Source organism: Urocitellus parryii, chromosome 1 (genome assembly GCF_045843805.1).
Source record: "Urocitellus parryii isolate mUroPar1 chromosome 1, mUroPar1.hap1, whole genome shotgun sequence".
In the NCBI taxonomy this organism is placed as follows: Eukaryota; Metazoa; Chordata; class Mammalia; order Rodentia; family Sciuridae; genus Urocitellus; species Urocitellus parryii.
The window spans coordinates 21,570,556-21,642,644 of record NC_135531.1 but is presented as its reverse complement, the minus strand read 5'-3'; the positions used below and the strand labels follow the sequence as shown (position 1 = coordinate 21,642,644).

Below are 72,089 nucleotides of genomic sequence, written 5' to 3'. Positions count from 1 at the left end.
CAGATTGTGGGGAGTTATCTTTAGAGTGAAAATATAATATGTACTACTCTACACCCTTTCCAAAATACAAATTACAAGTATAAAAGATCTAAATGTGAAAACCAAAACATTTAAATGAGAATCTATAAATTATCTTTGTGATTTTTGCAGAACAGAGAATTTCTTTAAAATCAGACATGAAAACACAACATTTACAGTAAATAGGATTGCATCACACCTAAAACTTCTGTAGAACAATAGGCACTTAAGTAAAAAGACAAGCTGCTGACTGGAGAAAATGTTTGCAGTACACATAACTGACAAGGTCAGTAACTTGAATACGCTGGAAAAACCTAAGAACCTCCTACAAATCAGTGAGAAATGACAGTTGTGTGTTAGAATAGCAGTGCTCACCCATTTTGGTCCTGAACCCCTTTACAAATTTATGTTAAATAATTAAAGAGACACTAGATTGGGTTCAAGGAACTTGTCCTCCTGCTTTGGCCTTTTGAGTAGCTAGGATTACAGATGTCCATTACAACCTCCCAGTCCCTTTATACTTTAAAAATTGATAACCAGAGTTTTTGTGTATGTGGATCATATGTGTTAGAATTAAAATTGAGAAAATTTTTAAAAAGTAAAAAATAATACATGCTAAATATAAAGTTTAATGAGAAGAATACCATTGTTTTACATTTTATAAATCTTTTAAATGTTTAACTTAAGAGGGCTGGACTCTCCTACCTGCAGAGCAATCAATCTGTTTCTATATGTTTTAGTTAAATACATGAAGATAATCTAGCCTTACATAGCTATGTAATTGGAAAAGGAGGGGCTTTTGCAGACCCTTTGCCAAATGTATCTCAGAGCCCTTGGATCACACTTGGAACTGCTGCATTAGAGAAATGGGTATACTATACAAATGGAAAAAAAGCTTAAATAGTTAAAAACCATGAAAAGAGTATCATTATCATAATAATCAGGGAAATGTGACTTTATTGTTTCATGCTTTCAGATTGCTAAGATTCTCACAAGATCAAGTGTTGGTGAGAATTTGGAAATGGAAACATTCACTTCATTTGGAGTGAAATTTGTTCAATTTGATGTCTGAGAAAGTTGATGATGTACACGCCCTATAACCCAGCAATTCTCAGTATTACTAGAACCCCACTTCTCACATCATGGTACACTTTGTAAAAAATTCTCAACACCACATAAAAATAAATAAAGATATTGTGTCCAACTACAACTAAAAAATAAATATTAAAAAAAAAAAATAGGCCTGGGATTGTGGCTCACCAGTAGAGCGCTTGCCTAGAATGTGTGAGGCACTGGGTTCAATCCTCAGCACCACATAAAAAAGGAAAAAAGTTATCTTAAATAAATGAAAAATAAAAATTCAACTCTCAGTCACTGTCTTGGACCTGCTGAGTCAGATCTGTAGTTACCAAGATATTTCAGGTAACTCAAGCTCATTAAAGCTTGAGAAGCAGAACTTTAGAGAAACCCATGCAGACGGCCAACAGCAGGATTGTTTGTACCTAGGAAAATGGAAATAACCTAGATGCCTGTTAACAAGAAAATAGATAAATAAATTGTGGCCAATTTATAAGATGGGAAACAATTGACCAGTAAAAATGAATGAATAATATCAAATGTGGATAGTCCTGGGGAAAAAAATTTGACTGAAAATAAGCTGTCAAGGAAGATAAAACTGCCATTTATGTAGTTTTTAGAAATCCTATGTCGATTGTTATTCACATAGAAAAAGCATAGAGGGCTTGGGGGCTATAGCTCAGTGTCAGAGTGCTTTCCTAGCACGTGTGAGGCACTGGGTTCAACCCTTTGCACCACATAAAAATAAACAAAGGCATTCTGTTGATTTACAACTACAATATAAAATTTAAAAAATTAAAAAGCATAGAGCCAGACATGCCTTTAATCCTGGCATCTTGGGAGGCTGAGGTAGGAGGATCTCTGGTTCAAATCCAGCCTCAGCAAAAGTGAGGTGCTGATCTACTCAGTGAGACCCTATCTCTAAATAAAATACAAAATAGGGCTGGTGATGTGGCTCAGTGGCCAAGTGCCCCTGAATTCAATCCCCAGTGTCTCCCCCCCCCCCCCCGCCGCCACACACATGCACACACAAAAAGCATAGAAATATGAAGGCCAAAGAGACACTCAAAAAAGCAATCATTTCTGGAAATGGAAAGGAATGGAATTGGGATTGGCTACACAAGGGACCTCATTTTCAGAGTCCCTCCCCCACTTTTAATCTGAAAGAAAATGTTAACATTTGTTAATTGGGGAATTGGGGCTACATGAGGGTTATTCTAGTTCTCACAAAACACTTCAAACATTTAGAAAAATACAAATGCTCTACTAGCAGTATATATATTTGGACAAAGTGGGAGAAGGATAGTAGATTTATTTCCCCTCTCCCCAATAAGCCATAAACACATTGCACAGGCTATTGTCCCTCTCAGTGTCATTCTTTTGAGAACCCAGATTTGTGGTTGGGCACAAAGCCACCCAGAATATAGAGATTGTTCCCCTTGCAGCTAGCTGTCAGTTCTGACCAGTGATCTGAGTGACATGTCCTTAAAGGTATGGGTATGCTCTTACTCCTTTCTTTGGCCAGCTTAAGTAAAGAGGGAATGGCTGGCCCCCTTCTGGGATCATGATGTTCACCAGGGCAGAGCAGCAGAAGTATAAAAAAACCTTAGACCTGAATCCTCCAAGGGCCCCCAGGAGCCTAGACTACCTTCCTCTGTACTTAGGAGAAACAAAGCTTCCCTATTTCTGAAGCCACTGATTTTCTGAACTTCCTGTCATGGTGACTCATTCTGATTAATTCACATATGCAGTATGTGCGCAGTTACCTAAATGAGAGGGGTAATGTTACGTTATGGCCACAAATAAGGCCACACTATGAAATTTTATTTTATACAGTTTACAGAAATATTTGAATTTAATGTGGAAGCAATGAAAACAGTTTTGAGTGATTCCCTTTTCGTCTGAACAACAAATTTGCCCTTGTTTATCTACTAGTGACTTTAGGATGCACTCCTTATGATGGCTTTGATCAGGGACAGATTCAGGGCAACATCCTGTCCAGCCATCTGATAAGCAGCATGGGGCTTTACAGAAGCTCAGACCATTTTCACACTAGCCAAGACCAACCAAATATTTAGATATTTAATGTAATTCCAGAATATTGGCACAAATAAGAAAATATCTTAATAATTTCAAGGTGTGATCTGTTTTTTGATCCTTCCTGATTCCTTCATTGAATAATAATTAAGTCAACATCTTCTGCTGGAAGCATCTTTTGAGGGTATAGCCCATTTGGCTATCTATGTTAGGAGTTCTCTTGTTTCTTAGGACCTTGCCTGCCACAGAAATGGAACATGACCTCTCTGGGTGGGTGGGAGGAATGCTACAGCTAGACAATTTTCTTTCACTGAATGTTTTTTTAAGAGTACTGCATGCATTGGTCCCTTCAACCTTGAATTGTGTTTTAAAGGGTGATGTTGATACAGATGGCATATATTTACTGCATGGATTTTGAAGAAAAACTACCTCATCCAAAGCAGGCAGACCCATCTGCAGCCATTTCCTAGCTGAGGTATGTGTGTTCTTCATTCAGATCACACTGAGAGATATGCTCTTGGGGCTTCTCTGGCAATGACCCTGAACCCAGACCTTTTGGCTTCCAAGATTCAGTAACTGCAGAAGGTTAGAGATGTGCCCAAAGCCCAAGTATCTTCCTCCTGTCTTCTTCATTGTTCTGCTTCCCAATGGGCCTTTAATGAACAACAGGAGGAAGTCCTCATGGAGTCCTCAAGGAGACGTGTGAGGAATCTCTTTAGGGAGCTCAAGCTAAAAGGCAGAGATGGCTTTGCCCTCCATTTGTACATAAGAGCAGGATGAAAAAAATCAAGGTAGAGTCTGGGCCTTGAAGTTTGATACACATGAGTTCAAATCCCAGGATTACAAGTTTTAATGGCATATTACATGAGAACTCTGCACCCATCCCCTTTAAAGTGGAGATAACCCCCTTTTCATAGGTTAGTGCAACATCATATGCAAGTAGCTGGCAAACTGCTTGACACACACATGCCTATTAAATCCTTGCTCCATCTGTTCCTAGTCTGTCCTCTGCTGAGTACACCAAGGTGTATGGATTGAATTGCCAGTCTGTCTTCACTCGTTTTCCTTGGGTCTCATTTTCTTCACCATTCTATGAAGAGTCAAATCGCAGATCTCTCTTGATTCCATGGGGCCTCTTAACCTGGGTCTTCTGCAAGAGGCTCTCCTGGGCCACCTTGGATCTCCAAACCCCAATCAACTTCCTCAAGAGCCCCCAGAAAAGGGATGTGCACAGCTGAGTGTGACAGAAATCTTTGTGAACATGAGTTCCTTCTCTTACTTGAGGTTTGGAAACTGCTTTGGAAATGTCACCTGGGATAGCCCAGAATAGACATATATAAAAAGAAATATTTAAAACTTGCCATGAGGCTGCCTGCATTGCCCTATAATTCACCAAATTATTGCTTATTGAATGGATGATTGTCCTTCAGAGAAAATGGGTCTGGGTTTGAATCCCAAATGCCAGGCACCTGTGTGTGACCTTAAACAAAATACAGAACCTCACTGAGCTGAGCCTTGCCATTTGTAAAATGAGGGTAATATTGATTTCCTATTCCTACTGCAACAGATTACTATAAACTTGTTGATATAAAACCCTGTGAGCTTACTAACTTGTAGGTGTGGAGATTAGAATTTCTAAGATAGTTATGAACTAAAGTCAAAGTGTTGGCAGGGCTGGTTCCTTTTGCAGGCCTTAGAAGAGGATCCATCCTCTTGCCTTTTCCAGCTTCTGAGGGCTGCCTGCAGTCCGTGTCTTTGGCAGCCTAGCATCTTCAGAAGCTGCACTGGCAGTGGCAATGATGCAATGTGTGACCGGTGCCAGTATAGATCAGCACATCCCTGATGAGAACACAGAAACCAGAAGCAGGCTCATGCATGTGTGGGAACTAGATTTTTGTCAAATTTAAAGATGTGGGAAGCTATAGTTAGTGTGAAACCATATTATGTGAAGGGAATGCTAAATGATGGGCTAGCTAGAGGAAGGCTGCATTCCTAATTGCTCCATGACTTTGAGATTCAAGAATCAGGAATAATGCTTCTCTGCAAGGTGGATGAAAGAGGAAGTTCACTAAAACTCAATACTGGACATCAAAGTGAGTACATTAATTGAAGAAGAGAGACTACTTTGGAGCCAAGCTGGTTGGGACTACAGTGGCAGCAGTAGTTCAGCACAAAGGGAGGGAAAGCAGAGAGAGAAACAGAATGGACAGATTTAGTGCGGAGAAACCTGAGATCTAACAACTAACCCTTACCAGATCCAGAAGCTGCACTGAACACTGGTACTTGAAAAGTTTACTTTACCAACTGGCCACAGAACTGAGGCAGGAGTCATCTGAGCAACCATGTTGCAGCAGCTGCTGTGGAAGCCAGGAGTTCTGAGCAAACACGGCTACAGTGTCCTTCTGTGTAGCCTAAGGTGTACCTAGCAGAACAGGAGTGAAATAGACACAGAGAATATACTCAGCGGGGTTCAAGTCAGAAAAGCGAAGGGGAGCCCAACTCACTTCCCCCTTTGAGTCTGGCAGCTCAAGTGACCAGCTGATGCAGGCTGGGAATCTTTGTTCAGATCACACTCAGGGACTAAGCCTGGGAAGCCTGGGCTACAAGAGGGGGTAAAAGATTGGCTCCCTGCCCCATGAGTAGAATTCTCAGGAGGCTCCTGAGATCCAGACTCCTAGCAGAGATTGGCAACTGCCAGGCCCTAGAACTAATCTCTCTATAGCAGACAACCCAACAAAGCCCCTAAAGCAGGATTAGACCTAAGCTCCACCTATTGGAACTCCACTCACAATGCTCTGCAGTGGACCCACCCTGGGAGTGCATCAATCTGATCTGTGTGGACAAAACTTCAAATGACAGTACTTCTCATCCCATCTTACCTCCTGCAGAGCAGAAGAGAAGTTGGGAGTAATTTGAACCATCTTCAGTCTTAGGCCATTCCAACTGTCATTTTGGTGAGCAAGACAAAAAGAGAGGAAGGGGTTAACAACTTTAATCCCTTGTTGTTGCTCTCAGTATGTAACTCAGGAAAAAAATGAAAGACAGTAAGGGGATGGGGCTATACCTCTGTGGTTGAGTACTTGCATCACACTTGTGAGGCACTGGGATCCATCCTCAGCACTGCATAAAAATAAAGGACACACACACAAACAGAAAGCCTTAATGTGACTTCAAGTCTTTATATATTTATATATGTCTATGTCTGGGTGTATATATATACACCCAGACATAGACAGCTACCATCTATTCTCATTGACTATTTTGATCACCTCAGTAAAAACAATTCATTAATTTTTCATTAAGAATCTTTTCATGTTTGTTTGTTGTTTTGTGTGTGTGTTGCTTCTGATTGGTTCAGGGACATATGTACATACACATATTTGTTTCTTTTTTCTCATTTTTAGTGTATTTTAAATGTAGTTATTTTTCCTTGACTTGTCTTTAAGAGAATTTTGTATTAGTATATTGGTTTTGTTTTGTATTGTTTTTCATTTGTCTATTTCTTTTCTCTTTCTATTTTGTCAACAGCCAAATTCTATTATTCTTTCACTCTCCCCTTTGTTCTTTTTCTTTTTCTCCTCCTTCCGTATAACAATTATATGCTAATTGCTTCTGTGTTCTCTCTGTTCATTTTTTAAAAAAATTTTAAATATTTTTTAGTTGTTGATGGACCTTTATTTTATTTATTTGTACATGGTGCTGAGAATCGAACTATGCTAGACAAGGGTGCTACCACTGAGCCATAACCCCAGCCCCTCTCTCTGTTCATTTTTTAAAATTTATTTTTCAGTTGTAGTTGAACACAATACCTTTATTGTATTTATTTATTTTTATGTGGTGCTGAGGATAGAACTCAGGGCCTCACATGTGCTAAGCAAGTGCTCTACCACTGAGCCATAACCCAAGCTCTTCTCTATTCATTTTTTGAAATTATGAACTCTCTTCCACCTTTCTATCACATTTTCTTTTCTCATAGTTAACTGTATTCTTACTCTCTTTTAGCATGAATTGATTTATGTAACCTATTTAATGAAATATTTCACAGGGAAATTTTTTTTAAAAACTCAGAGCTGACAATAGAACAAATCTCACTTGAAACATAGCTAAGCAAATGAGAAACAGAACTAAATTTAAAATAATGAATAAGTCAAAATGGCAGGAATTAATAAACATCTCTCTTTGATAACATTGAATGTAAATGGTCTCATCTCTCCAATTAAAAACATAGGCTGGCAGAATTGACTAAAAAGCAAGACCCAACTATAAGTTGTTTGCAAGATATGCACTTTACATATCTTGAAAAGGCTGAAAGTAAAAGGAAGAAAATTGATATACCATGTGAATAGAGCCTAAAAACAAGCAAGAGTAGCTACTCTCATATCTGATAAAGCAGATTTCACACCAAAATTATTCAGAGGAGACAAAGAAGCTTACTTCATACAGGCAAAAGGAACAACCCAACATTAGGTATAGCATTAATAAAGATCTATGCCCCAAATGTGGATGCAACTAGTTACATAAAAGAGGCACTACTCAAATTGAAGCTCCAGGTAGACCCCAGTACAATAATACTGGATGATTTCAACACACTTCTCTCATCATTATATAGAGAATATTTAGACACAAACTCAGTAAAGACTGTTTGGGCCTGAAAAATATAAATCAAATGGACCTAATGGACATCTATAGACTATTTTTTCGAACAACAGCTGAATACATTTTCCACTCAGTGGCTCATGGAACCTTCTCCAACATAGACCATGTTTTAGGCCAAAAAGCAATTCTTAGCAAATAAAAAAAATATAATTCCTTATCAGATTACAATGGAATAAAATTAGAAATCAATACAACCAAACCCTATAGAAACTATATAAACACATGGAGATATAACAAAACCCTTTTGAATGATCAATGGGTGATAGAAGAAATCAAGGGAGGAATTCAAAAATTCTTCGACTCAAATGAAAATAGTCACACAACATACCAAAACCTCTGGGACACTGTAAAGGCAGTTTTAAGAGAAAAGTTTATAGCTATGAATGCTTACATAAGAAAATCAGAAAATCCCTAATAAAAAAACTAATTATGCATCTCAAGGCCCTTGAAGAAGAAGAATGAACAAATCCCAAAACCAATAGGAGAAAGGAAATGAATGAGATCAGAGTGGCAATCAATGTAACCTGAGAATTAAAAAAAAAAAACTACAAAAGATTGATAAACAAAAATTTGGTTATCGGAAAAGACAAACTAACCAAAAGAAAAAGGATGAAAAATCAAAGTAATAAAATTAGAAATAAAAAAGGAGAGATGACCACAGACATCTCAGAGATCCAGCAGATCATTAAGGACTACTTTGAAAACTAACACTCCAATAAATTGGAAAACCTAGAAGAAATGTATATATTCCTAAGCAAATATGATCTGCTGAAACTGAATCAATCTTAAATAGACCAATAATTTGTAATGAGATATAAGCACTAATAAAAAGACTTTCAACAAAGAAAAGCCCAGGACCACGTGGATTATCAGCTGAATTCTATGAAATCTTGAAAGAAGAACTAATGCCAATATTCCTCAAATTATTCCATGAAATAGAAAGGGATAAAACACTTCCAACTTCATTCTATGAAGCCAGTATCACACTCATACCAAAACCGGCAAAGGACATATCAAGGAAAGAAAACTACAGACGAATATTCCTGATGAACTTAGATGCAAAAGTAGTTAATAATGTATTAGGAAATTGTGTTCAAGAACATATTAAGAAGATTGTACACCATGACCAAGTTGATTTTATCCCAGAGATGCAAGGATGATTTAATATATGCAAACCAATAAATGTAACTCATCACATTTACAGAATTAAGGATGAATATCACCTAGTAATCTCAATAGATGAACAGAAGGCATTCAACAAAATTCAGCATTCATTAATGACAAAAACACTGAAGAAAATAGAATTAGAACATATCTCAACATCATAAAGGCTATATATGAAAAATCCAAGCCAATCTCATAGGAAATGGGGAAAACTGAACAAGTTTTCTTTAAAATCTGGGACAAGACAAGGATGTCCACTCTCACCTCTCCTATTTAATATAGTGCTAGAAATTCTAGCCAGAGAAATTAGGTAAGGGAACACTTCTACATTGTTGGTGAGACTGTAAATTATTACAATCACTATGGAAATCAGTATGGAGGCTCCTCAAAAGACTAGGCATGAAGCCACCATTTGACCCAGCTATACCACTTGTCAGTATTTACCCTGAAGAATTAAAGTCATCTTATTATAGTAATACATGCATACCCATATTTATAGCAGCACAATTCACAGTAGCCAAACTATGGAACTAACCTAAATGTCCATCAACAGATGAATGGGTAAAGAAAACAGGTATATATACAGATTGGGGTTTTATTCAGCCATAAAGAAAAATAAAATAATTGCATTTTCAGGAAAATGAACAGAACTAGGGATCACCATGTTAAGTGAAATAAGTCAAACTCAGAAAGTTAAGGGTCATGTTTTCTTTCATATGCAGAAACTAGAGAAGAAAAGGGGGAAAAAAAGGTGGAGGTGGTTCTCCTAAAACCCAAAAGGAGATGTGTAGAGGAAATGGACCAAGTTGTGGGACGCAGGGAGGGAGTGGGCTGGAGAATGATATTGGCCATATTATAATATTGTGTAGATACAAAAATATATAGCAAATTCTATCAATATATATGATTGTAATGCACCACTTAAAAATGTGGAAAAAGAAGATAAAACAGTATATACTACCCAATACTCTCCCCAAAATATAAATAACATGAATTAATACCTAAATACCAAAGTCAAAACATTTGGATAAGAATCTATAAGACTATCTCCATGCATTTGCAAAAAAAGAAAGATTTGTTTAAAATAAGAAAGCACAACACAGGCAAGAGGACTGCACCACACCTAAGACTTCTGTAGAACAATAGGCACATAAGTAAAAAGACAAGCTGCTAACTGCAGAAAATGTTTACAGGACACATAACTGACAAGGTTAGCATTCCACATTGGAAAAACAAAAGAACCTCCTACAAATCAGTGAGAAAATAGCAGTTCTTAGACTTTTTGGTTTCAAAACCTTTTTACACTTAAAATTGAGAATTCAAGGTGTGTGTGTGTGTGAGTGTGTGTGTGTGTGTGTGTGTGTGTGTGTGTATTTGGACTATATTGTTATGTTATGGTTTGGATATGAGGTGTTCCCCAAAAGCCCACGTGTGAGAGACAATGGAGAGGATTCAGAGGGGAAATGATTTGGGTTATGAGAGCCTTAATCCAATTGGTGAATTAAACCTGATGGGATTAATTGAGTGGTGATTGAAGGCAGCTGGGGTGTGGCTGGAGGAGGTGGAGCATTGAGGCATGGCTTTTGGGTATGTATTTTTATCTGGCAACTGGAGGCTCTCTCTGCTTCCTGACCATCATGTGAGCCACTTCCTCTGCCACACTCTTCCACCATGATGTTCTGCCTCACCTTGAGCCCTGAGGAATGGAGTCTGCGGTCTATGTATTGAGACCCCTGAAACCATGAACTCTCAAGTAAACTTTTCCTCCTCTACAATTGTGCTGGTCAGGTCTTTTAGTCATAGCAGTGAAAAAGCTGACTAAAACAGACTATATTCATATCTATTGTACTCTAATTAAAAATTAGAAAATCATATGGAAATAATAATTTGTATTACATAACAGTTCTAGAACATTATTTTCCAAAACAAGTTTAGTGAGAAGAATGTCATTGTTTTACATTTTGACTTGGGTGTTGCTTTTTCTGTCACATCTCTGACTCTGATCTTTCATTTATAAATATTCTGGTAATGACACTGCACCCACCTGGATCATTCAGGGTAATCTTTCCATCTCAAGATTCTTAGCTCTACAAAGTCCCTTGTGCCAGGTGAAGAAACTAACCACAGTTTTCAGGGATTAGGGGAATAGGCATCTTTGGGACAGATGGTGCATTATTTGTCTCACCCTGTAGATGCCTTTTCAAAGGGCGCACAAGGACTGAAGTGGTAAACCTGGGGCTCAGAGTGCTCACTCAGCCTGGGGCAAGCTGCCTGTTCCCAGGTTTTAAGCTACCACTAGACTGCATACTGCTGGAGGGAAGAGAGAGGCCCTGTGCTCCTTTTCCTTCTGTAGTATAGTACAGTATATACTTAAAAAATACTTCCTGAACTGAATTCCATACTGAATTCAGAGCTCACACAGAGGAGGCAGAACATGTTTAGAGGGCTCTGGCGACTCATTATTGTGTTCTATGGAGAATAAATGGGCATCAGCAATCCATTATTGTGATGTTGCTTGCAGCTGTGCTGATGGGAAAATTCCAAAGGCACTTGCATGCAATAGAGCCAAGACCTGGCTGTGTTGATACAACACAAAGCCTTCTAGTGAGCAGGCACTGCTCTCTGCAACACAGACAGACCTGACTTGCTGTGTACACACTGATGAGAAGGTGAACCACTAGAAATTCCCCAAAACCCAAATAATGTGCTTTGTACTTATTTGATATCCTCTGTCAGAGTCTGATTGAAACCAATTCTGCCATCAGTACTGACATGGACCTTTTAATGTGAAATCAATCCTGCAGCTTTGGGGGTTCAGGAAGCATCCAATTATTTTTTAAAGTAACTTTACCAGTTTTCTATATTTTTTCTCAAACTCTCTCCATACTTTATAGAAGGCAGAATCAAAACAGTATACTACAGTGTAAGTCTAGAGAGCAATTCAGTAACCTCCTGGTCATACTTTTTACTTCCAAGGGAAAGCTCATTGATGGGGAAAACTGTCCTGCCTCTCTCCACCCCCTAGACTCCTGTTGCCCTAGAGGAGAATGTGTGAAGGTTAGATTGGTGGACTTGGGAGAGGAACTGTCCTAGATGGCTCAGCCCCCTACCCCTCCTTCTTTGACTTGGTCTGTCTGTAAAGCCTGAAGCATGAAGCCCTGGTCTGACCAGGGACTACAGGGAGGTGAACAAAGCAATACAGATTCTGCACCTGCAGGGGGCGCCATCCAGGTGCATGGACAGAGGGCGGTGGCTGTGCAGCCAGTTCTGCTATGATTGGTTGGGCTCGGTCTCACCTTGGGATTCCTATTAGGAAGTCATCTTGCCACACAACTTGGACCCCTTGGTATTAAAGCTGATATTTTAATGTCCATCTACTTTAATCCTCTTTTCTCAATTAGTTCAAAACTTGGTGAGAAAAAGAATCCTATCCACCAGGCTCCCTCAGGCTCAGCAGTCCAAGGATAACTTTTATAATCATAAATTATAATAATGAAGTATTTTTGCTGTGAATAATAGAAACTAATTTTGGTTATTTAAACAAGACCAACTGCAACAAAGACTGGAACAGCAGCTCCACAGGCCTTAGCTGTAGGACATCATAGAAATGCCTATTACTCCTTTAATAAAGGTACTCAACCTCACTCAACTAAGGAAAATCAAAATTACACTGGCAAAAAAGATTCTGTTTTTCACTTATTCATTCAACTGCAAAATTTGAGAAGTTTGAACACATTCTCTGTTGAGACGTTGTAAAAAACAGACAACCTATAAAAATTGCAAGTGCATGTAGACCTTGAACTCCAAAATGTATCTTCCAGTTGCATTCACACTTGTGTAGAAGGGTTTTAATTGCAGCATTTTTTGTAAAAACAAAATATTCAAATACCTAAATGCTCACCGATTTCTAATAAGAATTGGCCAGGCAGTTTCGTGCTTACTTTTCATCCTTGCTATTCTAGAGGCTGAGACAGGAGGATCTTAAATTCAAGGCCAGCCTCAGAGACTTAATGAGACCCTGTTTTTGAAATAAATAAATAAAAAGTTCTGGGAATGTAGCTCAGTGTAAAGCACCTTTGGATTCAATTCCCAGTTCCAAGAAAATAACTCAGGAATTTTGATACAAGACAATCTGCAATACACACACAAAAAAAATATAGTTAAAAAAGTATAATGCATTTGTGTTATAAGGTGGCTGAAGGGCCACTCTCAGGCTACCCCTGGTGAGGTGAACCAGGCCATGGGGAGAAGAGGTGAAGGCTGGGGCCTTTCATACTACATCCCTTTTTGTACTTATGGATTTTTACAACAGTTGCACATACTGGTTGTTTCCAGAATGTTATTCTTGTGGTAGATGGCATTTTAAAAATGTATCTCCCAAGCCTGGGGTGGTGGTACATGTTTGTAATCCCAGTGGCTTGGGTGGCTGAGGCAGGAGTGTCCCGAGTTCAACGCCAGCCTCAGTAAAAGTGAGGCACTAAGCAACTCAGAGACCCTGTCTCTAAATTAAAAAGAAAAATGTGGCTGGGGATGTGGCTTAGTGGTCAAGTGCCCCCGAGTTTCATCCCCCCGTCCCAAAATGTATCCCCCACCCAAGATTCCTTGCCCTAATCCCCAGAACCTGTAAATACAATTAAAATGTCACTCCTTGATTTTTTTTCTTTCTTTTTTTCTCTCCAGTATTGAGGATTGAACCCAGGAGCATTGTGCCTATTAAGCTATATACCCACCCATTTTAAATTTTATTTTGAGACAGGGTCTCCCTCACTTACTGAAATGTTACCTGATAAGGAATTATTGATTAGGCGAGCCTAATCTAATTACACAAATCCTGTTAACAGCCTAGAACGTTCCCTGGCTGGTGACAGAAGGGTAAGGTGGAGAGATTCTATTAAATGAGAAGGATTAGAGCCCTATTGGATTGTGAAATGGAGGCCATGTACCAGGAATGGGGATGGAGGGTTCTTTGAGTTTGATAAGAGATGTCCAACTGACAGCCAGTAAGGGAAAACGACTTCAGTCCTCAGACCCCAGTGCTCCAGCCACTAGCGGCTGAATCCTGCCAACAATCTTGGATGAGCGTAGAAGCTGATCCTTCTCCGTAACCATGCAGATAAGTGCCCAGGCCTTTTGAGGCCCTAAGCAGAGAACCAGATGAGCTACATATCCCTTCTATTGTTTTAGCAACTCTGCCTGAGCCTAAGGATTAAACTGACATAAAACAGATTAACAGCAGAAAAGCATGTAAATTTTCTTTAGTGATTTTTACCTGTACACAGGAGCCTCCTGTTTAAATGTGGTGCCCCCACCCCAAAGCTCACATGTAAGGCAATAAGCAAGGTTTGGAGGAGAAATGATTTAAAGATTACAGCCTTAACCCAATCAGTGAATTAATCCCTGATGGGATTAACTGAGTAGTGACTGGAGGAAGGTGGGGTGTGGCTGGAGGAAGTGGTTCATTGGGGGGTGTGGCTATGGGGTATATATTTTGTATCTGGAGGGTGGATTTTTCTCTGTTTTCTGATCACTATGTGAGCTGCTTCCCTCTGACATATTCTTCCACCATGATGTTCAGCCTCACCTTGAGAAATGGAGCTGGTCTTCTATGGACTGAGACCTCAATCTATGAGCCCCCAAATAAACTACCCCTCTTATGAAATTGTTCTGGTCAGCTCTTTTACTCACAGCAGTGAAAAAGCTGACTAAACATCTCCTAAAACATGAAGACTCAGAGAAGCAATTAAGACAGAACACTCTTATGCTAGGTTGGAGGAAGCATAGAAAATTGTGAAAATATAACAAGAAAAAGAGATTTGGGCCAGGGCAGTTGATTGTAGGAAGATATGAATTAGCAAGGTTTGTTTGTCCATATTTTTCAGCCTTGACTCACCCCTTGACATCTACATTAGACTGAGAGCTCCACAGACAGCAGCCATATCTAAGGCCTGTGTTCGCTGTGGATATAGCACAGCACCTACCACAGAGATGCTGAGTGAGTGTTCACGTAGAGTGTGTCAGCAAGTCAAACTTAGACAGACTGCCACTTGCATCTATATCAAATATAACACTTTTGATGTCAGAAACAAAATTTCTAACAAGCTTAGTTAATAAGGCAATATATTAGCTCCCAAAACATTTAATGCAGAAATTGGGGCAGGCTCTGAGCCAATGGATTTGGGTTCTGTTTCTCTGTTCTTTCATCTTTCCTTCCCTTTTCCTGTGCTGCCTTCACCTCATGGTCCCCAAATGAATGGCAGAATCAACCGAGACTTACCCCTCCTCTCTCTCTCCTCTCTCTCTCTCTCTCTCAAAGAAAATGCCCTCCTCTGGGCCGGGGCTGGGGCTCAGTGGTAGAGCGCTCGCCTAGTATGCGTGAGGCACTGGGTTCGAACCTCAGCACCATATAAAAATAAAATGATAATAAAATAAAGGTATTGTACCCACTTATAATTAAAAATAAATATTAAAAAAAGAAAGAAAATGCCCTCCTCACTCCAAATGGAGATCTCATCTTCTCAGTCTAATTGGGCCATTTTAGCCACAGAGCCATTGTTCCTAGTAACCACAGGAATGTCTTAGTCTACAAGTGGGATGACATTACTATGGCTTGAATAACCAGGAAACACCCCTAGACTTGGTGATGGGGTCAGACTGTGTATCTGAGCAAAATCTCAGATACATCACAACATCGAGAAGGGATTAGTCTTCCTCCTCCCTTACCCTTCCTCTGGACCATAATCTGGACCTCTCAAGATAAGACTGTTAACTTTTATTCAGTGACCAAGAGGAATGACAAAACCTCAAAAGGCAGAGCAACTGTGTAAATGTTGTTCTCTTGCAGCTACAAAAAAAAAAAAAAGAGAGTCAAGAGAGAATAATTTCAGAATCTTTAAAGAAGAAGGCAAGAGATGAGGCAGTATCCATGGTAACAAATGGGTCAAGTGGGCCCTCAAGAACAAGGAATATTGAATATAGAACTGAGCCTGGTCCCCTGGCCTTTGTTTCTCAGCCAACTGGCCAGATTTCTTCCTTCAACCAGCCCCAATAGGACCAGTATGTGACTTGTGCAGTCAGTCACACAGGGTCCCCACTCAGAAGGGCCTTTAACTTGACTCAGTGTTTGTGTGGCCATGTGAAATCTTTTGGCATTGTGCTCTGCAAATTATGTTGCTGCTCCTATTTTTAGGTGAAGTCCTTCAACTTCTCTTTGAGGTGATTTTTATAAGCTCTGCTCTCACTGTTCAAAATACCTCAACTAGCACATGACGAAACTTTGACGAAATCCGAATTCAGTTTTCAGGTAGGTATAGAGATATCAGATTTGCAGTTTATAATGATCCTTCTATGGCTGTGGGGTGAATGGGTGGGAGAAGGATACTAGTAAAGGTAGAGAAACCAGGTGCTCTGATCCTGGTGAGGGAATGAGGTCGTGAGCTGAGGTTTGAGCATTGGAAAGACAGAGATGAAAGTAGGATTGAGCGATATCAGGAGGATAAAATGGAAAGTACATTAAGACCATTTAGATTTGGAGGATGAAGGAAAAGGAAGAATAAAAATTATTCCTCGACTGCTGGAAGGGAGTGGGATCTGAGACAATGAGTTCAGTTTTCTCATGTTGAAGTTTATGAAGAGCATCCAGAAGATGTTGTTGCACTTTGTTTTCTCCCAGAAGCCAACTCTTGAAAGGAATTAGCATGGGGAATACTTACTAAGAATTCCTCTTGGGACTAGCCTGTGGAAAGGAGGGGAAGGAAGCAGGACTGGGCAGAGAAAGATGTCAGGGAGCAATGATGGCCCGAAGACATCTCTGGTTACATGGCTCATCAGAACTGCCCCTTGTTAAGCCAAGTGACTGAACCGTTATTCCCCTGCCTGGATCATGTTGGATGGTGAAGGGATGTAGATCATCTTGGGAAGGATGTGCACTTGGGCAAGGTTGCTCTCTGCTTGAACAAGGACCTGACAACTGGAGGTGTCTGCTGACCACACACACCCCTGCCCACAGGGATAGCAATCAAGTCCTTTTTGAGGGAGAATCTGGGTGTTCCACTTCAGTGTCTATCACAGACATGCAGAGGGCAACCCTATATACTGACTCTCTTGACTCACTTTTTTGTAGCTGCAAGAGAATGACATTTACACAGTTGCTCTGCCTTTTGAGGTTCTGTCATCCCTCTTGGTTACAATTCAGTTGTGATGATAAATACCTGTCAACTGGAGACGGGAGAGAAAAGCAAGGAGCCAAGCAAGAGTGAACAAATGTCAAGGCTTTAACTGGGGTTTCACTTGAAGGGGGACAGCATCAATGGAAAGGGGGACCAGGCTGCTTCACAAACAAAAGGAGATGTAAGCTTTTATTGATTTTCTGGGGTGGGCTAAAGTCTAGTAAGTTTTCATTGCTGGGGGCATGGTTTTAAAAGATATTTTTTGTTTTGTTTTTGTGCAAACATCCTGGCCTTGAGTCACGGGTGGTAAATTTATCCCCCAAAATGTCCATATTCCTTCCATCTGCTGTGACATTCTGTGCAAATCTCTTAGTCTTGTGATAAGGTTGTGTTGTTGTAGCTGTGGAGAGAGCACATGGGTGGGTGTGGAAGAAAACACATACCATTTTTTTAAAATAAGTAATGGGTTAAAGACCCCAGAAATTTGTTTGCCTTCTGTCATTTCATAGTGATCCCTAACAGTTTCATTTTTCTTACCTAGCTTATTCCTGGAGACTTTGTGTCGAAGGCATCTCAGCTTTTGCGGCGCACCTGGTCTCTGTGGTCAACAAGATTGTTTGGAAATGTGAGAAGGTCATTAGGGAGGAACACATGCCATGATTTGAATGGGTCATGAGTTAGGACCTCAGGAGTACTTCTTCCCTTTGTCCCCATGGTAGTCCTTGACTGCTTCACCTGGAGTTAATGCAGACCCCACACATTAAGGACTCAGTTCCATAAGGCTGTCCCCCACTTCAGATGCCAATTGCAAGTAATGTGTCCCCAGGCCACCCACCCTTCTGCCTGTCTTGGCTACAAATTGAGGGTTTTTCATAACCTTCTCCTCTGATTTGATAATTTAGTATCATAACTTACAGAACACAGGGGGAAGGCTTTACTTATCTTTTCTGGTTTATTTTAAAGGATATAATAAAGGATAAAATTAACAGCTGATGAAGAGGTACATAGGGCAGGGTCTGAAGGGGCTCCCAGCACAGGAGCCTCTGTTTTCATGGAGAGGAGGGGAGGTATGCCACCCTCCCAGCATGAGAATGGGTTGCCCAACCCAGAAACTCTCTAAACACTATCAGTTAGGGATTTTTATAGAGGCTTCATCATGTAGGCATGATAGGACTATTAACTTTAGGAAGAAGATTATTCAGCTCCTCTTCCCAAAGCATAAAGGATGGGATTCTAAGTTCCAAGCTTCTAATCATGGCTTGGTCTTTCTAGTGAATAACCTCCATCCTGAAACCATGCAGGAACCAACCAAGAGTTGCTTCATTAAGTCAAAAGTCTGGAATTTGGGGTGTCAGGAACTGGAGTGAAAAACCAAATATCAGAACAAAATATGCTCTTAGCATCTCTATCACTTGTGAAGAGTTTTAGGAACTCCATGCCAGGAACAGAGGATGAGGACCAAATATGTGTTTCTTATTTTATCACAATATCATAATAACTTTAGTCATTTCTCTCTCTTCCTTTTTTTTTTAAAAAAACAGGAATCAAGTGTGAAGGGAGGTGGAGAATCTTCCAGAAACTTCCCACTCCACCCGCAGTAGATCTTTCCTTAGATTTCATTGGCCAGGGATACCAGAGACCACCATAATGGTTAAGAATTCATCCTTGAGTCTGGAGATGAGATCACCTCCCCGTAGGATGAATATATGAACAAAAGTGGGTCCAGGAGGAAAAGGGAAGCTATTGTGTAGACCACCACCAGTGCCTGATACCTAGTTAACATGGATATTCAATGCTGAAAGCAGAAGGAGCACAGGAACATCTAACAGGGAATAATAGCCCAAGAATCAGGAAAAATGGAATCATGAAAACCAAAGCAGGAGAGAATTTTAAAAAAGAAGACAAAATTAATTGTGGCAAAGGCTGTAGAGAAATATTGACATATAGCCTTGGACTGGGCAATGCAAAGATTCATAGATGTGTCTGTGAACAAGGATCAGTGAAGTGATGTTATTAGGCAGAATTTAAATTACAGTCGATTGAGAAATGAAGATAGTAGGACAGTAAATTACAACAACAGAGTGGGATTAATGAGAGGTGCTGAGAGTGGAGAGATCAGGAAAGCTGGACAAGGTGAAGCTGCTGCAAAAGAAAATGGATCAGTGGTTGCCAGGGATGGGGGTGGAAGAAAAGGTCATTACAAAAGAATCCATGAGCATGTGGGTAGTTATGGAACTGTTCTGCATCATGCATTTGTTGAAACTTGAACAACTATTCACTAAAACAGTCAATTTTACTGTACATAAATCATACCTTAATTTTAAGAAAAGCAAAAAACAAAGCTAAAAATAGAAGATGAGCCCCTGCCACATGCCCTCTTCTTGGAGCCTTGGCAGCCCCCTGTCTGAGTTTGGATGATCATTTCCCCACCACAGTGTCACTCTGCCACCCATGAAGAGATACCCCAGAATCAGTGCTGTAATCACTTAGCATTGGAGGGCAGGGGCAAGTTAGCAATACTTAACGAAGGCCATTGTCTGACTCCATTATCATTTTCAAATAGAAACTTTAGCTTGTTAGACCCACGCTGAATTTTCTTTAAAATCTCATTGAACTATAGTTTATTTCTCTATTTTAACTCTTTGTCATTCTATCAGCTAACCAATGACACCTTGGGGGATATGAGGTAATGTTTATAACGTTATCAACCTTTTGGGAATACTCCTAAAATGTCATTATGCATTTTAAATCAGTCTTTTGTAATTTCATAATTATCTCTTTTTTTTTTTTTTTTTTTTTTTACTCGTGGTGAAGCATTAAAATCTTAAACTTCATTTAAATCTAGAGAGTAAACTTTTTAAGCAAAATTTTCCTCTCCTCTTAATCATTTGCCATTAGTGCTTGGCCCTTTTCTTTTGAGCCATAAGTATGTCATTACAGAATGAAAAAGTAATCTAAGAACAGACCGGCTGGTAGCAAGCGGACCAGTTAGCAAGACGAGACTGCACATGATCTGTTGAGGCTCAGCCTACACCTGGTGCTATGGTGCTTCAAGAGACATATAAAACATTGATTACTGCCTTTGAGGACAGAAAACCTTCCCCATTCCTAGACCTGTGAGCCTCACTTTCAAATTTCCCATGTCATTAGCACTGTGGCTTCCTGATAGCCACTTGCACCTTGGTGCCATGCCAGTCTGCAAGGCCTGAAGTCCCCGCACTCAAGACCCTTCAGGAACTTGATGACTTCTCTTTTCTCAGGAAAGGCTATAATGGAGGGTCCTCTTACTGAGGCTGCTTTAACGTTTCAGAGAGTCGAAAGTGGACCTTTGTTTATCTATCTAGTTCAACCTGCTCATTTTACAGATGAGAGAACTCACTCACTTTAGAGAAAACATCCTTTATCTTCTATTGTCATCGGTGAGGTGCTTAGTGAACAGTGATCACAAACCAGGCATCTTTGCTCATATCTACATTCATTTATATATTTGTTGGTACCTTTCTATGTTCCAAGAAGGACTTATGTTCAAATGTCTTATATCAAGAAACTCATACATGAAGAAGAGGGATGTGTTCTTCGTGCCAAGTGAACACTTTTTTTTTTTCTCATAGATATGAAGCAGGACTTATCTGCAAATACAACCAAATCTCTCTGCCTTTCTATTCATTCATACAACCTAAATCTCTATATTGATCATTCCCATTGTTCTCATTGAAAGAAATTTTCTCCAGTCATGAATATATTCTTTGTAAATTTAAAAAAAAAATTTAAAAAACATCACAAAATCTATCATTTTATCCATTTTTAAATGGATAATTCAGTGCCATTAAGCACATTCACACGTTGCACAGTTATTATCACTATCTGTTTAGAACTCTTAAGCATCCCAAACAGAAGCTCTGTACCCATTAGTCAATGACATACCTTCTCTCTTCCCCAGAGCCCCTGAAAATTTCTATTATGCTTTCTATCTCTCTGAATTTAATTATATCTGACCACCTCACATAAGTGGAACCACAATATTTGTCCTTTTGTGATTGGTTTATTTCACTTAGCATCTTGTTTTAAGGCTTATGTATGTTATGGCATGCATCAGAATTTCCTTTTTTAAGACTGAATAATAGGACTGGGGGTGTAGCTTAGTGGTAGAGTGTGTGCCTAGCTCACACAAGGCACTGGTTTGATCCTCAGCACCACATAAAAACAAACAAAATAAAGGTATTTTGTTCATCTACAACTAAAAATAAAATTAAAAAAAATACTGAATAATATTCCACTGTATATACATGCTGCATTTTGTTTATCCATCCATTCATTGATGGACGTTTGAGTTGTTTTCCATCTTGTGGCTATTGTGAATAATGCTGCTATGGACTTGAGAGTATAAATACTCGGTGGAGTCTCTGCTTCCAACCTTTTGGGTTTATATTCAGTGGTGGAATTGCTGGATTATCTACTAATTCTAGGTTTAACTCTTTTAGGAATCACCAAACTCTTCCATAGCAGAAAACACATATCTTGTTAGCAACATGCAAGTTTTCCAATTTCTCCTCATTCTTATCAGTGTTTGCTGGTTTGTTCTTTCTTTTTTAAATAATATCCATCTGAATGGATATGAAGTAGTATCATTGTGGGTTTGATTTGCATTTTCTTAATAACTATGGATGTTGAAAATCTTTTCATATAATTACTGGCCATTTATATACCTGTTTTAAACAAACATCTACCAAGCCCTCTGCCCATTTTTTAAAGTTCTGTGTTGTTTGTTAATATGGAGTTATGGGAGTTCTTTATATATCCTGGGTATCAATATATAATCTGGATATTATCAGATAGTGATTTTCAAATAGTTTCTCCCATTACATACTCTATCTCACTCTCTTGATAGATTTCTTTGATGCTCAAAAGTCTTAAATTTTGAATGGGCTATTTTATCTATTTTTATTTTGTTAACTATGTTTTTGGAGTCATATCTAAGAAATACTTGCTAAATCAATGCCATAAATATTTTCACTTGTGTTTTTTTTCTTAGAGTTTGATAGTTTTACTTCTTACGTGTAAGTTTTTATTTGAGATTTATTTTTTATATTTTTATAAAGGAAGGGTCTAATTCTTTCTTCCCTGTCAAAATCAATTGAACATAGGGCTGAGGATATAGCTCAGTTGGTAGAGTGCTTGTTTCACATGCATAATGCCCCAGGTTCAATTTTGAGCACCACACACAGAAAACTCAATTGAACATATATGTGTGGGTTTATTTGTGGGCAGTCTGTCCTATTCTGTTGGCCTATATGTCTGGGCTTAGTCCAGTATCACACCATTTTGATTGCTGTAGCTCTGGCGTAAGTTTTGTAATCAGGAGTATGAGTCTTTCAACTTTTTATCTTTTACAAATATATTTTTAGGAATCTCCATACTGCTTTCCATAGTAGTTGTACCAATTTACAGTCCCACCAGCAATGTTTACCTTTTTCCCCACATCCTCACCAACATTCATTGTTGCTTATATTCTTGATAATTGCCAATCTGGCTGGAGTGAAATGAAATCTTTGATTAGTTTTGATTGGTATGTCTTGAACTGCTAGAGATGTTAAACATTTTTTTCATATACTTATTGATCAATTGTATTTCTTCTTCTAATGTTCCTTAGCCCATTTATTGATTGGGTAATGGAAAGTAGTGTGGAAATTTCTCAGAAAACTTGGAATGGAAACACCGTTTTACCCAGCAATCCCACTTCTTGGTTTAAAGGTCTTAAAACCAACATATACAAAGATGCAGCCACATTAATGTTTATAACAGCTCAACTCACAATAGCTAAACTATGAATCCAACCTAGATGCCCTTCAACAGATGAATGGATAAAGAAAATGTGGTATACACACAATGAAATATTACTCAGCTTTAAAGAAGAATGAAACTGTGGCATGATGGAGTTGGAGAATATCATGCTAACTGAAATAAGCCAATCCAAAGCCAAATATTTTATCTGATATGTGAATGCTGATTCACCAATATGGGATGGGAGGCTAGGGAAGAATGGAGGTACTTTGGATTAGGCAGAGGGAGTAAAGGGAGGGGAGGGGGTATAGGGGTAGGAAAAATAGTAGAATGAATCAGACATTAATACCTTATGTGCATAAGACTACATGACAGGTGGGATCGTGCATCATGTACAACTAGAAGAATGAGAAGTTATACTCCATTTATGTAAGATGTATCAGAATGCAGTCTACTGTCATGTATAACTAATTAGAACAAAAAAAAATTTCTTTTAAAGTGGTGCACCTAGACGGCACAATTCTGTATTTCTGAAAGATATTTTTAAGAGCAGCAAAATCTGAATTTTCAAAATTTTAACACAGAAAGAATTGAATGAAAGTGCATCCTGCTTCTCTCTACCCAAATCCTACATCTCTGCAGTCCTTCTTGGAAGTGTCAGGGAGGAGCTGATTCTGGGTGTAAGATTCTATTGGGAGAAATGAGAGAAGAGATGGAGAGGTCAAGGCCAGGAAGGGAGCTCCCTGATAAAAATAAGATGAATGGTGGGATATTGCTACAAAAAAGAAAGAAGGGCATTTATTGGAGGTGGCTTCCAGGGTCTAGGATTTGACGCCTGGGTGTTCTCAAGAATAAAGTGGCTTTTCTGCCCAGGACTGGCAGAGGACACGGGAGAATCATGGATCAGGCCCTTCCTTCACCAGGTCCTGGTGGGTGGGGGTGCTGAATGGAACTAGCTGGAGATCACCTCAATGGGGACAGTGGTTTTTAACAACACTCTTGTTGAAGTTTACTTAACTTGCCATTCCTCATTCCCCAGTGCCATCTTAGGAAGAAAAAAGAATCCTAAAAATACTTCATTTTTGGCATGGTTTCCATTCACCTCCTCCCTCCTTGCTTTTTAAAAAATTGCTTCGAGTAGCAATCAACAGGGCCTGCAAGCAGGGGCTTTTTGCTGGAGCAGAAGAGGACTTAGATAACAGGAACAGCCACATCCTTAGCTTTTGCAAGACTGAGGATGAGTGTTGACTGTTAGTCTGGGCACTGTGACAAGGAAGGGGACAGAGCAATGAGGGGGACACAAATGGTCTAATGCCTGCCAGGGCCAGCAATGAGGTTCTCCATAGGCCCTGTCAGCCAGGTCTAGGGCAGCTTAGAAGCGGCAAGAAAGCTATCACCATCAGATAATGGGGCCACAAAGAGATGGCTGGGAGAGCAGTTGGAATCAAAAGTTTAGTTAAGTGGCCGAGCAGTGGTGGTGCAGGAATAACTTACACCACACGTATAAGGCAGAAAGCAGAAGATCAAACAGTGCCCTGGCAGTCAGGTGTGCATGTGCCCATGGGAGGATGACATGCAGCAGGCACTCAGCTTGAAGTATTCAAGCCATCAGTTGCTGACTGTGAATCTGCAAGCTCAAGAGGAGGTTGCCTTGGAGATGTGTTTGGTGCTTGGTGTCCTTGGTGTTTGCATGGCAAAGCCGTCCTGGCTAATGGGTGACAGAGAGGTTAAGGCGAGATCCTTGTGGTATCCAGCAATGGGAAGCAATGAAACAACAACCAATGTAGGAGAATGCAAAGGACTAGAAAGGCAAAAAATGGAAGGTGGTAAAAGTCATTTTTAAACAGTAGAGGGAACAGAATTTCCGAAAGAGTGTGACCAACAGTCTCAAATAGCACAGAGATACTAAGCAGCACGAGGGCTGCAGTTTTCTGTTGAATTTGGCAATTAGGGGGTGATTGGTCACTTTCACAAGAAGAGATTCATGGAGCCAGCCTGCAGAGGACTGAGAGAGAGGAGGAAATGACAGAGCAGAGCCTCCACATTTTCCCAGGAGCAGCACTTTTAGGAAAAGGGTATTTGTTGGAAGGAAGGAGTTTTTTTTTTTTAAATGGGACAAGTGTGCTTATAGGCTGAGAGGAAGAATCCCAAAGATTGTAGAAGTTGGAAATCCAGCACAGAATAACTGGCACAGCAAGATTTTGAAGAATATACAGGGGAGGGCAAAAGTTTGTGTAGAACAATAACCTGGCCATAGGAGGGAAGATGCTCTGTGAAGGAGGAAGGAAGCATTAGCTGCCAAAGCCTGGGTGAGGGGTGAGGGGGGTGCACTATTGCAGGCTGAGTGACTTCTGCAGAACCCTGAAAGAGGTGGACCAGCCTGGAAGGGGAAATGTTAGGAGCCACAGCAAAAATATTGATACAGGCACCTTTGGATTTTATTGACTGCCAGCCAGCAATTCACATTCATATGGTAATTGGACTCATGCTGTCTAGCTGGGCCCATTTTCAGGACTCAGGTTACTCATGTCACTCTTGTAATGGGAGAGTTCCCATTGGTTGGGAAAGGATGGTAGGAGGGTGTTCCGGGGGAAGGGGAAACCGCCCGGCTCAGGTAGAACACACACGTGGCGGACCCACCTGTTAGGGGACGCACACGGCCTCTCTCTAAATAAAACTTTGTCTCAGTTTGACTGGCTTGTGTTCTTGTGCCCAACCGGGTTGCAAGATTGCAAGCCCGCGTGCACTGACAGCTCAGCAGGGAATCGCTCAGCAGGGGTGCCGCAGGCAGTGTTGGGCAGCAGGAGCGGGACTCAGCCGGCCCGGGACCGGGCAGTTTGCGGCAGGGAAAAGCCTGGGAAAGTCATCTAAGCAAGCAAGAGGCAGAGGACAGCAAGGCAGGAGAGGATTTTAGGCAGGTGAGAAATAGAGGTTTTGCTGGATGTGTTGCTTTTCTGTTAAATCAAATGCAAAGTCATTTACTGAGAGTAAGGGCAGGGATGTGAGTTGGGAATCCTAAGGAGAATGCAAGGCCCCCTTGGAGAATGCCTAAGAGATTCCAGGAGGTTTCTAGATTCTTCCTGGCTTATTATGTCCTTGCAATTCACCTCAGAGTGATTTCTTTTTTTTTTTTTCTAAAATAGCATGTTGTACTTAATTACAAAAACTCTAAATACACAAATAATATGTGTCTAAGTACTTTCTTTCTCTCTCTTCCTCTCTGAGGATTAAACCCAGAAGTTGCAGACTGTGACCCTGACCCTTCTGCTTATTGGCCTCCTGAGTCGCTGGGATTATAGGCTTATACTACCACGCCCGACCCTAAACATATTTCTGACAACATGTTTATTATGTATGTTTCTAATGACAAGTTACACACATTTCTAAATATATCTTATATGTATCTTCTACAAACACATACATAAAAGCCTTATCAGTTGGCTCAGACTTTATTTCAGATGGGCTGATTGCTGCCTTAAAATGTCGTAAACCCATGGATAAAAGGCACACAGCACCTTTAGGAATTATTATTATTTTTTCCCTGTGAGGAGAAGTGTGTTAGGTACTAAATCTGCTGATATCCTACCAGCAGATTCCAGCAAAGGAGAAAAGATGTGTACCGAGAAGCAGCAGCCCAAGACAGTAATGGAAGTTCTGTCACAAGGCTGGGACTCCAGGCTGGGGGTGTAGTCAGTGGTGGTACAGTACTAACCTAGCATGTACTGGGCCCTGAGTTCAAACTCTAGCACTGGAGAGTTGATGGGGAAGCAGGGAGTTTTATAGATAGTTAAGATTGTTAAAGCACTGCCATGTGTTTGGTCATTCAGATTCTCCCAAGTGCTGTGTGGGTGACACTGTCCTCTTCAGGTAGGAGAAAGCTGCAGCTCAGCCAGGTTCACTTGCCCAGAACAGACCACATGGAGAGACTGTGCAGGCTCTATCCGGGTCAGGTTGTTCCATCTAATTAAGCTTCATTTTTTAGTAGTTCTGTCTGCAGTGATCCTCCCTAACCTGTCCTCATCCCCCCACCTCCATGCTGTTCTGTTCTTGATTATACTGTGTTCTGGAGATCTCTGGTTTTCTGTTTTTTTTTTTTTTTTTTTTTTTTTGCTGCTGGGACTAAAAGATGTGACCAGAACAATTTTAAAGGAGGTAAAATTTATTTAGGTGCTCTCAGTTTCAAAGGTCTTAATCCATAGACAGCAGCCTCCATTCCTTGAGTCTTATAGCAAAAGAGTGTGGCAGAGGAAAGAAGCTCACATGATGATCAGAAAGCAGAGAGAGAGAGAGAGAGAGAGACTCCACTCTCCAGATACAAAATATATACCCAATAACCACGCCCCTAATGCCCCACCTCCTCCAGCCACACCCCACCTGCCTTCGGTTACCACTCAGTTAATTTCATTAGGGATTAATTCACTGATTAAGTTAAGACTATAGCCCAATCATTTCTCTTCCAAACCTTCTTGCATTGTATTACATGTGAGCTTTGCAGGGTATGCCTCACATCCAAACCATAACACCCTGTGTGGCTGTTCTCCATTCTGGATTCCTCTCCCAGCACCTTCAGATCTGCCAAACATTTCCTACATTGGCCTCCAACCTGACCTAACTTTACCAACTTCATCTTTACTAAACTCAAAGGGATTGATAAAATCCAGATTTTGTTTCCCTAACTTCAATCAGTTAATTCAGTGGCCCTTCTGTCTCTGTTGAGATGCTATTACCATTTTCACTATTGTGCCTCAGTTGAAAGTGACCCTTCTGCATTAATTAGCCAGTAGCAAACTTCTGCTGCAAGACTCAGCAACCTTTCAACACTACTTCCAGATGCTGACTATGAGGCTCTGCTGTTAATATTCTGATGATGAAGGAATGAATGTTGAGATGTTTTCTATTTTTTCCTTGCAAGCAAGTGAGATTTGAGTGGGATTGAAAGGTGGAAGAGGACTTATATTCTCCTATGGTTTGGAGAGATCTTTTGAGGACAATTGAATTACAGTGGTCCCTCATTTTCCATGGATTCCTTATCCATATATTCAACCAAGTATGGATCAAAAACATTTTTAAAAAACTTCCTTATGTACTGAACACACACAGACTTTTTAAATTGTCATGATTCCTAAACAATACTAGCATTTTCATTGTATTAGATATTATATATTATCAGGAGATAATTTAAAGTATACAGGAGATGTGCCTCGTCTATATGTAAGTCCTATGCTACTTTATGTAACAGACTGGAGAATATTTGAATTTTGGTATCTGCAGAAGGTCCTGGAGCCAATCGCCTAGGACACTGAAGGACATCTCTACTAGAGAGTTAATAATTACATTGATATACAAGATGAAGTTTTTATAATACAAATAAGAATGCAGTTTATGATTATATTATGAATTTATAGGTATTATTTTATAATAACGGTATGGTTGTTAATGCTATAACCAAAGCTTCATGTGATTTTTAAAAAAATTACTTCCTCTTGATGGGATTGGCATTTCAATTGTTTTTAAACAGTGGCCAACATTTTTAATGCTGCATTCTAATCACGTGACTGACAATATGTTCCTCGTGTGGAAAAAAGTTCAGTCGAGCTAAGTGTTCATTATCTTCACTTTAGACTATTTTAACAAGGAAGGAAATAAAAAAGAGCTTGGCAAGCATGTGGGCTCCTTGCCTTATGTAAGCTGGCGTATATCCCACCTCTGGTGGGTAGAGCAGAAATCGGAAGCGAGAACAATGGTGGTGCTAAGCTCCTGCCCACGACTCCAAATGGAAGGGAGGAGGAATCCTTCACGTGGATAAGCCAATGGGAGAACTGAATGACCCGGCCTGCTGTGCTCTACCCCCAGCATTTGCCCTCCCTGCTCCCTTGCCTCTGGTGCTTGCTCCTCTTCAGTTCTCCACTGCCCTTCAAGAAGGAGTTACAGTGTATCCTGATCCACAGGAGCTTGGGGAAAGCCAAGCACCCTTCGAAGAGTCAGAGTGAGACCCAGGTCTTGGTTACCTTTTGGGATTTCACCCAGGTCTTGGTTACCTTTTGTGCTATGGTTTGAATACATTGTGTCTCCACCAAAACTCAGGTTGAGACTTGGTTCTCAGTGCTGCCATGTTGGGAGGTGGGGCCAAGTGGGGGTGTTTGGGCAGAGCCCTTGTGAATGGACTAATGCCACTCTCTTGTGAGTTCTCATTCTTGCCAGGCTGCATGAGTTACTGTGAGAACAGGCTGTTATAAAGCAAGTCCATCCCTTGTGTTCTCTTTCTTCCACATGTGCTTGCCTGTCCTTTAACTTTCCATACCATGAATTGAGAAGCATACAGTCCTCATCAGTTGTGACCACCTGATCTTGAACTTTCTAGCCTCCAGATCTATGAGCAAAAATAAATAAATAAATAAATAAATAATTTATTGGTACTGGGGATTGATGTCAGGGGCACTGTCACTGAGCTACATTTCCATCCAACTTTTTTTCTTTTTTATTTTGAGACAGGGTCTTTTTGAATTGCCGAGGCTGGCCTTGAATTTGTGATCCTCCTGTCTCAGATTCTGAGTCACCGGGATTATAGGCATGCACCACTGCACCTGGCTCACCTTTTATTCTTTATAAATTATTTAGTCTTGGGTATTCTGTTTGAGTGACAGAAAACAGGCAAAGACACTTTAACACTAAGGCATCCCCTGAAAGTGGGAGATTAACTAGGAATATGTCATATGAATTTATCTGAAAGACTAAAACTCTTAGCCCTTTTTTTCCAGGAGAGGATATCTGGCACTCTGAGGAACATCTTGAACATGGAAAGTTCACTAGAAGTACATTCTAATGAACTTTAGAAACCAGAATCAAGGTTCATTATATGGAAAGAATGATGGCTCAAAAAGTTGATTGGGAAGCAAATTGTGAAGGCTCTGGAATGCCATGATATTGGAGTCTGGACTTTGTTTCATGAGCAGTGGAGAGCTCCCAAAGGCTTGAAGGGATAAGAGACACGGTGATATTTATGATTTAAGTATTTGGCTTTGGTATTAGGGTAGAGGATGGATTGGGAAGGATACCAGTGAGGAGGTAGTTTAAATAGTTTAGGGAAGATGATGGCCCAAATTGAGGTACTTTTGGTATAAGTGGGTGATATTAGAAAAGTTATGTTAAAGAAGGTATTTACAAAACTTAGTTAAAGGAAGAACAAAAGAATAACTTGGAGGAAAAGTGATCTGAATTATGAATCTGAGATAAAAATCATGCTATTAATAAAGAAGGGATCCATTGGAGGAGAAAGACTTAGTAGGTCTTGTGTGAAATCTGTTGAATTTGAAATATTCATGTGAGCCAGGTGTGGTGGCTCCAGTGCCTGTAATTCCAGTGACTAAGGAGGCTGAGGCAGGAAGATTGTAAGTTCAAGGTCAACCTGAGAAAATTAGCAAGATATTGCCTAAGATGAAAAAAAAAAAAAAAGGACTGGGAATGTAGCTCAAGCTTAATGTGTTCAATCCCCAATACCAAAATAACAAGGAAACACATAAATAGATAAAAACCGAAATGTCCTTATGACATCCAAATGCAAATGTCCAAAGAGCTATAATTTTGAGGTTGGAGTTCAGAAAAAAGATTGGGACTGAAGATAAATATTTGAAAAATAATTAAAGTAGATGAGATGTCAGAAGTGGATAAGTTGCTCATAAGGAAAGTATAGCATGGAAGAAGAGATGGACCAGGGCAGACTGTCATAGTTGAGGGGTTGCCAGGAAAGAGCTGGGAAAGAGCCATCTGAGGTAGAAGGTCCACAGTACAGACACCAGGGGAGTATATTACTCAAGAAGGAGCCATTGTTTAGAGAAAAAAAAAACTTTCAAAGGAAACATGTTTTGGGCATAAAGAAGTCACCAGTGGCCTTCGGAGAGGGCAGTTTCCAAAGACCGAGAGGCAGGAATGAGATCCTAGTGGTTGGGGCTTGGATGGGAGGCAAATAAGTATCAATGGTGCCCAAAACTTGTCCTTGGGAAAAATTTTATAGTGAAGGGAAGAACAGAAATGCAGCTTGAATTTCTTTTTCATGTGGTTTATCAATTTGTAAAGAACTACTGTATCCCCTGCTCACTTGATTCCCAGCACAATTCCAGGAGGTAGCCAGGGCAAGTGTTGATACACTTGGGCACAAACTGAAGTTAAGAAGAGATTTAAAGGGCTTAATCAAGGTCACTTATAGCAAATCAAGAACTAAATATGTAACTCTAGACCTTTCCATAGTGTCCAGACTGAATGTTTCTGAGGTGTTGGCGCCATTTGGATATAGGAGGACAATAGAGAGCTACTGGGAGGTTTTGTGCTAAGGGGATGCTATGTTTAAATCACTGTCTGATGGAAACAAATCTGGTAGTGATATGTAGGATGTGTTAGTCGAACAGACATTTCAGTGGAGTAGACAGGATGTGGCTTCAAATCAGGACACGGCTTTAAATAAATATCCAATCACATGCTGAGAAAGTTATGTCCCTTGTAGTTCTCCAGAACCTCTTCTGTGTATGTTGAGGAGAAGGTCTCAGTTTGCCAATATGTTTCTAACACCTCTCAAATACTCTGTAACATCACTCTTGAACAAAATTCTCTTCAGGCTGAGAACATTTGCAAACATCTATGTCTCACCAGAAAGAACTGGATTGCATTGCTTATTGTTCACTCTATTTTTCTGTTTACTTTCTCCTTATTACCAGAAATGTTGATTTCTGATTAATTATAATTAAGTGTATCTAAACGAAATGTTAACTTAATAAAAACTACTGTCAATTCTAAGACAAGCAGCACGCACACATAGGGGATCATGAATGCATATTCTAAATGAATGTATGTCTAAAGTTTGTGCCCAAGTATATCATTAATGCGTGTCTAAAGTTTGAGAAATTCTGGACTTGGAAACTTTTGCAATAAGAGTAATGAAGGTTTAGACCAGATTGGGATCATGGAAGTGGGAATAGAGAAGAAGAAAAGAAAGCTCTGAAAATTCCTTCTCCCATTTCTTTTCTTTTTTTTTTTTTTTTAAATTCAGGTCAGGGCTGGGGATGTGGCTCAAGCGGTAGCATGCTCGCCTGGCATGCATTCGACCCGGGTTCGATCCTTAGCACCACATACAAAAAAACAAAAGATGTTGTGTCCGCCAATAATTAAAAAATAAATATGAAAAAATTCTCTCTCTCTGTCTCTCTCTCTCTCTCTCTCTCTCTCTCTCTCTCTTTAAAAAATTCAGGTCACATTTCTTTTTAAAAAATATTTTAAGCTATAGATGGACGCAACATCTTTATTTTATTTATTTTTTTTAATGTGGTGCTGGGAATTGAACCCAGTGCTTCACACATGCTAGACAAGTGCTCTACCACTGAACCACAATCCCAGCCCACCTTCTCCCATTTCTTAGGATGCTTTTAGCTGCAATAATGGAAAACTTAAAAGGACTCATGCAATACTATGAATTTATTCTTTCATATATCAAGAAGGCCTGTGGTAGGGTGGCTCCAGGATTGGTTATCAGAGCTTCATTAGCATCAGTAAATGCTCAGCTTCCATTTATCTTTCAACCTCAGCAATCAGGCTTTTCCCATTGGCTCCAAGACAGATGATGTGGTTCCAGGAATCCCATTTCAACATAAGGTGTTTTCAGTGCAACAAGAAGACATCTCTTCTTGAGCTGAAGAGTAAAGTAGAGAAGCCTTTCCCTGAAGGCACCTCCACCAAAAGATTTTCCTTTAGGATTCATTGGCCAAAAAAGTACCACATATTCATTCCAAAACTGATTAATGCAAAGGAAAATCAATTTAGGCTGTAGACTAAATATGAGTGATTCTCTATGCTAAAGACAGAGATCCTTTTCTCTAATGATGGAATTCTCAATAATAGGACCTCTGTTAATAAATATGGTCAGGAGGCAATCAGTTGTCTTTTACAACTACTGAGAGAGCTGCAGGTTTACTCCCAATGCCAGTGGTTTTGAAATTCCTCAGATTCACTCTTGCATAGAAGTGGGAAGTTGCTAAGGCTTGAATTTTTTTATTTCTAAAACTTCTACTTTGCTCTTTTCTCCATGTGTTGGATTAAGGCAGAACGAAATACTTCCACTGCAAAGTCAACTTCTGGCTTAGTGATGCACATTGGGGGTGCCATGCGGAAGGTCTGGGAAGACAGGAAAATAGAGCAACAAATCATCAGAGAATCAAATGACTTTGAGGAAAATGCACTAAACTAAGACTCCCACAGTGTTTTTATGACATTTCTTACATTTCTCTCATATCTCCGTCTCCTTGTTCCAGAACCATCTCCAAATGTTTTTCTTTTTGTCATCTGTTCACTTCCTTGTCTGTCTACCACCTTTCCTGAAATCTTGAGTGCCTCTCTACACTCAATTACTGCCATCACCAAGGTGACCTCCCTCTATGCGTATAGAACCCAACCAATTAGCTTCATTTTTCTGATGGACCAAACTCTCAGAACTTTCATCTCCATTTCTCTGCATCCACTCACACCCCAAACCAATGTCATGAGCCTTCTTTTCACCAGAATAACCCAATTTCGGATTCCCATTTATACCTACCCTTTTCACCCCAAGCCCCAGTCTCCTCATCCCTTCATTATCTTCAGGTCTTTCTCCTTACTCAGATTTCTTTCTTTCATTCCTACCAGCCTGGAGCACACAGTTGACTGAAGTATGCTCTCACCGGCCCTTTCAGTTTGCTTGCATTTCCACCTTTATGCCACTAATACCCACATGGCCCAGTCTCAGCCTGATTAAAGCTATAACTGAACTGCTTTCCTCCAACTCACTTGGCTGAGAAGTGTTAAGAAAGTCACAGAGCATGCCCGATGATACCACCAGATATTCAGGGTCTCCAGTGTCTCCCCATCTCTGAGATTTTTATTGACTTCCACCAATTTTCTCTCTCATTCTAGACCTCCAATATCCTTAATTTTCTTTCTCCACTCCCATGCTTTTCATTCTATTTTATAGGCAACCATGCCTCATAATTCTTGGAGAAAATTGAAGCTGCCAAGCAAGACCTTTCTATAAACTTGTTTGCTCTGATATCCATCTATGTCCTTTTCCAAAGGTTCAGAGAAGGAGTTGTCCTTACTGTTTGACTCCAAATCATCTGTCTGTGCCCTTGACCTTGGACACTCCCATCACTACCACTCCAGAAAACACCCCTGAGTTCTCTTGCATCTATCATTTCTTTTCAACTTCTCTTCAACTTTCCCTCAGCTTCTAAACTAGTAGGCTTAAAGCTCTCTCTCACAATCCAAATCCAAATCAAAATCACAACAAATAACCATCTGAAGTGATTCCTGGTCCCCTCTAGCTACAATACAGGTATTGTCCTCCTCCTTTTATTCAAACATATTAGAGAGATGGGTTGATGCCTATTGGGCATTAGTTTTCACTTCACATCCCAATTCCAATCCCATCCACATCCCAGTCCATGTTAGTTTGGTTTCTGTTCCTGTAACTTTCTGACATCACTGGATTAAAATCAACTGGAGAATCCATTGGGCATTTCTTGCTCTTATCCTTCCTGTCCACTTCATGTTTTGGACTTTCCTTTTTCCTGAACCTCTCTACTCTCTTGCTTCCACTCTCTTCTAACCTTCTTCATGCTGTCTGCCCCTTTCTGTCTCCATCTGGGCACCTTTCCCTTTTGCCATCAAATGGTGGTTTTACCACACCTCACTATGCCTATCACCTAGACACTGGCTTCCTGTGTGACGTCCTGTCCCTCTCTCACCACTTAGATGTTAAAATTCTCAGCTGTGGTCTTCATTTTAGCCCTGTAGACTTGACTATAGCCAGATGTTCACAAGCTACTGCAAATGGAGCACGTTCAAGGATGAATTCATTCAGGTCCACCTGAACCAAGTCAGAATTCCAACCACTGCTCAAGTTCAAACAGCATCCTCAGCCACACCCCCTGTACTCCACACTCCCTGAGTCCAGTTTTGTCACCTTAGGTTTATTCCTATCAGAGGAGAGATTCAGAAGTCAGACTGCCAGGCTCTAAATCTTCATTCTTCCACTTACTAGCTATGTGACGTGGGCAATTAACCTCTCCATGCCTCTTTTTATTTATCTGTTCAATAAGGATAATTAGTATTATTTCCTAGGCTTTTTGAGGTCATTTCATGAGTTCATACAGGGAAAATGTTCAAAACAGCCCCTGGTCATTGGTAAGCAGTCTGCTAGTCCAAAAGGCTGACCATTGTCCTCCTCTAAACACTTCTTTTTATATCTGAAGTTGAGTTTACCAGATTGCATTGTAATTTTCTGCTTATATGTTTTTCTCTCCTATCAACTTCATGAAGGAGGGACCAGCCTTACTTGTCATTGTATCTTCAGTTTTCAGCATATCACCTGCTGCTTAGTGCTTAATAAATGTTGGCCAAATAATGAAGGAATAGCTAAGTAAGTGAACAATTGTTTCATGTCTTTATAACTCACATAGCTGAGGATTTTAATAATTAAGTTTTGTTATTTAATTTATACAAAACAAATATTTAGAGTTTATTTAGAGGTCTTGACCGATAGCTCGAATTTTCTCTGGAAAGTATGAGGCAAGAAATGGATATGTCAGTAGGAGGCAGGAATGGACCAGGGAAATTGGCAGAAATGAGAAATGTTTGAAATTGTCAGAGACATTGAGCTCCAATTAGATAGGAGCAAGAAGTTCTGGTGTCCTATTGTGCAACTGGTCAACTATAGACAATAATTCATTGCACATTTTAAAAAGCTACAAGAAAGAATTTTGAATATTCTAACCACAAAGAAATGATAAATGGGGCTGGGGATATAGCTCAGTTGGTAGAGTACTTGTCTCACATGCACTAGGTCCTGGGTTCAATCCCCAGCACCACACACACAAAAAAGATAAATGAGATGATATGTATGTTTACCTTGTTTGGACATTACACAATGTATATAGATACTGAAACATCAGATAGTACTCCACAAATAAGTATAATTATTATGTGTCATTTTTTTTTAATGGGCAAGAAAGATGATAGAGCACAAGAACAAATTAGGGGAGATGACATTACTCTTACTCTTAAATCTTTGCCCTGGTGGCCATCCCTGGTGTGGGACCTGTCGGTGTGAGGGATTTAGGGACAGATCATGTAGCTCACAGCAGCAGTACCTCACTGAGCAGCTCAGGGGCAGGTCCTGACTGTGAAGCTGGGATTTGGCTTTTCCAGGAAGGGAGCCGGGAGAGAGCTCCATCTCTGATTTTTCCAGCCAAAGTTTGAGGGCACTGGCCATATCTGGTCTTGAGTACCGCACCAGGGACCATGCCCAGTAGGTCTCCCACCTCTTTTGCAGGGATCAGTTGGGACTTCCAAGGCTGTTAGGTGGCTCCCTGCCACAATGGTCACTTGCTTTGTGAGCAAGTTAATAAAGTCAGAACTCAGGGCTGAGTCAATGATGGCTAGGATTTCTTTAACAGGAGTTAAAACTTACTCATAAGTGAGACAAGGTGTATATTGCATGACTGTTAGGTCTCTACCATTCTCCATACCATTAATTAGGTGGGCTGGCTGTACATCTTAAGCTTGCCAGTATCGTCTTCCTGCAGAACCGTGATAACCAAACCATTTCACTACAGCGCCCTCTCGTGGCCACAAGGAGGATAACTGCCCCTTTTGAGAATGCCTGAGCAGTCCCCTTAGAGACTACAGTCGTGAAGAAAAGCCACCTGCATTGGCATCTCAGGGATATACCTACCTAAAAGGACAGTTAAACATCAGCCTTTCTCTTACCTGAGAAAAAATGCCTCCTCTTCCCACTATGAGACCCATGTTTTTGCAGTCCTCATGGATTTGACTTACTTCTTGAGGAGGTAGGGGCTGGCGGCTCATCTGTGAATACATTTTAAAAATGTTCCCTAATTGGTGTTTGCATGGTTAGAAGAACTATTTCCCAAGAGGGAGAAAACAAAACAAAAGGAAAGCAATGAATGAGCCTGTAATTAAATAAAGCTGTTAATTCGCTGAACCAGATTTTTGGAGGGTGTTATTAAAAATATTTGTCTTTATTCCACTTCATCCCCAATTCCCAAGAACCAGATGAAATTCCATACAGATAGCCAGTGAATCTTGGCTCTGCTAATGGCTACCTTGGGAGTTTGGTTCCTCAATAACTGAATTTGGAGTCTGTTTTATTTATGTTGAAATCCTTCTCAACTCTTCCCTGTGTTCTGCCCATGCAAAGGGCACATTTCAAAGTCCAGGAAGTGGCTCAACAGTTGCACAAGGGCACCCGCAGCCCAAGTGTTCCCTGGGTCCTGGCATGGCCAGGAAGCTGGGGTGGGGCCATTGTGTCCTCATCTTTCCAGCTTGTGGAATTTGCTTCCCCCCACCCCCACCCACAAGACTTCATTTTCAGCGGGAGGAAAGGTACACCCTTCAGGGCCCCAGAGGCGGTGTCAGATATCTAGGTAACTGATGTTGTTGCTCCCCTGGGTGGGGGCTCAATGCGTCAATTCCCTGTGGTGACAGCAAGCTTCAGCTTGCAGTGTTTCTGTGTATCTCCTGACTGCTTCATCCGGGAGCATAAATATCTCCCTCTAATTATGTTTTATTTTTAAGTCTGATTTTATGTCTCTTACATAAAAGACTATCACAGTTCTAATACCTGGGATTCACCTTAGGCCAAATCAGAATATTTGGGCTGGGCTTAGGATTTGCGTTTAACGGATGCTGCTCAGATGGCCGGGCAAGGAACCGTTGCATTCCTCCTCCATTGCTGCCCTGGTTGTCTGGTTTTGGGTACATAAAACATGATCCTTGCTCCTGACAGCCCCTGCAGGTAGAGAAGGGCTCCGTCCACTTCCATGGTCAGTTTTATCATTCTCAGCACTTCCTATCTGCCCTCCTATGTGCTTTGGTCTCTATTTTCTTCTCCCCACTGCCTCTTGATTCAGCCCTTTCCGAAAATTCTCTATTCCTTGTAAGGTGTTTGCATCTTTTTTTTTTTTTCATTTTTTTGAGTTGTAGATAGACTCAATATATTTATTCATTTATTTTTATGTGGTGCTGAGGATCAAACCCAGTGCCTCACTCATTTGTGGCAAGTGCTCTACCACTGAGCTATAGCCCCAGCTCAGGGGTCTGTATCTTACTATGCAATGTGTCTTCCAAAGGCCCCTTTTGTTTGCGTATTTTAAAATTTGTCTTAAAGTTTTATGAAAAGAAAAATAACATTCCAACTTTCAGATTATGGGTAATGGAGTATCTGGGATGGGAGAAAAGACTAAGATCTTCTCTTCGAACTCCAGATTTCACCATGCATTCTTGCTTGCCCCTGAGGTTTTCATTTATTAGAGAAGGAAGACTGAGATAATTGAGTGTTAAATTGTGAGAATTGGAGCAAAGTTAAGTGAGATTTGAAGGAACAGAGATCAGAGGGGCCAGCATCATTGGAAAGGCTTGGGTTGGTGGAGGCCTTGTTCAACTTTATGGATCTGTAAAGATGGAGTTTGTCTGGTCTCACCCCAACCTTGGTCTGGACCAGACCTCCTTATTTCCTTTCCATCTTATCCCACCCCAACCTCAACAGCTATGACTAATTGAATATCTTGTCTGCATTCCACAAGGACAGGCAGGGCCAGAAACTCCAAGTGACAGGGCAGCCTGCTCAGGCCTTCATGTTCATGCTTGTGTCTCAATTGCTTGAAAACAAAGTAGGCACATAAGTAATTCAACTTCTTGTTGGATGCAGAATGTAGCTTTAGGCATCTGTTTTTATCTCTTTGGGTTTTTACTTTTTGTTTTTGACAAATCTGTACTGAAACAATTATAAGAATAATACATGATTATTGAAAAAAATTCCAATGGTAAAAGTGCAGGAAGCAATACTGAAAATTTTCCTCTCCCTCTGTTCTATGCCTAAGGATATCTCGTATTGATAATCTGATGTGAACTAGGCACTTTTTCTTTGCACGAAAATACATTTATATGCATATTTAAGAATAAGTTATAATGTTGTTCTGTGGTCAGGCATGGTAGTACATGCCTGTAATGCCAGTGACTCAGAAGATTGAAGCAAGAGGATTCAAGTTTGAGGCCAGCCAAGACAACTTAGTGAGACTGTCTCAAAATAATAAATGAAAGAAGGTTTGGGGATAGAGCTCAGTGGAAGAGTGCCCCTGGGTTCAATACCCAGAACTGAAAAAAAAATTATGCAATTTTCTTTTAATAATTACAATATATTTTGGACATAGTCTTAAAACTTACCTAGTATTTCACTGTTTGCCAGTAATATGTCCAATCTCCTACTATTGGGCATTTAGGTTGTTTCTAATTTTTCATGATTGTAAACAATGCAGCAAACATCCCTATTCAAATACATCTTTATATATTTTTGTATTTTTAGGACACATTTTTGGAAGTAGAATTGCAAGACCCAAAGTCTAAACATTTAAAATTTTGATAGTTACAAACAAATTGCTGTCCAAAGAACTGCACCAATTTACATTCTAACCAAGTGTATGAGAGGTGGGAATATCATCCTGGATTATGCTGGCTAGCACTACAGCAGAGTTATAATTACATGAATGTGGTCTGAAGCATTGCAGGAGGCTAAAATCAATCCACAAAGCATCTACCACATGTTTTGTTTCCTGGCCGCAAAATTATTAAAGAAAATAAGATATTTAAACAATAAAAACTAAGTTCATACATGGTTTATGCCATAGATTAAATGTTTCTGCCACCAAACCCCAGTTCATATGTTGAAACCTAATTCCCAGTGTAATAGTATTAGCAGATGGGCCTTCAGGAGGTGATTAGGTCATAAGTGAAATTAGTTCCCTTATGAAAGGTCAAGAGAGTTCCCTTGCCCCTTCTGCCATGTGAGATTTCAGAAAGAAGGTGGCTATCTATGAACCAAGAAGTGAACCATAACCTAATATTGATCTGCTGTCACCTTTATCTTGGACTTTGAGAAATGAATTTTTGTTGTCCATAAGACACTCAGTTTATGGAACACTGTCAGAGCTGTCCAAGATGGTACAGAAGATCTTTCCAAAGGAGCTCCTTTGTCAGGGAGTACTTGAGGAATTCTCTGAAGGATGGAGCCAATAGATGAGGGAGAAGATATGAAACTGGACCTTGTAGAAGACCAGGACTTCCACGGAAGAGGTAGAGAGGAGAGGTGACATTTGTGGGTAGGATAGTGAATGGCATTCAGGGGACAGAGAGTAGAACTCGGGAAAGGAGGAGCTGGGATTCTAATCTGGGTGGAGCCCGTGCTTAAAACTGATATATGGCAGAGGGAGGAGAAAAAGATTTCATTCTAAAGACACTGTTTAGGGACTGGTTTCATTTTTCCCACAAAAGGGGTTTGAACATATTTCCACATCAAAACATGTATCTATGCCATTGGTATTAGGGATGTGCCACAATGTATCTCTTTTGTATCAGTGGCCATTTGAGAAGATTCTGATGTTTTACTGTGAAAGTTCTCATGAACACCTTTGTTCATGTGACTAAGAGCACACAGAAATTGGGTTTGGCATAATGACACACCTCTTATTCTGTTGGGTTTACCTCTCTGGAGTCTAGACTTGAATTTAGATATCTTGCATGAAGTCCATGAGGTGAGAACTAGGGTGGACTCAAAACAATCTGACTGGGTGACCAGCTGAAGATAATAAGTACGATGCGGCTCATGAACCAGAGGGCTCTGCCTCAGGTTACTTTACTTCAATTCTATTTAACTATCCCAGCTTTGTACTGACTATTAATGAAGAGTCTTATGTCTATGGTGTGACCTGAATATTATAAGAACTGAGAATCAGTACTTCTAAAGTAGAAGGGTATGGTTAAGACCAAATAACAAGGAATCAGTTGCCCACTTTCTATCTTGTGGATAAAAGTTAGGGCTATGAGATTGTTCTGGGAACCCCTGGCCCTGTCAAGATTCCCCCTCTCTTCTCTCCATACAGCATCCCATTCTTGTTTTAGGGAGAAAAGTCACAATTTCCTAGTGGCATGGACTCTCGTGTCGACGAGATCTGCATGATCTGCTAGCATTTTGTTCAAAGTCAATACTACCTCCCTCTCTCTGAAGGGCTTCACTGAGTCTTGCTATCTATGCCACCCTCTCCTTCTCCCAAGAGTGGAAAAAGAGTGTGTTTTTAGCTGGTGCTTTCTACCTCCTGCTGGAGCTGAGTAGCCACCAGATCAGAACCTACCTTGTCCTGCACCATTTCTATCCCTATCATGAGGCCCTTGCCTCGGACATCTCCAACAATGTCAAACTCATCCCGCAGCTTAGCAAGCTTCAGTAACATGTAGGTACCAACTTCTTGACAGTTTTCTTGTAGTTTTTCTTCTTCAATCACCTGTTGAGAAAAAGCCCCAAATGAGCTTATGTGGCCAAAATTTCAAGATTGACTGAGAAGCACAGAGAGATAAATGTCTATAACCCTCTTACAGTAACCAGACACACCAAACCCAGAATGTCCAGTGTGGACACTCCATGGATAACACAAAAAGATTTGCAGTAAGCAATTAAAAAGTCTCTGTGAAAAGGATGCTTCTCCCAAACACTCCCACTTTCAGGGATGAGTAAGAAAAATTTAGGAGAGAATATAAGGTATGTGTCAGTATGTCAGTAACATAGATTCCATAATCCAGAATTTCATATGTCCAGTCTTTGCTGAACTAGGGTGCAGTGATAAAAAATATAAATGTTCTGTGGAAAGAAATTTCACAGGTGCTTTCTCTGCTGAGGGTGAGTGACCTTTGTCCTGCATCCTTCAGCTTGACCCAAGCTCTCATAGCCTAAGTGCCCCACCTTGGGACCCTGCCTTCTTTAGCTGAGCTGAGCCCTGTGTTTACCCAGAGCCAGGGCACCTGAAGATATTAAAGGATTTTCAACTAAGTTCTACTCATAGCAGACACCTATGATTCTTGACAAGACACATGAAATATAGTACTTTTATATTTAGATGATAGTAATTGCATTATTCCAGGCAAATCTTGACATTTTTAAAGACCTATTGGTTCACTTAAACCCTCTCTGCTTTCTAAATTGGTTGAGATGACACAGCACTTAAAAAAAAAAAGAGTTAGCAGTGTTTACAAAATAAAATAAATGACACATTTCTACCCACATTTTCTCATCTCATAACTTAGTCATCTTTGAAGATAAATCTTTAGTTAGCAAAATAGTTTTAACTTACTTATTTGTATTTCAAAGTACTTTTAAATTCAATTTTTTCAAATAGGTAAATCATATTCATGTTTCAAAAATTTTAGAGTGTAAATGGGTAGATGGTAGAATGAATCCTGTTGACCCCTCACCCCAGCCAGTTTCCATTCCTACAAATTTATGAACTTCTTAGACATTTCTATACATTATACTTATCTAAGCAAATGATATTATGTATTTTTGAAAGGACTTTTTCTAAAACAACATTTTTCAAGAGGAAAATATGCTAATACAAGGCTAAATCAATGGTATAGGGATGAACAGTTGTTAATAGTACCTGAATTACTAGTTGTAACCACATAAAACTTAGTTTTTCATTATTTAGGACAGTGAAATAAAAGAAAGGAAGAAAAACACACATTAAAGGCTAAAATTAAGATAAAAAGATGTATAGAAGTTAGCAACTATCCATAAGACACTATACAGATAACATTGCCACCTGGTGAGGCAAATTCTTATATTTCCCATGTATGTGGGGTTTATTATGTATTATTTCTTATCTAATATACTTTAAGCACCCAAAGCAGAACTTAAAAAAGAGGGGAGGCAGAGTAATAATTGGAAACCTAACTGAAGTTGATGAATATTTAATTAGCTCTTCACTTTATGCAATTTATGCAACGTGTGAGTTCTGACATTGGGTGGTTTTCAAATAGATATTCTGTGAAATGTGCAGTGTTGATGTGAGTGCTAGAACAAACCTCGAGCACAGCAGATCCAATGGCACAGGCCAAGGGGTTCCCTCCAAAGGTGTTGAAGTGAAGCACGCGTTTAGCCAAAGATCTGGCAATTTCTAGGGGTAGAAATTAAAAAGTGGATAGAGTGACACATTCCTACCTGTCACCTCCCAGCACACCACTGTGGTTATGTTTACTTAGGAAATGGCATCAGGGCTCATTCATTCATCACTCACTAATAGGATGTTATGGACCCTAACCTAACCTCAATTATGACTGTTTGGAGATTGTGCCTTTGAGAAGGCACCTGTTGTAAAGGCTCTGTGAAGATATACCAAGAAGGTGGCCATTTGCACACCAGGAAGAGAAGTCCCAACACAAACCAACCCTGTTGGCACTGTGATCTTGGACTTCTAGTCTTCAAATCTGTGAGAAAATCAGTGTCTGTTGTTTAAGAGACCCAGCGTGGCATTTTGTCTTGTCAGCTTGAGCTAATACAGGGGGCAAAGAGAAAGAGCTTCCTTGCTCAATGAGAAGTTTAATAACAAAATTTATAGTGTGTTGTTTGGGTGGGAAAGTACCTTGAAATTTTGGACCTATTGGGAATTTTGTATAGAACCTTAAATTAGCTAAACCTGTTTTTTTCCCCCCTGAGTTCTACTCTTGAGATAAAGTATCAAGAAAAAAAAATCTCACATCAAAATCTAGTAACGTGATTCCAGTTATTTCAGAGTTGGTCATATTCATTGTACTTTACCTTCGTTGACCATATTTTTGGACATGTACTCATTCAATAAACACAGTGAAATATCACAGGGGCACTAATTAGTGGTTTACAAATGTGCTTACTATTGGTGGGAAATATAAATACAATAATTTTAAGAGCTTCAATAATCAATGGTTTATAAAAAAATGACACATAGCAAAGCCTAGTTCCATGGAATATGTATTCTAACATTCCTTTCATAGAATGTTCTGGGTAAGTGAGATTTTACTTGTACTTGACTGTTTTGTTCATTGGACATTTGAATGGAGAAATCTGTCTCTCCAACCTTGAATCACAGGTAATCATATAAGAATCTTTTTGAAGACTGTGACTCTTAGAAGTTCCAGAGTTGGGCTTGTTTTGATTTTGCAGCACATTTTCCTATCCTTTATCAGTGTGGTGGGACCCTGCATTCAATTGTGGGGAAGGGAGAATTAGTCTTCCCTAAAGCAAAAGGGCTGGATTTTTTCCATCTGCCCCACAGTCTGGCAGACAGACTGTTTCTCTTTCATTTGCTTGTTAAATGCATCATGTAGTTCCTGTGACGGCCTCCAACCCACATAAGTTTCTACCTGTATGCTTGGTATGCCAATGCAGGAGGGCCAGGAGCAAGAACAAACTTTTGGGGTCCTACCTGGAGTAGTCACAACTGCTGCCATGGGAAAGCCATTCCCAATCCCTTTTGCCATGGTGACAATGTCAGGCATCACATCATGGGTTTGGAAGCCCCAGAAGTGAGAGCCCAACCTTCCAAATCCTGTCTGTACCTGATGAAAACAGATGCAAAATCATTGGAAACCTTTTAAGGATTTTTTAAAAAATCTGAGTCTCTGTTCTTTTTTGGTTTTCTTCTCCCTGTCCTTTTCCCTCCTTCTCTGCCCAGCTCATCCAGTTAATTCAGAAGTTGAACTTCTGTTATCTAGAAATTGCAGTGGTTTGGACTGAAAGTTAACCTTAGTTTTTTGTGTGTCATGTCCTCTCTCTCTGGAAGATCCCTTTCCTGCTTCTTCATTTCGCTAACTTCATGTCTATCAAAACCAGGCTTACTCATTATCTGGTCTAGTAAGCTTTTCCTGAGCTCCCACTCCAGGTACATGCCATCAGAACCTCTCACTGTGGACTTTCATCTCCACTGCACTTGTCCAATAGCAGGGACCTTGCCTTATTCCTCCCCTATGCACAATGTCTAGCACAGTGCTTGATACGAAAAAGACACTTAATATTAGTAGAATGAATGAAGGGGTGGCAGAAATGCTTAATTGAATAAAGCCTGACAAATATCTCCATGAAAATTTCTGACAGGGCTTTTCTGGTGAAGGTAAACTTGATCTCTTTCGGACTCAGTCTCTCAGTCTGTCTCTACACATGTACACACCTGAACTTTGTTCAGATAGGTCCTGGTTTAGTTTACCGGCAGGTTGGAGAAGAGAGGATGAGTACTGCAAGTGGGGGTTAGGTATAGAAGAAGCTCATTCTAATATTCAATTAAAAGAGCAAGTTTCTTTCTCAGGCTCCCTTCTTGTTTTCCCTAATCTCTCCTGGTCTCTGCAACAAAGGCAGATTCCTGGGGTTATTCTTAGATGATACTAACCAGTGTAGGAGAAGGGCTTACATGTAGGAGTCAGAAAGATCTGGGCGGAATCCTGAGTCTTTTACTTCCTAGTCATGGGCCTTTGGGAAAGCTGATTAATTGGCCCAAATGAGATAATGTAGTGAAGCCTATACATTTTGTCTTTCTGCCTGTCTTCCTCTTTTACTTTATCTAGGAGCCATAAGTAGATGGTATAAATGGTGAAACATCAAATTACTTGAACAATTAACAAAATTGTGCAGAGCAGTAAACCATGATTAGTCACTTAGGAAGAATCAATATTAAGACAGAGATGGATCACTCCCAAGCGAATAACCTCAAGTGCCTTCCTGGAAGTGGAGCAGCTGGGTCTATAACAGAGTTAAGGTGGGACTCTGAACGTGCAATCTGCCTAAAAGCAGTTAATTTCAAATTCATTAGGACAGTCTTTAGGACAGGCCTTAAGGTTACCCTATGTGAGAGCAGCATCCAATTATATTCTTGAAAGACATGAAACCACATCTCTTGAAAAATTCTGAAATTCTTATTTTCTTTGAATTCCTCCCACCTTCTCTCTAGTTGGTCCCCCCATGGCAGCTCACTATGTGCTGATTCAGATGCCAAAGTTCATCCACTTCCCTGATGTAACTAATTTCAAAATGATTGACTTTAGTTTTCTTTTGTGACTAGCGGGTGAACTTTATTCAGGTAAGTCCTGGCTTAGTTTACCAGCAGGTTGGAGAAGGGAGGATGAGCACTGCAGGAGGAGCCTGGCCCAAGTCAGGCTAGTACACTAGGGCAGCAGGACTCTGGGGGCATAACAGACACCTGGTACACGTAAAGAACAGGCATTTACAAAATCTCTGCCAAGGGACAGTGCAATATCAGTTGAATTTTTACTCAAAGAAAACTGTTCATGTACAGATGGTGGAACTGAAACAGGCATGAAACACAAGTGCTCCACCTGTCCTTGGTGGGTCTAGCTCGGTATTAGTGCAATCATGAAGGGTCACCTTGCAGTGAGCTGGGAGGACATCCATGCCTGGTGGCCATTCTTTGGCTGTTTATCTCCTGGCTATTCTCAGATGACAAAAGTCAGATGACAAAAGTCTGATTTATTTGATATGCTGTAATATGAGGTATAATCTAAGTAGATAAGTAGATCCATCCTTTTAAAAACATGAGCTAGAACTCATGTAGCCCATGAGTTTCACTGTCTTCAAAGTAGTTCTGTTGGGCATACTGTGTGCTTAATACAACAGTGCTGTCTCTACTAGTTTGCAATTTTTCAAGCACTATTTTCTAAATGTCAGCAATAGAGGCACTTGACTGGATTATAATTTATAAAACTATCCTTTCCAGGCAAGTTCAGTCAGAAAAGTATATGCTGCCAGATTGGTTGATATTATTTTGATAAAAATTAATATTAATATTAATTTGGTAAAAATTAAGATGGAAATTTGGTTATGAGATTAAATTTCTTATATGATTTGCTAGTGTTCTTGTAGCAATCCCCAAAAAAAAGAATTAAAAAAAAACACATATAGTAATGGTAGCATAATCTATGCCTGTTAGTAACTTATTTGACAGACATCACCTTGGATGTTGATGTTCTATTGTACTTGTTAAACCAACCAACTAATCTACTAACAAACCAGCCAGCCAACTGGAAGAAGCTTCCTTTATTTAAGGTCAGGCTCCCAAGTTTGTGCACTTGCTGCTTTCCTCCTGGAATTCCAAGGAGGATTTGAAGAGTTTTCTCTCTGTGACTGTCTTGTTCCCATTGCACCCACTTACACCCTCGGATTGCTACTCACTTCATCGGCAATGCATACACCTCCCCTTTCTCGCACCAGCTTGAAGGCTTCCTTGAGAAACCCCTTTGGGTACTGGACAACGCCATTCACACCCTGCAAAAGACCAAACCAAGAAGACCTGTAACATCAGCACAAAGACCTTTCACAGTTTTAGAAAAAAGAAGATGGATCATTATCACTAATAACATGATAGTAATGCAAGCAGTGTTTTATTTTTTTAAACATTTAAAAACATTTTTTATAACTAGTTATGCATGACAGCAGAATGCATTTTATTTCATTGTACACAAATGGAGCACAACTTTTCATTTCTCTGGTTGTACACAATGCAGAGTTGCACTATTTGTGCAATCATACATGTACCTAGGGTAATGATGTCCATCTCATTACACCATCTTATCTACCCCCATGCCCCCTCCCTTCACCCCCTCCCTTCACCCCCTCTCCTTTGCTCAATCTAAAGTTCCTCCATTCTTCCCATGCCCCTTCCCGCTATTATGGATCAGCATCCACTTATCAGAGAGAATGTTCAGCCTTTGGCTTTTTGGAATTGGTTTACTTCGCTTAGCATGATATTCTCCAACTCCATCCATTTACCTGCAAATGTTAGCAGTGTTTTAAACAGCCTGCAGAACTGTTCAAACCATGGGTGAGAAAAGGAGCCATTACTATTATGTCATGCTTTTTGGGAAAAGGAAACAAACTTTATTCTTTTGTTAGAGTACAAGAAAGTAGAATAAGGGGATTTGGTGAAACTTAAGAAAACTCCCCCTGAAAACATTGGGTGTTAAGCACATAAAAACCACTGGGGTTTCCTTATTCCTGAGAATTGTTGCAATTCAGTAGCTTTATGTATCTGTTCAGTGTGGGAATGGAGGAGATGGATCTTTAAAGGTTAACAGAAAACCAGAACATTATTTTTTTTCTTTTCTTTTTTTTAAGGGACCAAGACAATGAATTGAATTTGAAAAGGGATATAGTAATGGGCATTTAATTAATTTGAAATTGTTGACCATGTATGAGTTAAAATTCTCTGATAATTGGACACTGATCAACTAATGTGTACGGTTCTTACACCCACCTGAATTGGCTCTGCAAAAAATCCAGCAACTGACTTGGCCACAGAAGTGTTCAGAGTGTCTTTGAACTGTTCAATATATTGCTCTTTAGCTTGGCAGCAGTCTGCAACAAATAAACACACAAACCACAGCATTTGAAGATCTGAGGAAGGCATCCAGAAGAATGGGGAGAAACAGAAAAGAAGCAGAAACAGGGTGAGCAAATTGGTTAGAGATCCTCATAAAATGGTGAGCTAGGATATGAGGACATTTGTTTCTGTGTGAACCAATTATACCAATTAGGACAGCCACAGAGACATGAACAAACCACTTAAATAATTTCCATCTGGGGAAGAAATGCCTCATTTCTCAATGAGTCTGGTATAGCTAGCTATTTTATCTAAGGTTATCCATCCTCTCAAGTGAATGCATTCAATTCCAATGTAATTGGACTATTTATTTGGAAAATAACTCATTTACTTTTTATTACAACTTAATATGATGTACAATTTTAAAGTACAAAATGTTTCTGTCTTCAGAGTTAGTTAATGTGTCTGTAAAACAATTGGAATTCAGGCTATGGAGGAATGTGCTAGAACCAGATAACTTGGTATCTGCGCTAGTCATGGACACTGGATCCTGTGCTGTTGTCTACACACCTTTTTTTTCTTTAACTGAGGGAAGGAACTGTGTCTTATTCATTTTTAGAATCTGTGTCCAATCAAAAATGTGTCTGGTACACTGTAGTTGCTTAGTAAATTTTTAATGAATTAATAGGGAAATAAATGGTAGAAATTGTGATTGGTGTGAGACATTGAGCAATTTCACTTGAAAGTCTTTCTTCTAGGGAATAAAGTGTCCTCTAAGTCCTTAACTCATTAATTTTCTTTTTGGCTGGATTCATCTGTGGATAAACCCAACCACTGAATTTTAAATGCTAGTTTTTCTTTTTTATTACTAGAAGATATATTAGTTTTCAAAACTTGCATTTTCATTCCTTATAATTACTTATTCCCTACCCACAGTATATTTTATTTTCTCTAAATACATCAAACATATTCATCTTATTGTCCGTTGTGTTGACAGTTGTGTTGAAATCTTCATGGGTCTTTTTCTTGATTGTGAAGTTTTGTTTCCTTGTACGTTAGTTGTTTTTGACTATGGGTATTTTACTTTCCTCCAGATTTCATTTGTGAGAATTCTTTGCAGCCTAGAATGGGTTAGGTTTCTCCAGAGCATATTTGCATTTGCAGTTCTTGGGCACACAGGTATTCCCAGCCTAAGATTCCTCTCAATTATCAGCTTGAGGTAGTGACATGTATAAAAAAAACCTGTGTATATGTCATGTATCATTCTCATTCACCACCACCACCATCACCATCATCATCATCATCAATCATGATGATCAGCCAGTAGTTCAATTTTTAGTGATGATTCCTACCAGGTCCTCTTCACTTCCATTAAACACAAGGATGAGAATCCTTGAAGATCTTTTTGCATGTGATGAGTTGTTGGTGCATTTACTTGTAGTTGACCTACAAGGATGTGGCCTCTTAGGAATTCCAGCTCTGTGGCTGGAGAGCCTTCCCTATCCAATCCCTTCCTTTGTCTGGGCTCTGGACTTTGTCATCTCTGCCCTGCACTCCACAGAGCTATGAACACTGAAGTATAGGGTCCCCTAGGCAAAAGTGTAGTGCCCCCTAGGCAAAAGCTGGCTGCAGTACCCTGATGATCATTTTGGGTTTCTGAGAATTTTTTTGTTTGATTTTTTTTTCTTTTCTTTTCTTTTTTTTTTTTTTTTTAGAAATCCACAATTTTTAAAATTTAAGACACCTGTAAAATTTCAAAGATAAAATGAATTCTACTATCATATATAACTAAAAAGAACTAATAAAAATTAAAAGACATTTTCAAAGTTTAGAAGTGAGGTATGGGTAAGAAAAATCTAAAATATGATTTTAACTTAGTAGTTCAATGTGTTACTAGTGGAGTACTTTAGGATTTTGAAAATGACCTTTAACCACATTTTACCCCCTTTAGATTGTCTTGACAGGTCTAGTAGAACAAGTTGTGAATTGTAAGAATACTTTAGCCGAAGAATCTCTCATGGATGGGCTGGGACTGGTGCTGGGGCTCAGTGGTAGCACACTTGCCTGGCATGTGTGAGACACTGGGCAGTTCCCAACACCCCATATAAATAAATAAAATAAAGTTCTATCAACAACTAAAAAATATATATTAAAAAAAGGAATATCTCATGGAGTATATTATACAGGTAGGTGGGAACATTTTAATCATTCTTTAGACTCATTTTATCTTTCATTTTTATTTTTTAAAAATAACCTTGATAGAAGAGAAAATAAGCTCTCCTGAATAAAGAATTTTCCTTTCTCCAAGTAAGAACTTGGTCTTGATGTGATTCCCCACCCCCCCGCCAAAAAGTGTAGAAAAGAGTAATCTCTGAGTTCCCAGTTTTGCTAGTTTTAGTTTAATTACAGGTGTACTTTGGCTAGTGGAATATTTATTTCTTGGCTTATGTTTAAATAGGTTTAAAAGTAATGTACTTGAGTTTAGTTGTATAAAATTAAGTAGGTTTTTGTATAAATAGGAACTTTGACTGTCATAGGTGAGTTCAGAATATTATATATGTGTATATTATAAGAAATATTTTACTTCTATTAATCAAGTAATATTTGATTTTCAGAGATTTCTGAGAATTCTTACTTTTTTGAATCATGCTATACAGAGGGAGTGTTTTCATACTTTATCCTGGATTTTCATTTGATTTTACCTGGAGCTAACTCAGGCTCTCATATTACTACCAGCAGTGGTTTGCCACCCAACCTAAATGTCTAAAAAGTAATCATATTTACATTTCCACCCTGCTTAAAGATGCTCAACATATTCCTGATGGGCATGACGGATGTTTCACTAGCTGTAAATTTCACCACATAGATAGGCATGAAATCCTGTGGGTGGGAGAGAACTTGAGGAGGGAGAAGACTGTCTAGGAGGGTTGCCCAAGCTTTAGAAGCCACCATCAGTATGTCATCCCAGAAGGTGGGGACAACTAAGGGAACCGGTAAGGTGAGAGAGGAAGCCTTCTACTCTGGAATACCAAGGTTCCAGCTCAATTGCATCTGTATGTGACTAAACATTCAGAATTTCTATCCATACTTTTGGTTTTGTCTTAGACAGCACCACAGCATCTCTGTGGTCAGCAGGAGGAATGCAGAAGGAGATATGGATGGGGTGGGAGCCTCAGACCCTTGACAAAGAAAGCAGACTGAGTGTGTACGGGGGCATCATCACCTGCCATTTACCTCTTGCAGCCTGTCTCCTGATGGCTAGAGATATGGAAGACAAACTGCCAGCAATCCTCATCAAATGAAACCATGAATACATTGTGTTCTTCAGCTCTTCATTAAAAAGTGGGAAAAACACCACCTGACCTCAGACATCTTTTTAGGGTACATGTGCTATTTGGGAAAGGTTGACTGAGAGAGCTACCTGATATCTTTGGTTATATGGAGGTTGGAGGTGGTTGGGGATGCGAGAAAGGAGAAAAGGATATCAAATTTAAAAAGTAGATTATTTTTAGCCCCACTTATGTCATTTTGATGAGAGAAGAAGGGGAAAAATAAAATTATGCTGAAATTCTTTTTTTTTTTTCTTTAGGAAAGGAAAACAGTGTTTTCCTTTGGGTGTTTTGGGTAACCCTAAAGGATGGATCAGACATATGTTCAAAATACATAATTTGGAGATTTAACAAGCCCAGAGAAATCAGCAAAATCAACTCCCAAAGCTTAAATTTTGGGAAACTCATACAAGGGAAAGTTTTGCTTGAACTTATGCTAGATATTTCATGATCCACCCACACATTCAGTGATGAAAGGGGTCATCTACTGTGTTCATCTCTTTATTTCACACTTGCTTCATTGGTTCAATGCTGTAGCTCTAGGTCAGGCCACATCTGGAGAGACTTGGTGCATTGGTGTCTCCATGACAACATCAAGGAGATGTGGCTGCTCTGCTGGATACAGCAGAGTGGCTGTGGGAGAGTCTATATTAATTGGTGATACAGAAGGAGTTAAGCAGAGTCAGAAACCAAGAAAGAACAACAATTTTTAAGGAAAAGGAAGGTTTCCTTCCAAAAGGAGAATAAAATGATTAATATCAGGTTCAGGACATTGAGGGGGGCAGTGTGTGATGGAGATGAATTTCATCCCCGGTTATATCTGAAAGTTGGGGCTTTGGAATAAACCTCTGGAGAGAAAAAAAGATCCTGGGGACATAGACTAAGAGAATGAAATCTACCACATAAAATCTACACTAGGTTCATGGAATGGCCCCTTATAAGCTGGGATTTGATGACTTAAACATAGCAGGTGTAAGTCTCTACCATAGCTGGCTCCTGTATGCATCCAGTGAACAAAGAGAAACTGAGAACTGGAACCATCTGTACTCAGAGCACTTATATGCTGGGATGCATCTGTGAATACACCAGTTTGAAAACAAAGACCAAAACTTCTTGGGTTCTAAAGGCCCTAGAAGAGGGCGTTTTGTATTTCAATCCTGTTTAAATATATGTGATCTGTCTTGTCCCTTGAAGATGAGTTAATAAAGAAAACCGACTTCAGATACACCAAAAACAGCTCAGAGAAGCAAAAATGTACACCTGTCACTATAATTTAGTCTCTAAATGCCACCAAAGAGATGACTATGGTGGCCTGGCGTTTTCAAGCTGGTCTAGGGTAGAGCAGAAATGCTCAAAAAGGGAGGATGCAGGGAAGGAGAGAGATAGGAAGGCAGGGTAGGGAAGTGGCTGGCTCTTGAGGCTCTGTCTACTGGACTCTGCAAGTGGCTGTGCAAACAGACCTAGGTCTGTGCATTGCATCAAACTGATTTCATTTCTTTGTGCCATACAGATGCTATATACATGCCTGGCTTTACTTGTTAAGGCAAGTAAAATTGAAATTTAAGTTGCTATTCATCACCTTCCTTTATAGAAAACTTTATATGCCTCAATCTCATGAAGTGCTGTGTTTGGAGCAGAGGGATAAGGTATTGCAAAGAAAGGGAAAACTGATGCAAAAGATGAATGAAGATTTTGCTCATAGCTGGACATGGCAGTATTGGGAGTGGAATCTATGACTCTTAATTCAATGCATCTCCTTAATACATCTCCTCAATTATGGTTGGAACAGGAAATGTTTTTCAGCTTAGGTTCACCTTGCTGGCACATTAGTGTGAATGAGTGTGGTCATAGGGGTTGGGAGCACTGGCTTTGGGATCAGAAGAGCTGACCTAGCCTATCCTTTTAAATCCTAGCTTTACTACTTCCTACCTGTGGATCTTGGTTTCCTCATCTTTAAAATGATGAGCTTGGGTGGTAGCTTTAAACTTCCTTGTGGTTTTAAGCTTTGTGATCACAACATCTTTTCTTGTTCCAGTGCTCATTCTTTCATCCTTCTTCTTCCCTTTTGCCATTACCCATAGGAATTCTAAGGTGACTGGGAAACTTCCTTCTTGAAGACTTGACCTTGCATTCTTCCTCTCCACTCAGTGACTCATACCATTCCATTGAGGATCATTTGGCTGGAGTAATTAGCTTTTTTCCTCCAGCACTACTTAGAAGCAGCTATTGGAAATATACCAGTGATAAATCTGAGTCAGGATTTGCTAACCAGCAAAGAGCAGGTGATGCTTCCATGTGTCCTCTCTTCAGATTAACCATAAGTAAAAGAATACAAATATAAATGTGATGAGTAACTCAATGTTTTCCTTGTGAGGATGCCTTTAAAACTTTTGCAAGAGGCATCTGCAGTCTTCAGGAATTGCCTCATGTTTTGACAGATTCTCTCACTTTGGCTGGCACTCTGGGTCCCTGGAGAACTTGACTGGAGTTTTGAGATTACCCAAAGTATACTTTTCCCTCCTCCTTTTTCCATTAAAAGTTGGTAAATAATCCTGCTGCCTGGTTTTCTTTTAAAATTGATACCAGAGTTATTGCTAACAGATGTAATTTTTAATTAAGTTTAATTAAGTGCCAGGTGGTAATCTACTTTAAAGTGTAGCTCTGATAGCATGAGATGCCTTTCCTACATTTTCCAGATGGTAAGGTCGTGGTAGGCATGAGAAGCGCGCATTCAACAAGGTGTCACTGGTTACTTTTTAGTTTTGTTTCCTTTGCTTTTTCCTTTCCCATTCCCATTTCTCTAAACTTGATTGCTCACTCAGGGACTGTTTTGCCCTTCTCCAAGCTCCTTGTCCCTCCTGTCTCTCCACTCCATCCCTTCCTTCCCGCCCAAATGGACCTGGTATGCAGCTGCATTTCCTAATTGTTTGTGCTGGAGAATCTCGACAGTGGCTTCCTCCCCAAGGACCACGGAAAACATCTGGGCACATTGTCTGTAAATGACAAAAGAAGGATTTTGGTAAAACATGAACACAAGACAGCCAATTTGGAGGAGCAGATGGTAGCAATCAAGGCAAGAGGGCTTCTTAATTTGATACTGAGATTTCTTCCTCACTTCTTCCTTACTAAGGATGAAAATCTAATATTATGCTTTGAAGAGATTTTTTTTTCTTGGAAATCACTTATGCGGGCACTCTACAGGGAAAACTGATTACAATGTCAGTCTAGAAACAACTTTCTCAAGGGTTTGGTGGATAAGGGCATCCCAAAGAATAAGGATAATTAGGTATCTGATTATGATGCTGGAAAGACAGGTGCAGCATGTGAGAACAGAGGGTTAGAACAGTGACAACGACAGAAATTTTGTGTATTCAAGGTTCTCTGGGCTTTGAATTTACTTGATTGTACTTATAAGCTACATAAATTTTAAAAACTCTGTCATTAATTATTACTCAGACTCTGATGCCCTTTTTAAATTTTCCCCAAATTGTCTTCAATTCAGTTAAGGCAAATTGAGCCTCTGATTAATGACTGACTTTTTATTAGTTTAATATGAAGATCAGGAAAAAAAAATATGATCAATTATCCACATCAATCCTTACAGGAACAAATTAAAAATTTCGGGACTCACCGATCGACAACCCATCCCACTGGAGAGTCCCGTCTTGTAAGCCACTACGTTTGTCATACCAAGGGTGTAAGGACTGCATCCATGGTAGGCCCCTCTGTAAAATACAAGGGGAGAATTGGATCAAGTTCCCTTCTCTTTGGTTGCTAGCTTAGACAGAACAAAAGAAAAAAAATCTATGAGAGTAACAGAGATAAACAAGAACAACACAAGCATTCAAATCTGATGACTTCTATTCTTTTAAGCCCATGTCAGGTGAAGGAACTTATTTATCTTTTTGACTGGTGCCATGGATTTGGAATTGTGGAAGGAATTTTGAAGACCATCTGTTCAAGAACCCTAACTCTAGGACCTTCCCCACTCTATTATGCTAAAGGAATGAAACGTGGCTTTTAGCAACATGCCAGAAATTCTATGTTCAACAAGGGCTAGTCATCTTGGGAAGACAAATATTTGTTTCCATGATGAAAGGATGGCTTTCTATCTTTGGAGAATCCTCTAAGTGACTTATAACCAGCCTTCTTGGCATATAAAAAATACAGGTTTTGTGCCTTTTTGAGCCTGACCTGGTCATATTTAGTATAAATCATTATAATATATTTTGACAATTTCTGAAGTCAAAATCACCCTTAAATAAAGTTTTAAGACTACTGGTGAGAATGGTCACATACTTCAAAGAGGAGACACAGTTTGTACTAAATCATGGTAGCACCATGACTTCTTCAAATAGATGATATTTATTTAGATATGTATATCTTGGCTGTTATTTTGGTAAAACATCACAGTTCTTTAGTGCCATATTGCTTTGACAACAAACATTTCATTTTGCTTGTGATAGCTACATGTGAGTTTTCTATGGCATTTGTAGTATTGCATGTGCAATACTACACATATAAAGGACATATAAAGTCTTCTTTGAATTTGGACAGACAGGTTAAAATGGGACTATTTCTTCATTCCATCAACTTTTACTGTGAAGTGTTCCCATGTGTTATGTCAACCTTTTGAGTCTATTTAAATGTTCTAAGGCAGGATGTTGTAAACAAAAATATCAGTTTTCTATGATTTTAATAAATCTTATTTCTCTATTATTTTAATGCTAGCACACTCCTCAAGTCTTCCCCTCAAATTTAACACTGGAAAGTCACTCCTGGAAAAACTTCTCTCCTGTTTCCATGGAACAATTTAGAGACAGATTTAGTATTGGGATAAGTCAACGTTTCTAAAATTAAATATTCTGAGGTATGATTACCTGAAAGAAATGATGTCTGTGTTGTTGGAGTGTGCCCTCGCCATCAGCATGGCCAAGTCATTGGCCTCTGAGCCACTGTTCACCAAGAAAATGACCTGGAGGGGAAAGGAAGACACATGACCTCATGCTTTAATTTAGCTCCCTATATTGTTCAATTCATTCAAAATTGCTAAAGACTGTGCAGCCTCTGATTGTTAAGGAGAGTTCCCTTCAGATCAGGTTGGGTTAACTAGCAGTCCTATTATTAACTTCACTGAGCAGCTGTCAAGTGCTAGAAATACAAAAATGGCTGAAAGGTTGTCTCAGCTGTGGAACATTCTGAACTTTTGTTGACTTTGATGATCTATAAACTAAGTTGGCGAGACTTTCTGAGGGGCCACAATGGTTAGTGGCTGGGTGTACTGAAGGATGAAATCTTTCAGCTTCTGAAGATAACACACCTCATCTGTTTCTGAAGGCTGGAATGGGATAGGATTCCTGAACCTGCAATTCCAGGGGTTGTCCCAGATCAACTCTGCTGCGTGTGTGGATGTTGAAAAAACAAGTGAACAAACAAATAATCAAAGGCAGCTCAGCTTGGATAAAAGAAGAGGGAGAACTGAAGAGAATTGGGTCCTCCAGACTTGAGATGGGGAGGCATGTGTGCATGACTTTGCAGACTATCCTGCTTCTGCTCTTCTATGAACATCTTGGTTTGATTGCCATCACCTCAAGTTTCTTTGTCTATTCTAGATTAATACAGTGGAGTATCTAGATATAGACACTAGGTTCCTCATATGTATAAGTTATTTAATAACTAAATACAAATCTTGGCCAACATTTTTTTACATCTCAAGTCAGCCTAAAAATTCAGCCATTTCAAATATAGAAAACTATCACATTTAGCAAAATACAGACCAATGGCATTTATATAAAATGACTCCACTCCTTGCAAAAGAAGGATGCGAATAACTTTGCTAAAGGTCTAAGGAGCAAAGAGATGAAAAGTTCTTAAGGACATGATGAGAATGTCAGGAGGACTGGGGCTCCTGGGAAATGATTTCTGCAAAGATGGGTTAAGTAGAGCATCCAAAGACAGATTGAGGCTCAGAGGGGGTGTAAGTAAACATTGGCTCCTTTCACCAGGAATTCACATGGGATAGTTCTATGGAACTATAACTTTGGATCTCTCTTCTATTTGATTGCTTTCAGATATGGCTATCAGCTCCCCATGACAGACAATTAATGCACAGAACAAATTCCCTGCTCATGTTCTGGCTTCCTTGAACAGATCCTTTGGGCTTTCAAGACTCCTAGCCCTTTAAGATGGGAGCACCATACCTTAAGAGGCTCAGGAAGAAGTGCGGAAAGCTGCTCCGCATATGTGTGCATTGGAGGGTGAAAGAAGACAGAACTCGTGTGCCACAGGCGGCCGAGCTGCTTTTGTGCAGCCGCATTCACCTTCCTAGAATCACAGGAGAGCAGAGTTACCCACACTGCCACCAGGTGTGTCCTTCCAGCACATAATGGCCACTGAACCCAGACTGATGGCTGTTCTGGGGATTTCAAGAGGCAGATTTCATCCACACACAAGAAAAATGTTTAACCACTAGAGCTGTCTGATAAGGAGATGTGTCGCCTCAGTAGGTAATGAACTCCTTCCAGAGATACGTGTTAGGGGAGATTCCATGATTGTCTGTTATGGATTTTAGGAAATAAATTCCTAGTTTAGGAGGGAGTTCAGGCTTAGAATTTCTTCTGTGTTTTCTCATTAACTTTCCTTTGAACGGGTTGGAAAATAGAGCCGACTGGTGTCTTCCCATTTTGTTTTCATAAAGAGTTATGGATCTATTAAGCACAATATGCAAGATAGACACTTTGTCCTTCAAAGGAGATTCCGGCACCAGTGTCTGAGCAGTGGTCAGTGTTGATGAACCTTTTTTAAAAATACTTTTTCAGTTGTAGATGGACACAATGCCTTTATTTTACTTATTTAATTTTTATGTGGTGCTGAGGATCAGACCCAGTGCCTCATATGTGTTAGGCAAGTCCTTTGCCACTGAGCCATAATCCTAGCACCCTTGATGAATATTTTTAATGATTAAAAACACATTCTCTGAAGTCCAGGCTAATCTTAGAGTCAGAAGGTTCCTATTGGTGGATAGTAGGAACTAGTAGACATGTGAAGCTCCTCTTGGAAGGCCTTTGAAAGGCAGGCCAAGTTTTTTCAATTTAATCTAAAGGACAACAATTGCTGAAGTTTGTTTCACATCAATTCTGTTTGTTAATATCTATTGTACACACACACACACAAATCAGTTTAGTGGCTCAGTAATTTTGAGACATAACAGACTAAATGGATTTCTTTTCCATGGGATATGTTAATACCCTTAATAGGCTAATGTACAATGGTTTTCTCCAGAGAAGAGAGAGTTTGAAATGTTTTCTAAGCCTATTTTCTCATGGGATTCCTCTGATCGGTGTTCCATAAATCTCACTTTCAAAAACTATGGAGTGTCAGTAAACTCTTCAGAAGAGAAATTTGGCAGCAACACTGTTTAGAAAAACATGTTTAAGAGCCACATGAAGGGGATTACTGGCAGTGTGGAGGATAGCCAGGTGGCATGGTGGCCTCCCACTGCAGGAAAGGAAGAAATCCTAGAACAGGCTTTGTGAGAGCCAGTGAGAGGGGCCAGCCCAGTAGGAGAGGCATTTCAGTGGAAGAAAAATTGGTCTATGGGGTCAGGCTGGCTATAAAGAATGAAAGGCAGGAAAGGGTCAAAGATAACTTCAATATCCTTGCTTTTAATACTGGGCAAACCCCAGGAACAGTTGAGAAATACAGCTGCTATTCATAGGGGCTCCTTAAACAAATAAATATGTGAATAGAAAGAGCTTCATGTAGATGATGGATTAGTCTTGGAAATGTTGAATTTGAGATGCTGGTGGGTTATCATGAGATGAAAGATACCCTAGATGATCATGGAAAATATGGGGACATCTTGCTGTCTGCTCTGGGCTTATATACATATTATAACTCCGAGAGGGACAAAGGGTGAAGAGGTAGAGGTTCTGTAAGGTAACTGGAAATGTGGTAAATAAATAAGCAGGGAAGAGTCAGATGGAGATCAGAAGTATACAGAGGTCATGAAAGCCAGCAAGTGTTAGGACCATAAGGGACAACGTCAACATTACTGGGAGGATTCAGAAATAGGGTTTAAAATTGTTCTCGACTGCATTTTTCTCTACTTCTTTCATACATGTTCATACTGTTTTAAGTTGCATCTGAAAAATCTTTGGATGCTCCTTGGGATGTCATATGGGACTGGTGCCTCCTGAACACAAAAGAGGAGCGAGAAGGCAATGGAGAGGATGAGGGCTGAGTCTGGTGGCAGCACTCACTCGTCACCTCCTGACAGGTGCTGGAGGAGGAGACCCCTGGACTCCTGATTTGATGGAAGGGCTTCAACATATTCAATCTATTTTAGGCCTGCTGCCTTTTATCCTTTTCACTTCATACTAGTTTTATTGGCCAGATTGTTAAGGGCAAGGGAGAACAGACCTGAAAATGAGATGGCTACACAGGAACCAGCCGAGGGCATGTGTATGGGTGAGTTGATGATCAAGACTTCAGACAAGCTCAAGACTAACTGCTCCATATATGCAGCAAGGATTGCATCTGTCTCTTATTATCCTTTTTCCCCTTATCTGTCTCTCAGTGTCCATGAAGATCCTCAGGATAGAAATTATTTTTCGCCTCTCATCATCCCTCATCCCACACACCTGTCTCCCTGTTGCTGAGAGCCACCTGCCCTTCTCTTTCTTTCTGCCCTTTCCTCAATGCACTCCTCTCTTTGAAAACTGTGACTAATGAGAAACACACACAGAAATGTACTAATCACATGGTACGGCCACACTGCATGTGTAGTAAGAATGACAAAAACTTGTCAAGAAATGTGCAGCGTCAAGATTTTTTTTTTAACTCAGAAAAGTATGGGAGTATGTCAGCCACAATCCATGTGATATATATATATAATTTTGTAACTAGAGTGAGCAAATTAAGAGTTCTAAGTCACTAACATGATTGTTTTCATATATTCTTCTGGAGTTAAAACCCCAGGATTTTAAGGATACTTACGGGTGGCAGTGACCAACACCGACAGTGACAATCCCAGAAAAGAAATCCAGGTATCTGTTGCCTTCAGAATCAAATAGCCATTCCATGTGTCCCTGGTGTAGGAGCAAGGGCTTCTGGAAATATGCTGTTGCCACAGGAGAAAGATGCTTCTTGTGGATCTCCAGGATATGGTTGTAGGCAAGAGACTGTAGGGAGAGGAGACTAAAATCCCTCTTTTCCTTTTTCCCCCCCCGCAGTTCTTACAAGAGCAACAGCAGGTCAATATGCTGATGCCTCTTCTCTCTTGCGGTTCTCTAGGGAACCAAACACAGCTGCCCTACAGGGGCTCACACCTGGCTGTATTTACCTATTTCCCTTCTTGCAAGAAACGAGTTCTCTTACGTAGCAGAAATGATTCTCTGTGGTCTTTTGACCCCTTTGTAGAGCAAAACAGGAGAAAGGGACTAGAATTTCTACCTCTCAATGGGAAAGCTTTGAGTTTTGAGTTGATTTTAACTATGGAAAAGGGGGGCACTTTGGAAGTAAATCAATGTCATTTCTGTTGCATTAGTCTTTTTATTTTTAACAACAACAAAAAATAAATGGAGTACTGTTAGTGTTAGTGTTTTAATTATAAAACTTTTCTCCCTTGTTTCTCCTCTTTGTAGATTCACCCTGACTGTTGATTCCATAATTTCTGATCTATAATTATTATGTAGACTAAAGGGATTGTTCTCTCTCTCTCTCTCTCTCTCTGTGTGTGTGTGAGAGAGAGAGAGAGAGAGAGAGAGAGAGAGAGAACCCACTAGTTGTTAGTCTGACAAGATAGCTGTATAATTTTTGGTGGAGGACTAAAGAAGGTCAGATTATTCATTGCTTTATGAGTTAGAAAAGAAACAAGTTTTTAAAGCAAATGCATGTCCTCATGTTTGTGGATATGTGTGTGTCCCTGCAATATGTGTATTGTCACATATGATCTCTTTCTTGTACTCTTTGACACTAGTGCTTGTGCATCAGTTCATACACTAGTAATAAATGATGTAAGAAGGTTTGGATGCTCCCAGTGAATAAAAGGATAGACTACCTGGGGTGGGGCTGCTGAGTGGCAGGCAGGGCCATTTGTGTGTGTGTCCTTCTTGAAGAAACAACTGAGATCTTCCAAGGGGAACCACCTCTTTGGATTTTCCCAAAGCACTGAGTCTTACCTGGTATTTTTCAGGCAGGAAGTCGCATGGTGGCATTTTGGGTTTTGAATGAAGACCAAGCTTGGTTCCAGATATCCAGGAAGCATCTGCTGAAAGTGAAGAGAGTTAGGTCCTCAACTAAACATGACATAGGTCTGTTTGTGACAATCACCTATAGCTACCTGAATCAAGGTCCTTAGGCAATTTTGTTTCCTAGTTTTTAAAAAAAAATCATTGAATCAGGCTTTAATTTGGATTTAAAAACTAAGATATCTCAATAATAAATCTTCTGGGGCATGGGTAGATATTTCCTCTCATGTCTAGTTCAGAAAGGCCGCAAGGGAACTGGGGGAAGTCATGGTTTCTCCCACTGCAACCCTCAGTCTTGGGGATCTCAAGTCAAACTCCCCCTAGTGGCTCCCACCCATGTGGACTATGGTCCTCTCTTTAGTGGGCAAGACCTCCGCTAATGCTGTGTGCCTCCAGAGTCCGTCCACTTTGTCAATAAAGGAGTTTCCAGGCTCTGAAAAGTCTACCGCCAGAGTCCCAGAGCACAGTGGCTTCTGATAAGTGTGAAATTAATGACTGTTGGCTCTTCTTATAGGGCAATAGGTGTTAGGCAATGCAGTGTTAACAAATACCTGCAGATAGATCTGGAAGACAAAATCTCCCAAGCAAAAGGCTGACAAAGCGCTGTGACAAAGGGAGAAAAGTTGAACATTAAATGTGTGCAACAAAGAGGAGGCTTAGAATTTTTATAGGTGAGCCTAAAGTGGTAAGTTAATTTCCTTAAGGTCACAACGCGAGTTCGATGAAGAATGAGAACAGAACTGCAAGCTCTGGCTCCCAGCCTACTGCTTGCTGTTCCTTGCCACTGGTTGGCCACCTTTCACTGGTTGGCCACCTTTCGCCCGTTGGCCACATTCCTACTTTCCTGCCAGCGCAGACTCTGACTTCTCTGTAGCAGTGGGATGGGATAATGGAATCAGAGACAATCCCAGCAGGAAGAGGTGTCTGGAGACCTTGTAAGTGCTCTCGGAGAAGAATGCTCCTAATTATGAAGATCCAAGGTCAATATCAAGATAATTTTGCAGGTAGAAATTGCTGAGGAAGCCATGGTTCTTAAGCAGTATGAAGGTCTGTGTGCCTGGATGACATGCCCGTGTTTTGCGTGACCAACTGTGAAGTCACAGTCCTGAGAAACACATTTGGATTTAAAAACGATTGTGTTTTTCAATGAAGTGAACAATTGTGTTTTTCAATGAAGCTGGAAAGGAGCACTTCTGAATGTATTTTCTTTCAAAGAGATCCCACTCACTTTTCAGTTCTAAATAATCACTAATGTCATTAATTTGCTCTTACTTTAAAGCAAGTGGCTTTTAGTTATCTGTGCATAGAAATGACAAAAGAATAGCTTAGGATTTCTGAGAATTTCACCTTTTGAAAAGCTTTTTATTGTGCCTCTCTGCATTAGTTACTCTTCTGAGATGGAAAATTTTTGTTGAGTCTTTCTGAGAATTCAAAATCCCTTTATTTTATCTCATTTTCCTATCTGTAAAATTGGAGTTTCCCATTGAAGAAGTTATATGTTCTCTTGACTCCAAGGTTATAGGATTTATGAATGTAGGCTGGTGGAGGAAGAGAGTTGGAAAGACTTGATAAAGAAAGCATGAATTTTAAATGTTCATTCATTCATTCATTCATTCATGCACCAAGGAGATAAGCATACGATGGTGGCATGAAGTCTGTAAATAAAATACATGAAATTGTGCCTGAAGAAATGGAGGAAAGAAAGAAAAAAGAAAGAATGAAAGAAAGGATGAAGGAAGAGAGCAGAAAACAAACAATCAAGGAGAAAAAAATTAGTCAATAAGTAAAATAAATCTATGAAATACCCAAAAAATCTCTTTCCTTTCATACCATCCACTTAATAAACAAAAACTCAAAAATTATTGTAATGATAATGATAATTGATGGCTTAAAAATGAAAATGCTTTAGTTTTTATTATTTTCCAAAAAATTTTTAAAATCTAAATATCTAGATAAGTATATGCAGTCTTTATTCAAAATAACCTGTGTTTCCAGGATAAGAACTGAGGGTTAATAAAGCTTTTTCTCATATGCTTGGAAATTGTGCAGGTGCCTATGTTCAAGTAGGTATGGGTGTGAAGGGGTTGGTTGGGGGAAGGGATAATTGAGATTTGGGTTAATGCAGTTGAATTCCAGGTCTGTTTCTAAATAGGTATTTTTATGTCTCTTTTTATTGTTTTAACTGATCTGATATTGCCTTTTTAGAATAAACACAAATGACAACTGCTAATTTTCATCCAATTCAACAATTTCTACTTCAGTTCACACATATAGCTCAAGACATTAAAAGAGAATTCAATTCAGGGAATAATATCTCTCTAGTATAACAAAGGTCAATTAGGTTTAATTTCTCAGTTGCTTAATTCTCACAGAGAATTCACAGCAGACCATATTGCTTTAATTTTGCTTACTTTTCCTGAAATCACATCAAAATGGTAAAACTGTTGGGCAAGATAAATGAGAGAAATCAATTTTTTTTTGTGGGCCTTTGGAAATTTTCAGGAAAATTCTCTTTGTAATGATAAAGATTTTTATAACATCTACAATCAGTTTTCAACTGAGATAGAGTATATTTACCAAGGGCTTCCTCGCCCTCATAAAAAAAATAAGTTTACAAAATGCTTGAAAAACGCACAAGGCGTGCAATGTGCTTTATTAAAATGCTAATTATATCTGATTTCTGCCAGCATCTTAGGTAACTACAAAGCACTTGTCTCATATGGTATCTTATTTGATACTTAGGATAGTCAAAGAGTTAGGAAAGGCATATTTTTACCATCTACCTATCTTGGAGCCAAGACAATGACATTAAATGTGAGGCCTTGCCTGTTTTGGGGACCCTCACACTGTTGAGAATCTGAGCTACCTACCTTCCATGGAGGCTTGTTGAAACTGCTGGGGTCCAGAGCTGTGAGGTACAGTGACTGGTTAGAGGAGAATTATTTTTTCTCATACCCTTCTCCTGAAGGTATGATCCAGATCCTTTCTCCTTCATAAACTGTCTCTCAGTTGCAGGGGATACTCTCTGTTGCTGCTCTGTATCATCCAGTCCCTGACAAACTCTGTAACACGTTTATTTCTCTGCCCCATTTTATGTACTCAGATCAAAACACCAGGTAACTGCCTTCCACCGGTGAAACGCTTATCAAGCTATTTCTTCCAGATATTATGGCTACTCCTGCCTGGCCCTCCTTGACCCCTCTTCATGCCCAGTCCTGTCTACCTCCTCAACCTCCTGTGGGTGATTTCAGCCCCTTCTCCCTCTTTCTGCTCCTTCTTGTCTTCCTGACACATGCCCTTTTGCTGAAGTTATAGTTGTTCACAAGCCAGAGAGAGCTGCCTGATTCTGGACTGCTGGGTCTTCCTTTCCCCACTTTGGGAAGTGGGCCTTTTCTGAGAGCAGTGAGGGGTACAAGCAGGAAGCCTCCCTTTGGGGCTAATTTTAATTTTTTTTCTTATGGAAATGGACATTATTTATCATGCATGCACTCTCCTGTGCACCCCTCGTTTGTGAGAGAGAGGACCTATGTTAGGAAAACAGCACACTGGAGCACATTCCCCACCTACCGAGAAACTATATAAATTTTGCAGCCTTAGCAATTTTAAACAGCACACCAAGAATTTTTTCCATTCTTTATACTGAAGGCAAATTGCTTTTATAACTTTGTAAACATCTTTAGCAAAAAGTGGTTGTACCTATCAAGATAGGCAAGGCTGAATATTTTGTGTATATCAATATCATATAGCAGATATGTGGCTACTACAGAATTATGGCTTATTTATTTCTGCATATCTGACAACACTTAACACATGGAGGTCTTATCTGCTTCAATCCCTCGTTCTATTTTTCTATTCTCTTAACTTGTTTTTATTCATAGTATGTATCTTTATATTGGATTAAAATATAAAAAATATGTACTTGTTTATCTTGGTTTGCCTGTCTCACCTCTGAAATACACAAGAAAATGGATTTTATCTTGTTCATTGTGGCCATGTCTGCAACAACGTGCATAATAGATGCTCAAGTAATTTGAATGTACATTTTGCACATGGTAGGTGCTCAAGAAGTATGCATTTATTGCAAGTGCTAGTGTTCTGTGCAAGTCCAAGTGTGTGTTTTATGAGTGTGCATTTGGATGAACAAACACAAGCAGAAATATTTATAGGTATAGTAGACAAGCAAGTAGACACAAAGGCCCCAAAACTTTTTGAAAGACTATGTGAAGAATGTGGCATTCATGTCTATGTGGCACAAGTTTACAAGATTATTTCTTTGTAGTATGCTTGGTAGAACTGCATCTAGCAGTTCCCAATGAGTTGATCAGATCTCTAGGCACCAAAAAGTACATGAAAAATGCATAACACCACTACTCATCAGAAAGTTGCAAATCAAACCACCATGAGGTGTCACCTCACCCCAGTTAGAATGACTAGTTTTTAAAACAGCAAGAAATAATAAATACTAGAGAGGATGTAAAGAAAAGGGAACTCTTATCCACTGTTGGGGGAATGTGAACTAGTATAGCCATTGTGGGAGAGCAGTATGGAGGTTTCTCAAAAAACTAAAAATAGAACTACTATATGATCTAGTTGTCATACTTGTGGGCACGAACACAAAGGAAATGTTATCAGCATGTTAAAGAGATACTTGCTTACCCATGTTTATTGAGGTACTCTTCACACTAGCCAAGCTATAGAATCAACTGAAATGACCACTGGCAGATGAATAGATTAAAAGAAGGTGGTGTATATAAAAATGAATATCATTTAACTATAAAAAGAATGAAATCCTGTCATTTGCTGCATAATGATTTCGACTAAAGGACATTGAATTAAGTGAAATAATAAAATAAGTTAGATACAGACAAATACTGCACATTATTTCCCCAAACTGCAAGCTAAAAATACTGATATCAAAGAAGAAGAGAGTAGAACATTGATTACTAGAGGCTGGGAAGGTGGGGAGGAGAAGGAAGGGAGATTGGGGAAAGGGTATCAAAAAACAGACAGGAGGAATGAATTCTGGTGTCCTACAGCACGGTGGGATGAACATAGTCCACCACAGCCTAAATGTCATGAAGAGCTAGGAGAGAGGAGTTCACAGGCTCCAAACAGAAAGAGATGACAAGGAGCAGGAAATGCCAATTGTTTTGATCTGATCACTCTAGAATGTATATATGAGTGGAATTATGTGTGTGATGTATGACTGTTGTATCAATAAAAAATAAAATTACAGATTAAAAAAACAGAACAACAACAACAACACAAAACCAAAATAAAAACCCTCTCTAGTTACCAAGCCTCACTTGCCATTTCTAAGTTACTGGCTGCTACCATTAGCCCAGCTCAGAGGCTGGGGTAGAATAGGGGAAAGGGCCAATTGAAGAGAGCATTATCGCTCACTTTGTGAATTACTGGTACTTTCAGCATAATTTTCCCCTTACTGAGCATAAAACTCTGATATAATTCTAACTCCTTCTGAGAAAATGGGGTTAAATGATGTCCTGGAAAAACCTTATGAATTAGGGAAAAGAGAATTCTAACTCAAAAGAAAGAGTGTGAGTAAAATTGGGCATGGTGGGATCACTTTCATTTGGAGTCAGACAGATCTGGTTTTTAATCTCAAATTGTCACTTCCATGCTTTTGCTTCACAATTCTTCTTATTTTTTGTTCTTCTGTCTCCTCATCTGTGGAATGGGATTATGGTATTTACTGACCAGATTTTGTGAAGGTGAAAAAAAATATGTTGAAATCATCAGGCAGATATTCACAAAATTGCAATTGTGGGGTGGGGGTGTGAAAAAGGAGAGGAAGCAAGGAGAGAGAAACAGGAAAGACGAGGGAAAAATGAATACAAAATTGACCATCATGGAGAATGGAAAATGGTCCCCTTTGACTGTTTGGGGCGTGTGGGGCACAAGATGCTACTCTGGCATAGAAACATACAGACAGCTGCTTAAGCTTGTGTTTGCAGGAAGCAAGTGGTTAGGATGTAGTGGGGTTCTAAGGAATCAAGATCCATGTGAAAATCACCAGCACATAGGATAGAATTCCACCAATGTCTGGCTGCCCCAGGTCTTCTCACATTTACTGTTTCTGCTGCGGAAAGAAGAGAGTCTGAGCAGAAGGGGAGAGCCTGGGGTCTGGTCCTCCTGTGCCTGGGTGACTCTGGGCAAATTTACTGCATTTCTGAGTCTCCTTGTCAGTAATAGGGTGGGTGTGGGGTGAGGGCACCTCCTAGGGGCAAGGTAAAAATTTGTGAGGATATGTCTTTAAAATGGTCATCCCTGGGCATCTATATATTGAATTTAATGCTTTAGTTTGAATTGCTTTCCCTTGATTACTTCTTTATAATACATCTAAGATAGCATGCCATTCTCATTTTGACATTGTCAGGTTTTATTATCCCTGGATTTCATTTCAGAACAGAGGGGCATTAGAAAATATTGTCTATGGAAACGGGACACGGCATAAGAAAGGATGGGAAATCACTGTTACATGCTCAGTTTCTAAGACCCTATCCAGCTCTAACATTCCCAATTCCCAGACAACAGACTCCAGAGTTTGTGCCTTCCTTCTTGCTGACCCTCTGCTGACCCATGTCCCCCTGGTTTCCACTCACGGCTCAGCGAGGGACACAACTTGGAGGTCCTGGGAGAGGAGGTCTCCAGGCACCAGGCTCTCTGCAAATGTCTCCAGGCTGAAGTCATTTCTCCCAGGCAGGAAGCAAACTCCTGTAGAAGCAGGTCAGTGGGGAAATGGGCTCCAACTGAACACTGACCAGCTGGACTTTGAGATTAGGAGGGGGAGGAGGCTCTAGAAGGGGAGTCCTGGGCTGGTGACCGCCAATGGCCTTGGCAGGGCTTGCCATCGCCTGCAGTAGTGCCTCAAGAGAGGAGAAATAGGGAAAGTGGTGGGGGAGGTAGAGGGAGGAGGGAGAGAGTGAGAGAGAGGGAGGAAAGGGGAAGGGAGGGAGGGGAGGAGGGGAGAGTGAGAGAGAGGGAGGAAAGGGGAAGGGAGGGAGGGGAGGAGGGGAGAGTGAGAGAGAGAGGAGGTGGTTCAACAAAGCAAAGGTCTTTTGGACTTGTTTTGTTTGTCCTATATTCCAGCTGATTCTCATTAGGTCAAGCTTCTCTCTGCAGGAGGCTGGTGATGGGTGCTGGATGAAGATCAGGATGAATTTGAAGGGTCTAGAAATTGAGAAATCAGGGAGGTCAATAAGAGTGCCAGGAAGAGGATCTCTAGAAAGTGATTGAATAAAGAAATTGGTTTGGGGGTCTTAGAGAAAATAGAAAAGAGTAATGGGGAAGGAAGCATTCAAAGGGAGAGAGGACAGGGTACCAAATAGCCTGGTAAGGACCTGGTATATATGGATCCTCTTAATTGCCTGAATGAGGCAAGGGGTTGAGAACTGGGGAGTTAGTGTGCTTTATTTGTATGATATTTTTAGTGTTTTAATTTACCATTCATCACTCTGGCCTCTTTCTAACTCCAATCTCCATAGGCAACTATTTAGTGGGTTTATATCTTTTTGTTGGCATCTATTCTTGGAAAATGTGTATTGTTTGGAGTGAATGCATTTTCAATTTATGCAATATATCATCTTTGTCCTTTCCTCCCTACCCAACTCAGAGCCATGTTTTTAAGATGTAACCAGGTTGCTATGAGTTCATCTCTCCGAGGTTTTCAATTATTTCAAAAAATGAGAGTCAATGCATTTTTGCCTGGCGCATTTAAGGGGACAGTGACAAGGTTATTGGATCTAGAGGGGACAAGGAAGTGGGGAGGGATAGACCCTGTTGATCTTGCAGAAAGAACAATTGACTTGGTTATATTATTTACCAACACCTGGGAAACAAACTTTTTACCCCAAGTGCCTACAGAAGATGGGGGCAGTAGGTAAGCACAGAGAGCATTTTAAATTCAATGTGAATTGTCTCCCTTTGCCTGGACTTCCTGCTCCCAGCCCATTCTGCTTTGGAGGTTGTGTGATCAGGCTGGTCAACTCCTGCAGGAGTGACCCAGGTCAGTGAGGCCAAGGGACATAGCCTCTCTCTGGGAAGCACAGTGTGTCAGGCTGTTAGACTGTGGGGAGCAGACGTTGAGTTCCTGAAGTCTGGTGTGAGCTGTTGAGCTCTCCTGGGCTTTGGTGTTTGCTGAGGGCCTGTTTCTCATGGAGGTCACTTTCGCATGTTCTCACATAACAGACGAAGCAAGCAGGCTTGCTAGGGGCTCTAGGAAAGGGTAAGAATCTCATGGATGAGAATGCCATCCTCCCCCAAGAACCCCTCAGTACCACCACTTCGAAGGTTAGGATTTCAACATGTAAATTTAGGGGGATATATACATTCGGATCATAGTAGCCACTATTCAAATATTTCTCCTGCTCTCTTCTTTCTTTTCCTTCTGATAATTCAATCACATGTATATTACCCCTTGTGAAATCATCTCACAGTTCTTTGAGGTTCTATTATGAGGGTTTTTTGTCTCCTCTTTTTTCTCTCATGCATTTCTTCTTGGGAAGTTTCTGCGAGTTTTTAAACTTAACAAATCTTTCCTCAGCCACATCATTGTCTGATGAGCCCATCAAAGTTCTTCTTCCTGTTACAGAATTTATGATTTCTTGCATGTACTGTAGGTTCTTTCTTGGAATGTCTATCTTTCTGCCTATATTGCTCGTCTGTATAACATTGTGTATTTTTTTCCATGGGAGCTTTTAACTTAGTAATCATACTTATTCTATATTGATAATTGCAATACCTGTGTCATATCTGAGTCTGCAGCTGGTGCTTATTTTTTCTCCGCAGATTGTGTTTTTTCCCCTAATATTTTATCATTCCTTGTAATTATTTGATAAAAGCTGATCATGTTGTATTTGATAATAGCATCTAAGGCAAATAAACCTTTTGGGTGAGATTTTTATGTTAATCTGGTTAGGAATCACGCTATATTTAGTGTTTGCTCCAACTGTAGGTGCCGCAGGATTTAACTTCCAGTTTCTTTGCTTTTGTATCCCCTGTTGTCTTTGAGTTTCCTTAAAACTTCCTCCTTGAAAAGAATTGGGGTCATAATGGAATGAAATTAGAAATCAATGATAATATAAAAAAATAAAAGCTACTCCGACACCTGGAAACTAAATAATATGCTACTGAATGAACAATGGGTTGCAGAAGACATCAAGGAGGAGATGAAAAAAAGTTTGGAGGTGAATGAGAACACAGATACAACATATCAAAATCTCTGGGACATCATGAAGGTAGTTCTAAGAGGAAAGTTCATTGCATGGAGTTCATTCCTTAAAAGAAGAAGAAGTCAACAAACAAATGACTTAATATTATCATATCTCAAAGCCCTAGAAAAAGAAGAAATCTACACCAAAAGCAGAAGAGAGAAAATAATTAAAATCAGAGTTGAAATCAATGAAATTGAAACAATTGAAAAGATTGACAAAGCAAAAAGTTGATTCTTTGAAATAAATAAATAAAATTGACAGACCCTTAGCCATGCTAACAAAGAAAAGGAGAGAGAAAACTCAAATTGCTGACATACATGATGAAAAAGGAAATATCATGACAGACACTACAGAAATACAGAAGATAATTAGAAATTATTTTGAAAATTTGTATTCCAATAAAATAGAAATATTGAAGGCATCAAAAAATTTCTAAAGTCATATAATTTGCCCAAAGTGAATCAGGATGATGTACACAATTTAAACATAAATTTCAAGTGGCAAAACAGAAGATACCATCAGAAAGAAGTCTACCAACCAAGAAAAGCCCAGGTTTGGACGGATACACAGCTGAGTTCTACAAGACCTTTGAAGAAGAACTAATACCAATACAATACTCTCCAATTTATTTCAGGAAATAGAAAAAGAGGGAGCATTTCCAAACTCATTCTATGAGGCCAATATCACCCTAATTCCAAAACCAGGCAAAGACACATCAAAAACAAACAAACAAGCAAACAAAAAACTTCAGACCAATATCTCTAATGAACATAGATGCAAAAATTCTCAATAAAATTCTGGCAAATTGAATAAAAAACATATCAAAAAGATCGTGCACCACGATCAAGTGGGATTCATCCCAGGGATGCAAGGTTGGTTCAACATATGGAAATCAATAAATGTAATTCATCAATAGACTTAAAGATAAGAAGCATATGATCATCTCAATAGATGCAGAAAAATAATTTGACAAAATACAGCATCTCTTCATGTTCAAAACACTAGAAAGATTAGGGATAACAGGAACATATCTCAACATCATAAAGATTATCTATGCTAAGCCCCAGGCCAACATCATTCTAAAGAAAAATTGAAGGCATTCCCTCTAAAAACTGGCATCAACAAATTTCTAAAGTCATATAATTTGCCCAAAGTGAAT

The 72,089-nt window shown here is 39.8% G+C and overlaps 1 protein-coding gene across 1 annotated transcript; it reads right to left on the bottom strand.

Annotated features, from left to right (window-relative positions):
- Positions 1-32,389: 32,389 nt before the first annotated feature.
- Positions 32,390-68,452, bottom strand: Agxt2 (alanine--glyoxylate aminotransferase 2). The gene is made up of 14 exons (XM_026390138.2): positions 68,321-68,452; positions 61,629-61,714; positions 60,445-60,629; positions 57,648-57,771; positions 56,328-56,422; positions 55,079-55,172; positions 54,347-54,440; positions 48,053-48,153; positions 46,972-47,064; positions 44,219-44,351; positions 42,843-42,934; positions 41,120-41,269; positions 36,684-36,782; positions 32,390-33,056 (listed from the first exon to the last, which is right to left on the bottom strand). Exons 1-14 carry the CDS (start codon positions 68,406-68,408, stop codon positions 32,949-32,951), a joined length of 1,542 nt encoding a protein of 513 aa, XP_026245923.2. The 5' UTR covers positions 68,409-68,452; the 3' UTR covers positions 32,390-32,948.
- Between the last annotated feature and the right edge of the window lie 3,637 nt (positions 68,453-72,089).

What these genes read in the sequence shown, in the direction of transcription:
- Agxt2 (XM_026390138.2), bottom strand. Translation starts at nt 68,408, where the DNA reads ATGACTTCAGCCTGGAGACATTTGCAGAGAGCCTGGTGCCTGGAGACC. An exon ending in GTGGGATGGGTTGTCGATCG is followed by an intron (nt 54,441 to 55,078) that starts GTGAGTCCCGAA and finishes TGTCATTTACAG; the next exon opens with ACAATGTGCCCAGATGTTTT. An exon ending in GAGGAGGCATTTTTTCTCAG is followed by an intron (nt 33,057 to 36,683) that starts GTAAGAGAAAGG and finishes CTGTCTTCCCAG; the next exon opens with ACCTTCCGCATGGCACCCCC.